This window comes from Somniosus microcephalus, chromosome 5, assembly GCF_052327205.1.
Source record: "Somniosus microcephalus isolate GS21.2 chromosome 5, FLI_Smic_1.0, whole genome shotgun sequence".
In the NCBI taxonomy this organism is placed as follows: Eukaryota; Metazoa; Chordata; class Chondrichthyes; order Squaliformes; family Somniosidae; genus Somniosus; species Somniosus microcephalus.
The window spans coordinates 126,807,772-126,879,860 of record NC_140991.1 but is presented as its reverse complement, the minus strand read 5'-3'; the positions used below and the strand labels follow the sequence as shown (position 1 = coordinate 126,879,860).

At 47.4% G+C, this 72,089-nt stretch overlaps 1 long non-coding RNA gene across 1 annotated transcript; it reads left to right on the top strand.

Annotated features, from left to right (window-relative positions):
• Nucleotides 1-29,194: 29,194 nt before the first annotated feature.
• Nucleotides 29,195-64,036, top strand: LOC147117305 (uncharacterized). Its single transcript, XR_015078284.1, has 2 exons — nt 29,195-29,343; nt 63,848-64,036. It is a non-coding gene; the product is annotated as an uncharacterized LOC147117305 (long non-coding RNA).
• The last annotated feature ends 8,053 nt before the right edge of the window (nt 64,037-72,089 follow it).

The following is a 72,089-nucleotide window of genomic DNA, read 5'->3' as shown; positions in this document are numbered from 1 at the left end:
TATAGATGCATGCTGGGAGATAATGGGTTGGATTCCCGAGGGCTTCTCCTGCTCAGCCATGCCATTTTTCCAAATTTCCCGCAGCTCTTCTGCTGAAGTTACAAAAGAAGAGTGAGTGAACCTCCGCAGAAATTTACCCCCAATGTCTGTTACCTTGTTGAGTTTCTTCAGCAGACATTGATTGCTCTGGGAAGCTGCATGAACTAATGCCTCAGGCTTCTCAGAGAAGTACAGGCCTCTGATGGAAAACATTAAATATGTTTTAACCACACAAAATATTGCTGTATGGATAAGTTTAATAGTTCTCTTGTAAATGTTGTAATGTTTAATGTCTTTATTAAGTTACAAACCTTATTTTAAGTACTGAGATTCCACTGAAAGAATTTTTAAAGCACATTTGGAGTAATTGTATTCCCTTTTTATTAGTACTTTTGCTGACTACTCGTTATTGATTGGTTATTTTCATATGTCCTGAGTAGTTTTTCCATTGGGAAGTTAAGATAAATCAACGGCTTCTCTTTCTGCTCCCACATTGTTACCTCTAGTGTCCCCCAAGGATCTATCCTTCGCCCCCTCATTTTTCTCATCTACATGCTGCCCCTTGGCGACATCATCCGAAAACACAGCGTCAGTTTCCACATGTACGCTGATGACACCCAGCTCTACCTCACCACCACTTCTCTCGACCCCTCCACCGTCTAAATTGTCAGATCCAGTTCTGGATGAGCAGAAATTTTCTCCAATTAAATATTGGGAAGACCGAAGCCATTGTTTTCGGTCCCCACCACAAACTCCATTCCCTAGCCACTGACTCCATCTGTCTGAGGCTGAACCACACTGCTCACAACCTTTGTGTCATATTTAACCCTGAAATGAGCTTCCGACCACATATCTGCAGCATAACAAAGACCTCCTACTTCCACCTCCTTAACATCGCCCATCTCCACCCTTGCCTTAGCTCATCCGCTGCTGAAACCCTCATCCATGCCTTTGTTACCTCTAGACTTGACTATTCCAACGCACTCCTGGCTGGCCTCCCACATTCCACACTACGTAAACTTGAGGTCATCCAAAACTCAGCGCCTGTGTCCTAACTCGCACCAAGTACCGTTCGCCCATCACCTCTGTGCTCGCTGACCTACATTGGCTCCTGGTTAAGCAATGCCTCGATTTCAAAATTCTCATCCTTGTTTTCAAATCCCTCCATGGCCTCACCCCTTCTTATCTCTGTAATCTCCTCCAGACCCACAATCCTCCGAGATATCTGCGCTCCTCTAATTCTGCCCCCTTGAGCATCCCCGATTATAATCGCTCAACCATTGGTGGCTGTGCCTTCCGTTGTCTAGGCCCTAAGCTCTGGAATTCCCTCCCTAAACCTCTCCGCCTCTCTACCTCTCCTCCTTTAAGACGCTCCTTAAAACCTACCTCTTTGACCAAGCTTTTGGTCATCTGCCCTAATTTCTCCTTATGTGGCTCGGTGTCAAATTTTTTGTCTTATAATGCTCCTGTGAAGCACCTTGGGACATTTTACTACATTAAAGGCGCTATATAAATACAAGTTGTTGTTGTTGCTTGCTTGTGATTGGTGCATTTCCTATCTGACCAGTTGTGATTAGTCACTGGTTTATGAATGCAAGATATCAGCTGCCCATAGTCAAGGATGGTGCAAAATGTGCAAACAGGAAAGTGTGACAGACAAAAGACTACGTCAGTGTGTGTGTGTGTGTCTGTATGTATAAAATATGTTGGTACTGGATAATAGAATTTTAGATACCCAATGACAGGAAATGGAACATGGTGTCCGCAGGGAGCTGTTGTCGAGTGGCGGAAAAGTTCGGGAGGGTTGGGCATGCTGAATTCTGCAAAGCATTGCAAGGTTCTGAGAGTAATGCTTCATCTGGCGATAGAGGTATTGGTCATGCTGGGAGAAAGATGTGGCTGAAACATCTGTGAGACATATCCCAATCAGAACAAGTGATCTTCAGCCTCTGTCTAGAATTGGAGAAATACCGATTGGTCTGGGGCCCATTCTAGAATGTTCACTCAGCACATCCCCGCCGCCCCCGCACCCTTGTAGGAAATAACCCATCCACTGACGATGAAGGGCCATGACCCCAACCACCATAACCACTAGTATGCAGAGCCATCCCCTCATCCAATATCTCCAGGCTTAACTAATCCTTAGAGACCAGAACATACAAGTGACTTCAACCCTGTGGCCCACATTACTCCCAGTGCAAGCACAATCACAGAAACCTGGGTGTATCAATGCACTCCTCACACAAGCACCATGCAACCAAAATGTACAGTGTCTCCAACAGATACGGGAATGTACAGTTTCATTAAATATATGTCAGTGTGTGGCGGTACCACTGGTTGTCCCTTACATTGAGATACATAATTCCCTTTAACTTACCTTACTGTATGTGTCTGTTACTGCACTCAGGCTTCTCTCCTGTACTCTACGTCATGACGTCAGAGCTCGGAACCTTCCAACAGTAGAGCTCGGAACCTGCTGGCAGTTGAGCTCGGAACCTGCTGGCAGTTGAGCTGGGAAACTTCTAGTTAGTCCTCGTGGCGTCCCCGCTGGGGAAAGACCTACACCGCGGTGCTCCTACAGTCAGCCATCTTACCTGCTACCTTACCTGTTGTATTTAACCTGTTCCTGTAAATAAACAACTTATTTATAGTTCGTCGAAGTCGAACTCGATTATTTAGTGGCGATGCACATGAATCGCTACATTGGTGACCCAACGACGTGAGTACGGGAGCTCATCAATTCCAACACTACAATTGATGATCCCGTATCCGTGAACGATTTTCACGGTAGCAACGCGTAGCCTGAACCTCGTCTTCCCACAAGACGACCGACGCACAACCGACGAACAACCATGGAACAGCAACCGCCTAACACCGATTCCTCCAAAGGCGACCCCATCTTTGCGAACGTATTCGCAAGGTAAGCGCAGCCTGGAGCAGATCCCGTTTGACACGGACAAAACTCAACCGGACCCCGTTTTTTCGTGAGCAATTTTCGCAAAAGAAGCATGCCATGGAAGCACCAGCCGTTTTGCTGTCACTGCCACAATCCAGGGAGCCAGAGTCTCCCTCGTGCTTTATAAAGGTAGAAGCCCCGTTCGACGAGAACATCGATGCGGCGCCGACCACGCACTTGCTTACGGTCCCCGTACTCGTCTTTCCTACCGCCACACGGAACGTCCGCCTCTACGTCCAAAGCAACAGCAAGTATACATCTCTCCAAGCACGGGGTACAGCATGTTCGGGCCCACAAAATCGGAGCGCGCCCTGCGGGGATACCACGAGGACTCACCCCCACGAAACACGAGGACGCACTCCTCGCACACGAGGACCCATCCCTCGCGAACCACGAGGACCTATCCCTCGTGAAAAACGAAGACTCCTTCCCCACCGACGACGCACCAGCCCGTCATCCTGCTGGTTGTGTTACCTACTACACGTTTCGGCGCGAACGAAAAGTGTTGCTGCCCTCACAGCTGTTTTCTCCTAAATCTACAACAGTTACAAGTGTTGCCGCCCTCCAGGCAGAGTTGACCCCTCCTGAAAGCAACAACAACCCGGACTGTTGCCGCCCTTTCTCCAGTTTTCCCTTTAACAAACGCAAACCTCTACTGACGCTGCACTCATCGAGGACGGGTCCAACGGGCATCCTGCGGCCGCGATCAGCCACGTGAAAGTTGCTGGCCTCACCGATCACTGACCAACGCAGCAACTCTTCACCCTCTGTTGTGTTAACGTTGTAGCACTATGGCACGCACCGTTCCGTGCGTTCCAGCCTCCCGAAAGTTTCGCTCACCTGTCGGCGAGTTCACCGACCTCGCCTGTCAAGTCCTTCTGGATCGCTTGTTTGGCTTTCCAGCAGGGTTCGTCAGAACAAGGACTTGTTCCAACATCAACAGAGCGATCGTCCGCCCAACCTGACCGTCACTCTGACGAGGCCTGCTGTTTCGCACGTTTTCATGTTCCTTCGCCTGACGGATACGTTTTATTCGCCACGACGCGCGTAAGGATCCGCTCACGAGCAGCATCTTCAGACCTCGCCTACCAAATCGAGACAGCACGACCGCTGTGACCACCAACTCGTCAGACCATCTCATCCTTGGACTTTCGTTAAAGCGAATTCTGGGGGGGCCTATGTGGCGGTACCACTGGTTGTCCCTTACATTGAGATACATAATTCCCTTTAACTTACCTTACTGTATGTGTCTGTTACTATACTCAGGCTTCTCTCCTGTACTCTGCGTCATGACATCAGAGCTCGGAACCTTCCAACAGTTGAGCTCAGAACCTGCTGGCAGTTGAGCTCGGAAACTTCTAGTTCGTCTTCATGGCGTCCCCGCTGGGGAAAGACCTACATCACGGTGCTCCTACAGTCAGCCATCTTACCTGCTACCTTACCTGTTGTATTTAACCTGTTCCTGTAAATAAACAACTTATTTATAGTTCGTCAAAGTCGAACTCAATTATTTAGTGGCAATGCACACGAACCGCTACAAGTGTATCTTTTTGGGGAATCCAATTAAGAAGGAAAAAATAACTCAAATTTTAACTCATTTTTTGGTATAATAGATTAATTTTAATATCTAGCATGTAATTATATATCTGCTAACAGCCTCAAGAATGTAGTACAATTTTGAAAATTCACAGATGTGATGCTTTTGTATCTTTTGCGCTTTTTTTCCAGTTTAAAACCAAACACTTTTGAATTTGTAAAAAAATACGGTTTAGTATAGCTTGCATCAGAAAAAAACAAGGCCAGTCTGGTTTTACATTTAAACACAAACTGAACAACGTCAACTCAAGGCGTTTGCAAATCATCAGATCCTTCGTTCTGTAATTTGCCCAGGATTCCAATCTGTGATACATGCCAGTGATCACGTGGAATGCACAAGGCAGTGAAGTTCCACTCACTGACTCTCCAGTCTGTGCTACTTTCTAGCGACGGTGAAATTAAAAACCAAATACAGCAGTTTTCAAGTAGCCGGCATTGTGTTTTCGAAATAACAACAGAAAATGCTAGAAACACTCAGCAGGCCAGGCAGCATCTGTGGAGAGAGAAACAGAGTTAACATTTCAGGTCTGTGACCCTTCGTTAGAGATGTAACAAGTTTAAGCAGGTGCAGAGGCAGGAAAAGGAGGGGAGGGGAGGAAAGAATAAAAGGGACGGTCTGTGCTAGGGTGGAGGCAGGAGAGATTAAACGTTGCACATGGGGATGGCATAATCATCAGCAGCTGCCATGTGAAAAAATGGGGGCAGGAGTTATAGTCTGAAATTGTTGAACTCAATGTTGAGTCCAGAAGGCTGTAAAGTGCCTAATCGAAAGATGAGGTGCTGTTCCTTGAGCTTACGTTGAGTTTCATTGGAACAGTGTAAGAGGCCGAGGACAGAGAGGTCAGAGTGGGAGTGGAGCGGAGAATTAAAGTGATAAGTGACCAGAAGCTCGGGGTCACCCTTACGGACTGAACGGAGGTGTTCCGCAAAGTAATCACCCAATCTGCGTTTGGTCTCCCCAGTGTAGAGGAGACCGCATCATGAGCAGCGAATACAGTATACTAAATTGCAAGGAGTACAAGTAAATCGCTGTTTCACCTGGAAGGGTTGTTTGAGGCCCTGGACAGTGGGAAGGGAAGAAGTAAAAGGGCAGGTGTTGCATCTCCTGTGCTTGCACGGGAAGGTGCCGTGGGGAGGGGAGGGGCTGTTGGGGGTGATTGAGGAGTGGACCAGGGTGTTACGGAGGAAGCGGTCTCTTTGGAATGCTTTTTTTTTGTGTTTTCGAATCTCTCCACCGCCAATCCTTCATTCCTTCTTTCTCTTCTATTTTGTTATACCTCCTCTATATGGCCAAATTCACTCATTCTTACCCCACTTCTTGTTCGTACAAAGGATACATTTTTTTTCCCGGATCAATTTTCTCTGAGTTAAAGACCAAAGTATTTTTTGATGAATAAAATTTTTTAATTGAGGGATGTTTTTAAAAAAGGTAATTTCTAAAACATTTTCCCAGCGCTGGTAGTACTTCAGTTTGTGTATGCTCACAGGAAGTGCATTAGGCAGCAGTACAATAGAGCACATACAGGACCGAAGGCATGAAGCTGCATTGTATTCTCATTGAAGGCTTCCACAGATTGATGTGGTGACATGGCTTTCAATAGGGAAGTACAACTAGGGTGTGTTGTAGAACTGCAACATACAATAAATAGGAGTACGATAAGTTTGTTTATAATAATGGTTCACGTTTCCCTTCTCAATTCCTAAAAACAAAATGTTAATTCATATTATTATTAACCATTTATCATTTCAAACATTAATCAGCACCTTGTCCTTTAAACCAATCGCGATCACTCTCATTCCTTTTGATACAGATCAATCCAGTTTTTAAGTGTCTGCTCTGTTGTGGATTTGGTACTTATCAAGATGAAGGATGTCAGTGGGGAATGGAACATGTTTCAATTTGGCCGGTGTTAGTATCAAGCTATTCAAATCAGGTATAGCAGAAGTCCAACCTATTGGTGCAGTAGGCCACAACTAGTGAGTGGGTGGCATGTGATTAAATTGCTACTGAGGCAGGCAGGATCATAGTTAACATCATGTCCAACTCCCTGTCTATATTGGATTTCTTGAATTCCTTGGACTACATCATTTCCTCCTCCTTCACTTTTTTCTTTTGCATTCCCTTTTAAGTCCTCCCTCCTTCACTTCTGTTGCTCTTTACCTTCACGTAAGTTTCTCTTGCTCTTTCTGTTGTGTATGTAATATGTGTGCTACTTTGAACCTATGGACAGGACTGCACTACTTGTTGGGCGTAGTGATACGCAGTACCACTCCTGGCCATAGGGGTATAAATAGTACTGTGGGTACTGATCTCCCCTCAGTTCCCGCCTGTGGGCATGAAGTAAAGACCTACGTATAGTCCCTACCTCCAACCAGTAAAGACCTGTTTTATTGTTACTGATTAAGTCTGAGTATTAATTACTTGAACAACTCACAGATTTAACACTGGCGACGAGTCTGATTCGGACCCTGCGGCAGTCACTCCACGGCAGCTTCGTCCGCAGCCAGGACGTTGCAGAGAGGTTTCCACCCTCTCCACCCCACTGGAAGACATCCTGACCTCGGAGCCTCCATCGGCGACCGTCAGCTTCTTCTCCAGCTTGGTGGTGGGTAAGCCGTTGTCTGAGCCGGGCAGCGACGCGACAGGCAGTTGGCCGCACGAACGGGGCTGGGGGAGCTGGAGGAATAGGGCGCGAGAGCCGCTTCGAGCGGGAGGCGTTTCAACAGAGCGATCGCATCTCCTGATAAGAGCCGAGAGCCGCTTCGCGATCCAGCGATCGCATCCGCTGATAAGGGCCGCACTCGGGCGATCGCGGCGAAGATAAGGGCCGCACTCGGGGGCTGAAGGGAGACGGCGTTGGGGGACGGGTGAAGACCGCCAAGCGCGGGAAAACCGCCATTTTGTGGGCGGAGGACGACGGCAAGAGCGGGAAGCCGCCATCTTGGATAGCAGTAAAAAAAAAAAATCTGAGAAATTGCAAATCTACAATGCCTAAACACGGGAATATTAGCACCTTTGATAGTGACCTCGAAGATTGGGCCATATATGTTGAAAGAGTAAAAAATTATTGTAAGGCCAATAAAATTCGTGACCAAGATAAAGCTCTAACATTATTAAATTTAATGGGTGCGAAGACATACGGGCAATTGAAACACCTGTTATCACCAGATGAACCGGCGGATAAGACGTTCGATGAGATTGTTACTGTCCTGAAAGATCATCTAAACCCCACGCCGCTGATGCTAGCGGAACGATTTAAATTTTACGACAGAAGGCAGCTACAGCATGAAAGCAATGCTGATTATTTGCTGGAATTGCGTAAATTAGCGAAATATTGCCAGTTTGGAACGGGACTGACAGAGGCACTTCGAGACAAATTTGTGTGTGGTTTATTTAAACAGGATACACAAAAGCGACTGCTCGAGGAGAATGAGCTGACGCTTGAGAAGGCGGTCACTATGGCAGCAGCACACGAAGCTGCAGCGAGAGGCACGGCAGTAATGCAGCTACGGTCACCGGAGCTCAGTGCACACAAATTGGGTGTGAGTTCTGGCAAATGTTATCGTTGTGGAAAGACAACGCATGATCAGAACCAGTGTTGGTTTAAAAACCAAGAATGTAGAACTTGTGGTAGGCTTGGACATATAGCTAGAGTATGCAGGTCAGGGAAGAAGACCAGCAACAAGAAGTCACCGCAAGGAAAATATGCAAAGGTACACAAGGTGACCGAACAGGAGTCCGATTCAGACGCTAGCAGTAATGAACTGGCTAGCTTAAGCTGTAATGAACTGGCTAGCTTAAGAGTACTCAACGCTGGTAAGGGTGCAGACCTCCAGACAATTTGGGTCACTCTTCAGATAGAAGGAGTCCAAGTAAAACTGGAATTGGACACTGGATCGGCATTGACGGTCATAAATAAGAAAGATTACGGAAAGTTATTCCAACATATTCCCCTACAGGATACGGGGATTATATTGAAAACATACACGGGGCAAAGAGTGTACCCCATCGGGAAAATAGAGGTTGCAGTGGTCCACAAGGGCAAAGACAGTCAAATAATGGACTTATATGTGATATCTGAAGGAGGTTCTCCACTACTAGGACGGGAGTGGATTAGGAAAATGAATATGGACTGGCATTTCCTACAAACAATAACGAGTGAGAACTCGGTGAAGATAGTCGGCCCAGACTCTGGAACGGATGATGGTAAGCCCAACTCAGGTGCAAAAGACAAAGTTTCAGCACAGAATTCCACTGAGCAACAACAACATAGTTTAACTGGATTCTGAGTCTGGCAAGTCTACTGATGTGCCCATTTCTGAGGGACACCGGGCTCGAACTCAACTCCATTTCAAACTACAACAGCAATTAGAACAAATGCTTCGCCGTTGTGAGCAAGAGTTGAATGCAACGAAAGAGTTCTTTGATATAGAGTTGGAGAATCTGGAAAGACAACAGAAGCAGCTGATGGAGAAAATGGAGCAGGAGCACACAAAACATCTGATGTCAGAGGAGTTAACGGTCAGCCAACTCCTGCATATGCTGAAGGACAGGACTCTGAAATGGGAAAAACTTGAACACGAACTTCAATATTCAAACGAAAGGGGTTCGGAGCTCTCAAAGGTTATTGGAAGAGCTGAGGTGGCAACACAGACTGAGATGACTGCAACAGAGCAGCCCTTGGATGCCAAAAGTACGCTGACTCACGTCAACGTAGAACAACAGACCGCTGAAACAGCTGCTCCGGTAGAGGGATTGAATAGTCCGATCAATCAATCTCCAAAAGAAGTTGAAGTAGTAAAATCTCAAATGAGGTCATTAGTAAACGACTTGCTGAAAGCCCAGAAAAAGCTGGATGAAGAGGTACGCATGAAGAAGTCTCTTCAGGAAAGATGTCTGGACTTGGAACAAAAGCTGGCTAACGCCCAGCTGGGTATGGAGGAAATAGAAGACCCTCTCGCTGGCCTAGATCAGGACGACACCGAATATTACTATGTCCTGTCCTGCCCAACTTGTAACTTCGACTCCCACCATACAGAAATCATGGAGGAGCACCGAAAGTCTACGGAACATCGGGAGAAGGTGGCTCTACTACGGAAAAAGGAGGGAGAGAAGGAGGAACTGCGCATGCAGCTGGCAGCTGACAGTGGAGCCCAGAGAGTCTCCAAGAAGCAGAAAAGGAAAAGTCGAAACAGAAGATGACCCATCTGAACCATTATTACCTCTACCAGATCACACACGTGGTCCCTCCGAATGGAGCCAATTCAGTTCGGAAGTTCAAACTGTTAAATCCATGGAAGGACTATTGAATGAGTCACTCCAGCAACGTGAACCGACTCCACCACAGAGATTGAATCTGTGAACTGTTTTCCGCAGAGACTGAATCTGTGATCTGTTTTGACATGAAGTTATCTATGTATCTATGTTATTCTGTTATGTAAACCTGAAGTTATATATGTATATATGTTATTACGTTATGTTAAATGGGGAGATGACTGTAAAGCTAGGAAGGGAGGAATGTTGTGTATGTAATATGTGTGCTACTTTGAACCTATGGACAGGACTGCACTACTTGTTGGGCGTAGTGATACGCAGTACCACTCCTGGCCATAGGGGTATAAATAGTACTGTGGGTACTGATCTCCCCTCAGTTCCCACCTGTGGGCATGAAGTAAAGACCTACGTATAGTCCCTACCTCCAACCAGTAAAGACCTGTTTTATTGTTACTGATTAAGTCTGAGTATTAATTACTTGAACAACTCACAGATTTAACACTTTCTGCTCCATGTTCCGGTTCTCTCTCTTTTTCACACAGTTCATAGAAACATAGAAGATAGGAGCAGGAGTAGGCCATTCGGCCCCTCGAGCCTGCTCCGCCATTCAATGAGATCATGGCTGATCATCCAAATTCAGTATCCTGTCCCTGCTTTCTCTCCATATCCCTTGATCCCTTTAGCCTTAAGAAATATATCCAACTCCTTCTTGAATATATTTAATGAATTGGCCTCTACTGCCTTCTGTGGTAGAGAATTCCACAGGTTCACCACTCTCTGGGTGAAGAAATTCCTCCTCATCTCTGTCCTAAATGGCTTACCCCTTATCCTTAGACTGTGACCCCTGGTTCTGGACTCCCCGACCATCGGGAACATCCTTCCTGCATCTAGTCTGTCTAGTCCTGTTAGAATTTTATAAGTTTCAATGAGATCCCCTCTCATTCTTCTAAACTCCAGTGAGTACAAGCCCAATTGACCCAATCGCTCCTCATACGTCATTCCTGCCATCCCAGATATCAGCCTGGTGAATCTTCGCTGCACTCCCTCCATGGCAAGAGCATCCTTCCTCAGATAAGGCACCTAAAACTGCACACAATACTCAAGATGTGGTCTCACCAAGGCCCTGTACAGCTGCAGCAAGACATCCTTGTTCCTGTACTCAAACCCTCTCACTACGTAGGCCAACATACCATTTGCCTTCTTAACCGCCTGCTGCACCTGCATGCTTATCTTCAGCGACTGGTGCACAAGGATACCCAAGTCTCGTTGCACGTCCCCTTCTCCCAATCTATTGCCATTTAGATAATAATGTGCCTTCCTGTTTTTGCCACCAAAGTGGATAACCTCGCATTTATCCACGTTATATTGCATCTGCCATGCTTCTGCCCAATTACCCAACCTGTCCAAATCATACTGGAGTTTCTCGGCATCCTCCTCACAGCACACACGCCCACCCAGCTTTGTGTCATCTGCAAACTTGGAGATATTACATCTAGTTCCCGCGTCTAGATCATTAATATATATTGTGAATAGCTGGGGTCCAAGGACCGATCCTTGCGGTACCCCACTAGTCACTGCCTGTCACTTGGAAAAAGACCCGTTTATTCCAACTCTTTGCTTTCTGTCTGCCAACCAGTTCTCTATCCAAGTCAATACCTTGCCTCCAATCCCATGTGCCTTAACTTTACACGCTAATCTCTTATGCGGGACCTTATTGAAAGCCTTTTGAAAGTCCAAATACACCACAGCCACTGGTTCTCCCTTATCTATTTTACCAGTTACATCCTCAAAAAATTCCAGTAGATTAGTCAAGCACGATGTACTTTTTGTAAATCCATGTTGACTTTGTCCGATCCTGTCACTGTTTTCCAAGTGCTCTGCTATTACATCTTTTGTAATGGACTCTAGCATTTTCCCCACTACCGATGTCAGGCTTACCGGTCTGTAATTCCCCGTTTTCTCTCTGCCACCTTTTTTGAATAGTGGGGTAACATTAGCTACCCTCCAATCCATGGGTACTGTTCCAGAGTCTATCGAATGTTGGAAGATGACCAGCAATGCATCTACTATTTCTAGGGCCACTTCCTTAAGTACCCTAGGATGTAGATTATCAGGCCCTGGGGATTTATCGGCCTTCAATCCCGTCAATTTCCCTAACACCATTTCCCTACAAATACTGATTTCTTTCAGTTCCTCCCTTTCATCAGACCCTATGTTCTCCGACATCTCTGGGAGGTTATTTGTGTCCTCCTTTGTGAAGACAGAACCAAAATATGTATTTAATTGGTCTGCCATTTCTTTGTTCCCCATTATAAATTCTCCTGATTCTGACTGCAAGGGACCTACGCTTGACTTCACCAATCTTTTTCTCTTCACATATCTATAAAAGCTTTTACAGTCAGTTTTTATGTTCCCTGAAAGCTTACTCTCATACTCTATTTTCCCCCTCTTAATTAATCCCTTTGTCCTCCTTTGTTGAATCCTAAACTGCTCCCAATCCTCAGGTTTACTGCTTTTTCTGGCCAATTTATATGTCCTCTCCTTGGATCTTATGCTATCCCTAATTTCCCTTGTTAGCCACGGTTGAGTCATCTTTTTTGTTTTATTTTTATGCCAAACTGGGATGAACAAATTCTGTAGTTCATCCATACGGTCTTTGAATGTTTGCCATTGCCTATCCACCGTCAACCCTTTGAGTGACATTCCCCAATCAATCCTACCCAACTTGCGCCTCATACCATTGTAGTTTCCTTTATTTAAATTCAGGACCCTAGTCTCTGAGTCACCTACTTCACTCTCCATCTTAATGAAGAATTCTATCATATTATGATTGCTCTGACCCAAGGGGCCTCGTACAACAAGATTGCTAATTAATCCTTTCTCATTACATAATACCTAGTCTAAGATGGCCTGATCTCTAGTTGGTTCTCGACATATTGGTCCAGGAAACCATCCCGTATACACTCCAGGAATTCCTCCTCTACAGTATTGTTACTAATTTGGTTAGCCCAATCTATATGTAGATTAAAGTCACCCATGATAACTGCTGTGCCCTTATTGCACGCTTCTCTAATTTCCCTTTTAATGCCATCCCCAACCTCCGCATTACTGTTTGGAGGTCTATATACCACTCCCACTAACGTTTTCTGCCCCTTGGTATTTCTCAGTTCTACCCATACAGATTCCACATCATCAGAGCTAATATCCTTCCTTACAATTGTGTTAATCCCCTCTTTAACCAGCAATGCTACCCCACCTCCTTTTCCTTTTTGCCTATCTTTCCTGAATATTGAATACCCCTGGATGTTAAGTTCCCAGCCTTGGCCACCCTGGAGCCACGTTTCTGTAATCCCAATCATATCATATTCATTTACCTCTATTTGCGCAGCTAATTCATCCACCTTATTACCCTTTCCATTTTCGCCTTCCAATTTCCCCTTCCTCCTTTAACTCTTGTTTTCAACCCCTCTCTGCTGTTTCTCTCCAACACTGTGGGTAGGGAGAGGCAACAGCAGTGATATTCAGACAAACAGGGGAGTTAGAGACAGCAGTATTGGTGGCTACTGCACCCAGGGCCTAGTGCTAAAGGACACAAGGGACACTGTGATATGGGTGGAGTGAGACAATCTATGTGTGTGTCTCTTGGCTGCTAAACGTCTGTTGGGAGGTACAGTTTGTGAGGGGAGGAAGGCAGGGGTATTGGCATGCTTAGATTCAGCAGCAAGATGTGAGCCTTTTGTTACTTTTACATTTAAAAGCTACAGCTAATGGCAAGTGTGTATTCGTCATGCCGATTTACCTTATTCCGGCAGCAGTGGAAACACACATTTTCACAAGTGTTATGTGCTGGTGCTGGAAGTGTAAATGTGGGGAGGAGAGTGCTGTTAAAGAATTGTGCGCACCTCTGCGAAAGCTGCTTTCAGAAACAGCTGACCTGGCAGTGGGGGTAATCCAATCGACGCGTCTCTGTCTTTCTCCTCTAGTGTGTCCTGTTCTGATCTCGTTTGCTTTGCAAGCCTGTTCCCTTGCTCAGTGTAGACTGATAATTTCACACAGGGAGCTTTTGTCAAGAGTTTAACAATTATTTCAAGTTTCGCACCTTGAATGTGTCCGTAGCTAAAGTTTGATCCTGCTCTTCAGTTTATGGCAGTAGGTGTTCAAACGCTGCTACCTAATCAACCTGGAGACCTGGCTGACTAGAGCAGTAGCTTAGCCCCTGCCTCAGCTCAGCTGCTGCTGAAACCCTCACCCATGCCTTTGTTACCTCTAGACTCAACTATTCCAATGCTCTCCTGGCGGGCCTCCCGCCTTGCACACTCCGTAAACTTGAGGTGATCCAAAACTCTGTTGCCAGTATGCTAACCCGCACCAAGTCCCGTTCGCCCATCACCCCTGTGCTCACTGATCTACATTGGCTCCCAGTCCGGCAACTCCTTGATTTTAAAATTCTTATCCTTGTTTTCAAATCCTTTCATGGTCACGCCCATCCCTATATCAGTAACCTCCTCCAGCTCCACAATCCTCCGAGATCTCTGCGCTTTTCCAATTCTGGCCTCTTGCACATCCCCGATTTTAATTGCTCCACCAGTGGCGCTGTGCCTTCTGTTGCCTAGGCCCTAAGCTCTGGAATTCCCTCCCTAAACTTCTCTGCCTCTCTACCTCTCTCTCCTCCTTTAAGACGCTCCATAAAACCTACCTCTTTGACCAAGTTTTTGCTCACCTGTCTTAATATCTCTTTGTGGCTTTGTGTCAATTTTTGCTTGATAATCGCTCCTGTGAAGTGCAATGGGACATTTTAATACTACTATCAATGCAAGTTTATGTTGATCAACTTTAAGGAAAAAAATTGTAATTTTTAGTGCAACTATTAGCAATTATTATATGAAAAATAAAACTGCCAATTTAAATGAAGAAAAGATTAGATAGATAGCTGTGCCAGTTCTCAGCAGGAAAGCCGGGGGCTGACATATACCTCTCCCTTCCAGCAATGCTGCTGTTCCCCTCCAGTCATCGCTCGCCTCAGGATTCCATGATACCTCAGTTCCCAATTGCAGAGGGACGGCAATGACATTGGGAGCTGGAAGCATGTGTCAGCCCACTGCGCTCCTGCTGTGAGAGCCGGGAGTGCTAGCTGTCGGATTCTTTCACTTCCTGCTGACAGATCAACTATTTCTGCCAAGGGGTCTTTTGAAGCAATGTTTGCTTAGTTGGGACTTGCTCAGCAGGTCATTTAAAATCACAAGTAGGCGGGATTCAGTCCATAGGTTGGCTTTGGACAGCCCTGATGCACAGCACAGTTAGATATAGAATATAGCTGGCTGTGCTCACCCCCAACAGTGAAACTTAGCCCCAATCTCAGACAAGTACCATACTGCATTAGTGTGGCAGAATTCTAAGTCCCAAGCCTCACTTGAGTGCAGTTGCCAATTTATTGCCATATTAGGGGCAGTTTTGTGCTATGGGCTCATGCTGTCTAGGCACTGGATTGAGATTGCTCGCTTAATACATATTCTGCAGCACATAAGTTTCCGATGTGACCAGCGTGCTAGAGATTTCACTGTAAGCTGTTCCAGGAAGTGAGTCTGTCTGAAAAACTCTCCCATCACAAGTCAATGGCCATTACTGAGATGTCCCATCTATTCAATACTGTAATTACTTCTCACTGTGTATCAAATATTCAGTATTGGGGGAAGTTTGCACCCTGCTACTTCCTACTACCTTAATAACTCCTTCAGCTAGCAGGGTTGGGCTGGTCTGGACCTTACCATAGCCAGCGTCCACACCATCTCCTAAATGGCTGACAGGAAATGCGCTTCATGTGGGCATGGGAAAGGTGATGTCCTGTCAGTCCCGTCAGCTGCTCACTGCCTCACAGCACTCTGAGTCTCAGCACATCCTATGATGAATCCAGCTCAGGAAGTTCGAATGTCAGTCAAGGCCAGGATTTAATACCATGAATCTCCAGGCTGAGTTATAGTGCTCAAACACCAGGCGTGTGTGACCATTTCAGCACTATCTTTTAAGGGGTTCCACAGGATACAATTTTGAGCAAACGAGTGATGAAAAACTGTTTCTCAGAAACAGGAGGAAAAAAAAGTACATCCGTTTTCAAAGGGTTAGAGGTTATTTTTGATAAACTGCAAAAGATGGTTTAGGATGGAATAATGAAAAGTGATAACTATCTGTGTAAAAACCTCGCTGTGTATGGAACCAGTTATTAATAACTTGGTTTGCCGTCAGTGGGTAGCTCGGTTTGTGACTATAGCAGACACGCGAATACACAGAAGACAGTATTATTTTCTTTAATGAGCGGAAAGTGATGCCCAAACCATGTGATACACTAATGGTATTTTCCGAGTTCCTCTAAAACCAAGGAATTGGAACCAGCAGTGACGACTATAATTTGATGTCATTCTTTAATCTGCCTGGGCTGTGTAAAACCACTTCCTCTTCATGTAGGCTGTGGGTCGTATGACAGGCAAATGCTGTCCAACACCCAGCGTGATGATGTCAGAGCCCACAGCCAGGCTCTCGGCTTGCAGTGCGTTTACTGAATGAGGAACGTTGAGCAACTGTGAGAACTTATTTTCACTGAACAAGCCACTGTTCCGTTATGAAAGAAAAAAAGAGTGTGACAAGTAGTTTCAGGCTCAAAGTATTAGAAAGGCTGATACACACAGAGTTATGAAACTCATTCAGTTTGAGGTTACAGTTAAATAAGAGGCGTAACAAAATAGAGCAGAGACTTGTTTTAAATATTAACTCCAGAACATATATATAGATATATATATAACATCTATATATATGTGAGAGAGAGAGAGAAAGGTATTGTGTAGCAGATGATGTGCAAAATTTGAATGCTGTAAAAATACTTCATTATCCATAGGATAGAACATTGTGATTGAATGTTACTGTAAATAATCGACCTTACTATCATTTAAATTACTAAAATAATAGTATTTATGATCATTGTGTAAATCAGATACTGTCAAACCTTTCTGAAAAGCAGAAAGAGTTATTCTGTTGGAAAAGAAGTGGACTTGGGTTGCAGGCATATTTTAAACTTTTTCACCTGTTGATTGATAATTCTTTCTTTTATTTTGCTTTGCTGATCTTCTCTCTTCTTCCAGCCACTGACTTGTGCTGAGCTCCGATTCCAGTGGTGCCCGGTACCCTCTAATCCCTCGCCCAAGTAAATATTGTTCATGTTAAGCCTAGACCATGAGCATCAACTGGCTATTGAACCACAGTGGGCATCCCATGATCGTGCCCTCAGTCAACCCCCGCACACACACACACACTTCCAGCGGAAGCCACTAGATAGTAATCAGGCACCTTGGCTGATTATTTCCCTGCCCCTAACTATTGTGACTAAGCCAACCCTGGCTGAGATCAGTAAAATCAGCACAGATCAGGATTATAGTGGGACTTTTCTGCTCTGTATTGTTCAGTTCCACACTGGGTAGTGCATCCACCCACTTAATCATTGGGGGAGCTGCTGTTTGATATTTCTAATTGACCCAATGAATAGAGCAGTAACTGGCGGCAGTGCAGAAAACTGAGCCTAAAAATTTATTGGGTTCAAAACAGGCACCTAATTGTCCAATATGACGATCGGCAAGCATACGCACATTCCGCGCTGGAGGTACGCCGCCTACTGTATTGGTAAAGGCTCTTGTACAGGCTTGGGCTGATAAGTGGCAGGTAACATTCGCGCCACAGAAGTGCCAGGCAATGACTATCTCCAACAAGCGAGAGTCTAACCATCTCCCCTTGACATTCAACGGCATTACCATCGCTGAATCCCCCACCATCAATATCCTGGGGGTCACCATTGACCAGAAACTTAACTGGACCAGCCACATAAATACTGTGGCAACAGAAGCAGGTCAGAGGCTGCGTATTCTGTGACAAGTGTCTCACCTCCTGACTCCCCAAAGCCTTTCCACCATCTACAAGGCACAAGTCTGGAGTGTGATGGAATACTCTCCACTTGCCCAGATGAGTGCAGCACCAATAACACGCCAGAAACTCGACACCATCCAAGACAAAGCAGCCCATTTGATTGGCACCCCCTCTACCACCTTAAACATTCACTCCCTCCACCACCGGCGTACCGTGGCTGCAGCGTGTACCATCTACAAGATGCACTGCAGCAACTCGCCACGGTTTCTTCGGCAGCACCTCCCAAACCTGCGACCACTACCGCCTAGAAGGACAAGGGTAGCAGGCGCATGGGAACATCACCGCCTCCAAGTTCCCCTCCAAGTCACACACCATCCTGACTTAGAAGTATATCGCCGATTCTTCATTGTCACTGGGTCAAAATCCTGGCACTCTCTACCTAACAGCACTGTGGGAGTACCTTCACCACACGGACTACAGCGGTTCAAGAAGGCGGCTCACCACCACCTTCTCAAGGGCAATTAGGGATGGGCAATAAATGCTGGCCTTGCCAGCGACGCCCACATCCCATAAACGAATAAAACAGAAGTGCTCCATGCCTGAACCAGGCATTGAGCCCTTAGCATAGGCAAGTGGGGGCCTAACATCTGTTTTAGGATTCCTTCCTGAAATTGGGTTGCCCTGAATGCAGCCTACACTGGGCCTGCTGCGTTCAGGATAACCAAGTCTACATGCGGCCTTAAAGGGACTGCTGCAGGCCACCACCATAAAAGTAAGTTTTGCAAGAAAATACTTACCTGAATGTGGAGCCGAAGACCATTGCCACCCCATTGCTTCCCGTCTCCTCCAGGACCTACCTGAAGGCTGCTGCTGGCATCGCTGCGGTCTGAAATTAATGTCCGCTTCGCCGGTGAGCTGCCAAGGGATGTGCAGAAGGTGTCTGTAACTCACAGGTCTAAATGAGGCCTGATCGAGGCAATGCTGGGAAGGCCACATTTATTACCCATCTCTAATTGCCCTGAGAAGGTGGTGGTGGGCCTTCTTGAACTGCTGCAGTTCTTGTAGAGATGGTGACCCTACAATGATGTTAGGTCGGAAATTCCAGCGATGATGAAGGAACCAATACATGTCCAAGTTAGGATGGTGTGTGACTTGGAGAGGAACTTGGAGGGGATGGTGTTCCCATGTTATTGCTGCTCTGTCCTTCTTGATGGTAGGGGTCATAGGGGAGAGAGGTACTGTAAAGTAAGCTTGGTGAGTTGCTACAGCCTATAAATAGTACATATTGCAGCTATAGTGTGCTGGTGGTAGAGGGGGTAGTTATTGAGGTAGAGTCCTTCTGTAAGCTGCAATTGGCTACTTCATTATTGGAGAAGTTGTGAATGGAGCTGAACACTGAGGAATCATTACATACCTGACTTGTAGATGGTGGAGGGGCTTTGAGGGGTGAGGAGGTGAGCTACTTATCACAGCGTATCCAGCAAACAACTCCACACCTGCCATTATGGCACAGGTAAGGTGAAATAAAAATGAAAGACTTACATTTATATAGCACCTTTCATGACCTCAGGATGTTCCAAAGTGTTTTACCGCCAATTATGTATTTTTGAAGTGTAGTCACTGTTGTAATGTAGGAAATGTGGCAGCCAATTTGCACACAACTAGGTCCAACAAACAGCAATGTGATAATGAGCAGATTTTAGTGAGGTTGGTTGAGCGATAAGTATTGGCCAGGACTCCCTTGCTCTTCTTCAAAATAGTGCAATGGATCTTTTATGTCCACCTGAAAGGGAAGATGGGACCTCAGTTTAAAGTCTCATCCGAAAGATGGCACCTCCGATAGTGCAGCACTCCCTCAGTACTGCACTGGAGTGTCAGCCTAGATTTTGTACTTGGGTCTCTGGAGTGGGATTTAAACCCACAACCTTCTGACTCAGAGGTGAGAGTGCTGCCACTGAGACACGGATGTCACTTGTAATGCAGATAAGGTGAAGCAACTGAAGATAGTGGGGTTGAAAACACTGCCCTGCGGCAGTGCCGTGGGGCTGCGATGATTGGCTTCCGACAATCATGACCATTTCCTGTATGTCAAGTCTGACTGCAGTCACTGGGGTGGTGGGGGAGGGTGTTTCCCATTGACCCCCATTGACTTTAGTTTTGCTGGAGCTCCTTCGTGCAATACTTGGTCAAATGCCACCTTGACGTTGAGGACAATTACCCTCACCTTTCCTCTGAGCTCTTGTTTCCCTGCCTGGATCAATATTTCTTGAAATCAATGTTTTTGTTAATGAAGTCAGCATAACAACCAAGCTCCCAACAATTTGTTGGAGTTTCTCATATTTATTTATTGCCTCACTTATCTGGGGAGTGGTGATATATTTCTCCGGCCTTTGCTGTTTACACTTGACAAATAGATTCTAGTGCTCCGGCAATAATTAAGAAGTTGTCTATTACATTTTTAAAAAAAATTCTAGGAACTTTCATATTTTATTTTTTGTTTATAACTTAAATCCATTTGCCGGGGACTTAGGTGGTGCAGTGGATGAGACTCGAACCTTTCACATACGGGAGCTGAAAATCCTGGGCCCTGCTCCACTGGCGGTGGAGTGGGCACTGGTGACCTCAGCACCTGCCCCAGCCGGCATATCCGAGGTTAGGGCAGGGTCACATCATTTGCATACCAGCAGTGGGTGCCTGTGCCACTATAGGCACACCTTGGGCAATTGCCAGAGGAGATGAGTGAGAAATGTGGTGCTGAATGGGCATTTGGCGAGGCCTATTGGCAGGATGTCACCGTGTGAGCCGGCAGACAGACTGATCAGGCCCAAGTCGCTCGGCAGTAGGGAAGTGGTGCTGAGGAAATTCCTAGCATAGCATTTTCCATTGCCTGGCCTTGCCCCCTTCTAACATGAGAGGCCATGTTTGGGATGAATGGAAGTCCTACCTGCCCCAGGTCTGTGCGCAAAGTGCAGCTGCTTCACCTTATCTGTATTACAAGTGACATCCGTGTCTCAGTGGCAGCACTCTCACCTCTGAGTCAGAAGGTTGTGGGTTTAAATCCCACTCCAGAGACCCAAGTACAAAATCTAGGCTGACACTCCAGTGCAGTACTGAGGGAGTGCTGCACTATCGGAGGTGCCGTCTTTCGGATGAGACTTTTCCTGTATGTTAAGTCTGACTGCAGTCACTGGGGTGGTGGGGGTGGGTGTTTCCTATTGACCCCCATTGACTTTAGTTTTGCTGGTGCTCCTTCGTAAATACTTGGTCAAATGCCACCTGAGTACTGAGCTGAGACCTGGGTTTCCAGATCCTGCCAGAATTGCAACCTCCGTCAGGCCTCCTGCACCAACATGCGCTCTAGGACTGCTGTTGGGGCTGAGAATTTTCTGGGTTCCAATCCAGTCCAGATTGATGGGATGAAAAATGTCATATTTGTGCAGTGCTCTTCTGTGTACATTAATGAGTAGCGTGAAGGGCACTTTACCGCTCGTTGTGCTATACCTGACCCGGGGGTGCTTGAGTCTGTGCAAATCATTTTGATGTTTTTTTTTGCTAACATTGAATTGCTCCCCCCACCCCCGATCATTTCCTGGAAAATAGAATATTAATTTGCTTTCCATGATTTCAGCTGCATTTAAAAATAAAATCAAAAACTGGAAAATTCCTGGGAGACAAAAAATAAAAATGAAGAGCCCTAAGTATATCCTCCCTCCAGCTCTCCCGATCTGCTTAGCTCCATCACTCGAGGAACATCTTATCTGTTGTCAGTTCTCTTTTGGGCTGCAAAGTAAGTGGGTGCCCAAATGAGGCTTGCTGCCTGTGTATACTGAGCCTGTTTATTCATAAGTAAAACCCTCCAATTAAAGACTGGTGATATGATCCAGAGTCTAAACTCAATACAACAGGTGTTTCAACTCCACACTGAAACTTCAGGTCAACGAAGATATCAAGATCCTTTTGGAGTCCCATTTGAACTCGAGGACCTTTCCAGGCAATTTTGGAAGCTAGTTCGAACCTACACTGTATACCCAATGGAGACATTAATCAGCAGTTTTATCGCAAGCTGCTGCAATGTAAAGGGACAGCATGACCCTGCAATCAAGTCTGGAGTGAAGGCAATATGAGGCATAATGTTGGGTAATTCTCAAATGTACTTAACATTTAAACAGTGCTTTTCTTAAAGTAAATACAGCGTGTAATTTTCAGGAAATGGTGACACATGACATCCTAAACAATCTTTTTATTTCTTTGTAGCATTTCAGAATGTCCATAGGACTTCAGAAAGAAGCATTTTTACAGCCCCAATCTGAGAATACAATTTTATAAAGTAACATCCCAGTGAATCATAAACAGAAGAATACAATGGCCCAGAAACTCGGGTTGGGGGCTTCCCGCGGGTGCAAGCCCCCGACCTGCACTTACCTAGCGCGCTGGCCGTTGAGCTGTGGGCCTGCATGGGATTCCGATCCTGGGCCTCCTCCAACTGCCGGCGCGCAGTGCTTGCGTATCCCAGGGGCGCAGTTAGTTCGATGCGTCCCCTGGGATCACGTGGACCATGGAGAGCCAATGGTAGCAGGGAATGCTTCATTCATAAGTTTGACAGGACCTATAAATACTGTAAGCCCCAAAACATCACTAAATCTTCAAATACATTTTTAAAAAAATCACATTTTTAAAATAAACTATAAATTACATGAAATAACTATTTTAAACAATAATTTAAATTTTTGAAAAAAATAATTTTATTTTCTAATGGGGCTGAAAATAAACTTACCTTTCTTTAAAGTATTTAACAATAATAAACCTGTGGGAAAAATGTTTTAATTTTAATTAATTCACCACTTACCTTGTAAAAAGCAGGCCTTGCGCCTGCTTTTTAAAAGTGTAACTCCTGGAGACTTCCCCCCCCCTGGAAAACCTGCAAAAAAAACGTAAGTTCAATGCACACGCGCTGCCTTTCCTGCGCACGCGTTCCACCTCTGAACCCCTTCTTTCAGGGGAATGGAAGTGCCGGTTTCCCGCGCATGCGCAGTGCATACACGAAACCGGCACTTCCATTGGGCTTACGGGTGAGTACCCCATACTCACCCGTGGAGACCCGAATTTCTGGGCCATTTATCTTATGACAGTAAAGACAAAGGCTAACATCAGAAAATATGGGTGATCCCCAGAACACAAGGATGGGACAGTGGCAGCTCCACTACTTTACTGATAATGGGGAGAAATAATTTTTTGAGAGGTTACAGAACATGGCCCAGAATGGCTATGTGAATGAATACTATCACTTGAACAATGTGATTTAACTGCTATTAAATATTCATTTGCCTGACCTCTATATTTAGAACTCTCTGATCCCCCATTATGGAAACATAACATAAAAAGGATGATGGGAAAACAAGGTGAAGTTATCAATGGTAAAGAGGCTGGAGATTTTGACTGTGTTGCTCTAAGTTCACAGCTATGTAAAAGTGCTGACATAATCTGTCACATGCTTGGCTTTGCTGTTTATTTTAAAATAATGAATGGGCAAAAAGCCCATGTCTTAATGAAAAAGCACCCTGCCTCAACAGAGAGCACTGTTCTTTATCACAGATTGTTTTTTTAATGGGACATGTGAATTTAGCAGTGATATAAATGCAATGGAAAATATCACCGATGATTGACTCTGGACATGTTTTTACATCGTCATTTGCTTTACTATTACCCACTGACGTACAGTTTATGACAAAGAAAGAGCTTAGGTTCAACCTTTAAGTAGAGGAGTGGGAGAGGATGCTGACGCTGATGGTCTGGATCTGTAGAAAGCACACTTCTTATCCTGAGAAACAAATAATTTCTGAACACAGGATAGTATTGATGGGATTCAGGAAGAATCTTTTGACCTTATTCCATCTCCCGTCCCCTGCTGCATGGGAGGTGCACACTGCCTGAGAGACTTTAAGCAACAAGATGACCGAACAATGTAAAAGTTAATTTAAAAATTGGTTTAGATACAACACAAGCTGGGCCAGCACCAGGTCCCCATGAATGGAGCAGAGCCTCAAAGCACACCTACACATCTCAAGGTCTAATAGTCCCCCTGGAAAATAAGGTTTCTAATAATAATAATACGACATTAAAACATAAAATGCTGGAAGTGCCCAGTAGATCAATCAGTGTCTCAATGAAAAATGTAGTTTAATATTTCAGATATGAACCTACATCAGAACTACTTCCATGTAAAGCCCATGGAAAAAAAGGTAACTTGAAATTAAAAGTAAACACCGTGGCACCATTCACACTTTAATTAGGAAAAGGAGCTGCCTATCACATGAGCTCTTTACAGTCATTAAAATAAATCTCACCGACAGTCAGAAGCCAGTAACTCAAAACTGCGAGCTCTTCCTCTCCCTTAGACTTCCCTTCCTCCTACAAGCTTCAGGTTTTTAAAGCTCATGCTTGATATCACCTAATCACTATATGATTTGCTTCTTCTCTTTTCAACCCTGCTGCTGTTCGGCACTATAGGGTTTGCCCTTACCTCGGGTTCTTAATATTAAAATTAAAAATAAGCACCACTCTAGGTGTGCGTTTTCAGTATGCAGGAACTCTACTTTCTCCAGCTTCATGCAGATGGAAAGAGAGAACTTGCATTTATACGGCTTTCACACCCTTAGGATGTCCCAAACTGCTTTCACAGACCTGAAACGTTAACTCTGTTTCTCTCTCCATGGATGCTGCCTGGCCTGCTGAGTGTTTCCAGCATTTTCTGTTGTTATTTCAGATTTCCAGCATCCACAGTATTTTGCCATTGCTTTACAACCAAATGGGTGACTTTGAAATGTGTGGCGGGCAATTTGCTACCACAAGGTCCCAGAAACAAGTAGAATATGTATCCTTCTGTCTGATCCTGCTGCAGTTGGGTGGAATGGAGGGATGAGATTTAGGGAGTGGTGTTTGCAATTTATGATTTTGAACTGGTAGTGATGATTGAAGATGAATGTGGCCTAGACACTGAGATGGGATCTTTTACATCCACATAAGCAGGCAGACATGGCCTCAGCTTAACATTTATCTGAAAAGATGCGACTTCTAACAATACAGCACTTGGACAGAATTGTGTCAGACTAGATTGGGTGCTCAGGTCCGCATTGGGGCTTGAACCTACAGCCTTCTGACCTCGAGGTGATAGTCCTACCAACTGAGATTAAACTAACACTAAATACAGAGCCAGGCTTGCATCCACCATGCTCCAGATACTGCACTGACTAAAAGTATCCTCTCTTTTCTGGCTGTAAAGGGTCATAAATGAAATGAGTTTGAGAGTCTCAATCATAGCACAAAACTGCCCATAATCGGGTACAAATTGGCATTAGATGAGCAATTGCACTCAGAGAAGCACTAAGGTCTACATCACTACTCTGTGTCAAAAGAGGAAAATGGTTTCATTCTCTAGCACTGATATCTCTCACATTAATCAAAACAAGAAAAGAGAAAAGGTAATAAATTTGTTTGCTTTTATTTATTATTTTCAAACTGATTTCTTCCTTTATTATCATATATCACATATTCCAGCCATTATTTTGATCTAGAGGATTGCTAGGTGACCTGTCAGCACTACTCTGCACTTGCCTGCTGTGAGACTCACAAGAGAACTTTTGGGTGACGTGATCTGTCTTCTGATTTATCTTTTCCGTTTGGGGAAACACCTGACCTCACCTCAACATCTGCATCCACCTAATGGAAAGAGTCAAGCCTCCTGGGCTAGTCAACTGGAAATGGTCAGTAGTTATTGCATATATGAACCTATGTTATATTCACTGCATTCAGCACATGCTCCAATTTCCTTCTAAACTCAGAGTCCTGTTGCATGTGCATAAGGAACACATGACACATTACGTACAGTCCCATACAGAGTGGGGCTAAAAGGGTTAAATGAGGAGGACAGCTTGCGTAGACTAGGCTTGTATTCCCTTGAATATAGAAGATTAAGGGATGATCTAATTGAAGTGTTCAAGACGATTGAAGGATTTGCTAGGGTAGATAGACACTATTTCCTCTGGCGGGAGAATCCAGAACAAGGGGTTATATGGTTAAAATTAGAACTAGGCTGTTCAGGGATGATGTCATAAAGCACCTTTTCACACAAGGGGTAGTGGAACTCTCTCTTCTGAAAAGCTGCTGAGGCTGGGTCAATTGAAAATTTCAAAACTGAGATTGATATAATTTTGTTAGGCAAGGGTATTAAGGGTTATGGAACCAAGGCGATTAGATCAGCCATGATCTAATAGAATAGTGGAACAGGCTCGAGGGGCTGAATGGCCTACTTCTGTTCCCATGTTCCTTCCCATATTCCTAGATGGGATGGAGGAAAACAAACCACCTAGTGTGTTAGGCAAGTGCAATCTGGCCAGTGGTAGAATGGCACATTAGATGTGTAACTATGCAACACCACAGACATTAATAAGTATATACATTTAATATTTGACAGTTCTAATATATAAACTTCCTGTTAAGTACTTTGGGTCGGATATTCCGATCCCTATGGGTGGGGACGCGCTGTATCCACACCCGTAGGGACATCAGAAATGCTGGGTTCAGGTATGCGAAGCGCATGCACTGAAAATCGGCATTTCTGATCTGTCAAGAATGCTTTTGTCAGATCCTCCGGCTGCCCAGGAGAAGGGCCTCTGCGGGGGGAGGGGGGAAAGTTCCGTTTTCTGGAGAACCTCCGCCCGAAGAAAACCCTTAAAAATCTTACGCCTCATAAAAGCAGGCGTAAGGCCTGCTTTTACCAGCATGAGATTTGAAAAAAGTAAAAAAAAAAGTAAAAATTTCACTCATTTATCATTTAAAAATACTTTTTAAAAAAAGGTAAGTTTATTTTTAGCCCCGTAAAAAACTTTAATTATTTTTTTCAAAAAATTTAATGGGCCAGAAATTCGGGTCCCCACGGGTGAGTACGCGCTGTGTACTCACGCGTAGGGTCAACGAAAGTGCCGGTTTTGTGCATGCACTGTGCATGCGCTGGAAACCGGAACTTCCGTTCCCTTGAAGGAAGGGGTTCACAGGTCAAACGCGTGCGCCGGAGAAGCAGCGCGTACACCTGGAACTTCGTTTTTTTTACAGGTTTCTCCGGGAGGGTAAGTCTCCAGTCGCAAGGCCTGCTTTTAACAAGGTAAGTGGTGAATTAAGTAAAATTAAAACATTTTTTCCACAGTTTTATTATTTTTAAATACTTTAAAGAAAGGTAAATTTATTTTTAGGCCCGTTAAAAACTGTAATTAATTTTTTCAAAAATTTAAATTATTGTTTAATATAGTTATTTTATGTAATTTATAGTTATTTTAAAAATGTGATGTTTTAAAAAAAAAATTATTTGAAGTTTTAGTTAGGTTTTGGGGCCGATCTCTATTCATAGATTTGACAGGAAGATTCCCTGCTACGATTGGCTCTCCATGGCCCACGTGATCCCAGGAGACACTTCGAACTAACTGCGCCCCTGGGATACGCAAGCACTGCGCGCCGGCATCTGGAGGAGGCCCAGGATCGGAATCCCACGCGGGTCCACAGCACAATGGCCGGCGCGCTAGGTAAGTGCAGGTCGGGGCTTGCACCCGCGGGAAGCCTCCGACCCGAATTTCTGGGCCAATTTTTGTTTAAAATATTTAATTTATTGTAATTTCAACTAATTTTAAAAATGTAATAAAAAAAAAAATTATTTAATGTTTTACAGTGTTTTTGGGGTGATCTCCATATATTTGACAGGTCTATCTGTCAAATGTATGAAGGGAGATTCCCTTCTTTGATTGGCTCCCCATGGCCCACGTGATCCCAGGGACGCTTGCGAACCGCATGCTCCTCTGGGATACGTGGGCCCTGCAGATTTCGAGTTGGAGAGGCCCAGGAGCAGAAGTATCTGGACCTCAGGAGCCCTCAGGTAAGTTCGTAGATTTTTTCCAGATCGGAGGCCTCCACACGCAGGAAGCCGCCGATCGGAAAATATGGCCCTTTGTGTTCAGCAGTGGTCCTCCTAATCTCCTGGATTATTGTAGAACTGCCTTCAGTTTCTCTCTCTTTCTGTCAGATCTTTCCTATTTAGAGCAGCATTTTTAATTGAGCGATCGGTATTACCTTAGAAACAAAGGAAACTTTAGGAATGGGGAAAGCTCATTTGGCCTAAGATGCCCATCCCTTTTTAGTTAGTTTCAACCCAATAATCCTGCTTGCTCACCATGTTTCTCATTCCGCTATTTCTCATTGAACCCAAATCCAGAGTTCCGGAATCCAGAATGTTCCAGACTCTGGGACGATTGGTGGCAGGGGTCCGGAATCCGTAAAATGTTCAGGAATCCGGACACCCTGAGGGAGGCTTACCAAAAACTGGAACCTGGGCCCAGGCATTTCCGGACTTGGCACGTGTTTCTGATGTCCGAAGTCCGGAAATATCGCAACCTGGGCTCGGGCGTTTCCGGACTTCGGACATCAGAAACACGTTCCAAAGTCCAGAAAAACCCGAAAACCGGCTCGGCCGCGGTCCTGAAGTTGCCGGATTCGGGAGGTTCTACTTGTATTTGCTTGAACGTCCTTCCTTGCTAACTTGTTCCTCATGTCAGTTGCCCTTTGGATTAAATAGTTCCTCTTGAATTCTCCATCTACTCCTAACTTTTAAATGATGTTACTAATTATTGAAAACTTTGCTAATGTGACCAATTTATCTGGACCAATTATATCAATCCTATTCATAATTTTGAAAACATCCTTGAGTCCTTAACTGGTATATATGTGTGCTGTGATGCAATTTGTTTTCCTAAAGCAGTTACAAGGAACATCTAAACTTTTTTTTAAAATCAGTTTTGTTTAGATAAAGTATCTGAGAGAAAGTGAACAAAATTGAATCAGATTAGTTAAATGCCAAAAGCAGTCTCTCTCTAAGAAAGCATGAAACCATTCTGTTATCATGTTAACTAGGACTATTTTATAAATACAATATTGGTACATGCCTGATAATTATTTTTAACAGTACAGGAGCAGGAGACTCCTTAGAAATAAATCAGGAGGGGCACTGAGTTTTGACAGTGTGATGACACAGTGTTAAGAGTCAACGCCCATGAGGGGAGCAGCGTGATGTGTTGTGGTCCACTGATATGGTTTTCAACTTACCCCAGTGACCACCAGCTATCACAAGAAGCTGAGCTGTAAACACTGTGCTATGTGATGACATAACAGTCTCAGTAATTGAGAAAAACAACAGTCCTTTGTTCTTAATATCAACAGAAAATGCTGGAAAAACTCAGCAGGTCAGGCAACATCCGTGGAGAGAAATTTGAGTTGACGTTACGGGTTTGACCCCAAACGTCAACTCAAATTTCTCTCCACGGATGTTGCCTGACCTGCTGAGTTTTTCCAGCATTTTCTGTTGTTATTTCGGATTTCCAACATCTGCAGTATTTTGCTATCGTACTAGTCCTTTGTTCTTATTCTTCAGCTGAGTATCCAGAGCAAGCTAGTGGAGATTGTGAAAAAAAGAAAATCTCAGGGCAGCTCCGAACTCAATCTTCCTGCTGCATCTCCAGCACTTCTGCTCCAAAAGGTTAGTCCTCTTCACCAACTGCGGATTTGTGGTTTTCCTCTTGGGGCATAGTTTAAACTATATTTTAATATGTTTATGTATATAGATATTATTCTCTAGTAAAACAAGAGTCTTCCTGTCAGCTAATCCCCATTACAATCCTGGTCAATGGCTTAAGGCTGAAATCCCCCTCCCCTTGTCACATGATATGGAACCACGTAAAAAATCTTGGCGGTCATAATTTATGATAATGAAAGATGGGAACTCCTTGTAAGGGGCCTAATGCCTATTTTGAGCTCATCCAAAACTCTGCTGCCTGTATCCTAACTCGCACCGAGTCCCGTTCACCCGTCTCCCCTGTGCTTGCTGACCTACATTGGCAACGCCTTGATTTTAAAATTCTCATCCTTGTATTCAAATACCTTCATGGCCACGCCCCTCCCTATCTCTGTAACCTCCTCAAGCCCTACAACCCTCCGAGATATCTGCGCTCCTCCAATTCTGGCCTCTTGTGCATCCCCGATTTTAATCGCTCCACCATTGGCAGTCATGCCATCAGCTGCCAAGGCCCTAAGCTCTGGAATTCCCTCCTGAAACCTCTTCGCCTCTCTACCTCTGTCTCCTCCTTTAAGACTCTCCTTAAAATCTACCTCTTTGACCAAGCTTTTGGTCATCTGTCCTAATATCTCCTTATGTGGCTTGGTGTCAAATTTTGTTTTTCTTTGGGACGTTTTACTAAGTTAAAGGTACTACATAAATGCAAGTTGTTGTTTAGGTGGCTGCCAGGGTCGCCTGAAAAATGCCCACACCCAATATTGGGTCGGACGTCTTTCTTGCATCCTAGGAACATGGCCCGTTGGGCCCCAAAATTGGCCCTCTTTACACCCGATTTATACCCAAAAAATGGCCACAACAAGGTCCAATTTCTTCCCCGTTATGTAATATCAACTGTTGAAAACTGTGTCCCTTCATTTGCGACTTGCATCCCATGATGATCTTTTGGACATTTGAAAGTTTAATCTTTAATTTATATTATAACCCTGACATCCATTTCTTGAGAATGTCTTTGGAAATGAACAGCTATTATATTTTAGTTAGATAACCTTGGCTCAGTGAGTAGCACTCTCGCCTCTGAGTCAGAAGGTTGTGGTTCAAGTCCCACCCTAGAGACTTGAGCACAAAATCTAGGCTAACACTCCTGACGAGCTACTGCACTGTTGGAGGTGCTGTCTTTCAAATGAGATGTCAAACCGTGGCCCCGTCTACCCTCTCAATGGGCGTAAAAGATCCCATGGTATTTTTCAAGGAAGAGCAGGGAAGTTCTCCCTGGTGTCCTGGCCAATATTTATCACTCAACCAACATCACTAAAACAGATTATTTGGTCATTATCACATTGCTGTTTGTGGGACTTTACAGTGCACATTCCTACAATACAACAGTGACTGCATTTCAAAAGTACTTAATTGGCTGTAAAACGCTTTGGAATGTCCTGAGGTTCTGAAAAGTGCTATAAACATTTTTCTTCAAAACTCCAAGTCATTACTATAAATATACAAAATAACAACAGAAAATGCTGGAAAAACTCAGCAGGTCAGGCAACATCCGTGGAGAGAAATTTGAGTTGACGTTTCGGGTTTGACCCTTCTTCAAAACTGGAGAGAAAAGGAACTAGATCGAAGGCAGGGCTGCGATCGGACAAAAGAATAAAAGAACCAAAAGAAGTAAAAGAGATTAGAAGCTAGACGAGATGGTAATAGGCTGGGATTAGGTGTAAAGTGTACTGGCAGGGCAAAAGATAGCTGCCAGGTGTGAGAGAGAAACAAAAGGAAAGGGGGGGGGGCAGGAAAGGAGTGGAAAAATATAAGTAAAAATGAAATAGGGGCCGAGGTTATGATCTGAAATTGTTGAACTCGATATTGAGACCGGAAGGCTGCAGAGTGCCTAATCGGAAGATGAGGTGCTGTTCCTCGAGTTTACGTTGAGCTTCCGTGGAACAGTACAAGAGGCCAAGGACGGTGAGGTCCGAGTGGGAATGGAGCGGTGAATTGAAATGACAGGCGACCGGAAGCTCGGGGTCACCCTTACGGACTGAACGGAGGTGTTCCGCAAAGCGGTCACCCAATCTGCGTTTGGTCTCCCCAATGTAGAGGAGACCGCATCGTGAGCAGCGAATACAGTATACTAGATTGCGAGAAGTACAAGTAAATCGCTGTTTCACCTGGAAGGGGTGTTTGGGGCCCTGGACAGTGGGGAGGGGGGAGGTATAGGGGCAGGTGTTACATCTCCTCCGCTTGCACGGGAAGGTGCCAGGCGAAGGGGAAGGGCTGTTTGGGGTGATAGAGGAGTGGACTAGGGTGTCTCGGAGAGAGCGGTCCCTGCGGAATGCTGAAAGGGGAGGGGAGGGGAAGATACGTTTGGTGGTGGGATCACTTTGGAGGTAGCGGAAATGCCGGAGGATGATCCGTTGAATGTGGAGGCTGGTGGGGTGAAAGGTGAGGACAAGGGGAACCCTATCGTGGTTCCGGGAGGGAGGGGCAGGGGTGAGGGCAGAGGTGCGGGAGATAGAACTGACACGGTCGAGGGCAGTGTCAACCACGGTAGAGGGGAATCCTGTATTTTGCTATCGTACTATAAATATACATATGCAGCAGATCATGCAGTCCTATATCAGTACTGCTGTTCGGATGCAAATTAGCTTGTACCTCACTGAGCTGACGTAGCTCAATAACATGAGGTCATCTCATTTAAATATTTTTCACAGTGCTTAGCACATTGTGTGTTGGGAACACCACAGGAATTGGGGGCTGGAATTTTGGGTATCAGCAACCATCAAATTGCTGCTGGCTCCTTTTAAACAGGTTTTTGTTTGCAAAAAATGTATAGGGCCCAATGACAACTTTGAAAGATTGTCCTTTGGAGGCCAAAGAGATGAGGCTCGAGAATGAAGTGCATCCATTTTGGAAGCAGAGGCTACCCAAGAGGAATACAGGAAACTTTGGTTTATCCGGAGGTTAACTGTCAATGCTTGAGCCACCGGCAAAAATCAGGAGCCGTTTCGTTCGTTTTTTTTTCTTTTCGTTGCTTTTTTTTCACCAGTCAGGCTCTGCAAGGTCTCGCTGAAGCTGTTGCTAAGCTACAGAGACGCTTGCAAGGTACAGCCGACTGTTTAGAAGCTGTTGCTAAGCAACAGGGTTTGTTGCCAGATACGGAGCTCAAAATCTCTGTATGTTTCAACATTAGCGCTGGTTTGTCCGGCAGTTTTGATGGGACGGCAACAGCTCGGTCCCGTCGGTGCCGGATAGCACAAAGTTTCCTGTATCATTTTTCAGTATATTTCTCTATCCACCGGGGAGAGTCAGAAACCAGCCTATGAAAGTGCATCTGATTCTTGATGGTTGAGAGGAGGGAACAGGTCTAGTCCCTGCTGTTCTAGTAACTGTTACGTATCCATTTTCCTTTGTAGTCTAGTAATGTTGGTGGATGTGGTTTATTGGTGGCATGATGGTGTAATGGTGTTTGCATCCAATCCTTTACTGGTGTAGTGATGAATACATCTTTATTGCTTTGGCTGTGCAAACACCAATATTTCTAGGTTCTAAGAAGAAGACCAAATGCTTAAAATGAGAGTGCTATCTCCACCAGGAGCAGCTCAGGCTGTTTCTAATAGCAGCATGCTTCAGTGACATCGCCTAGCAGCAGTGGAAATGAGAGCATTCAGCCAGCAGCTCTGAACCACTTTGGAGACTCAAACATGTCTGATATTTGCAACTCAATGCAACAGCCGGTATCTTTCAGAAGGACTCTTTCACAATCAGCTCATGTTATACTCATGGCAGGAGGCCTCTAATAGAACGTGTATGACTGTTGTAACCTCTGCAAATCTTAGTATGCTCAGATCTTTGAGTCATTTTTCCTGACATGATGACATTGTACGTTCATAGATGACATCATCGTATCGCACTGATCAGTTTCTCTATTTGCTTGCAAGCAAGAAAATAAAGCTCATCGTGCCTTTAGAAAACATTATGATTAAGTCAACATTTATTACACAGCCTTAGTGTTGATGTGAGGAGGTTTCCTTGTCTGGGTATCTATCAACAGCTAGCAAACGCTGTAGCTTCTGTCTAGCACTGACTTCAGATTTGTGAGCCATTTACCATGACATATTTCATATGGTGTCTGTCCAAAGTAATCAGTTCATTGCCTCAGCCCTGCTCCTTCCTGTGCCACTGGTGTGTAAATATTTGACAGCTCCCTTCCTAATCCATCAAACAGTAACCACAAGTGAAAAAGCACAGGAGCTCAGAGTTCTAATGGAATCATACGTACAGTTTAAAGTACCTGTTAATAGTTTCATCAACACCCAACCCGTTGGTGTATGCATACAACAGAAGGAGAGGACTGAAAGAGCTTCAACCCGCAGTAGGTTTTATACAAAGTGTTAGTATTTTTACTTCCTGAAAGATGACAGGCCACATATATTTGCAATTAAACAAACCTAGTGTTTTTTTTATAATCCATATTTTCACAAATCTAACAATTGCCTTCTTTTCTAAAACATTGTATAATGCATTTTGTGCTCATTAAGGTAAGGGATGCTGTTGTTGGTTAATGGAATAATTCCCGGGTTTATGCACAGTGTCAGAATTAAGGACTCACAGATTATGATTAGCACATATATGCTCCAATAATGAGGAAAACATTCGTCCAACACACTAAATTGTTAAAGGGCATATCACGGGAGCAAAGCTTCAGTCCAAAATATGTAAAGAACAGTAAAAATGTCATCGTAAATCAAGAGAAGCAAATGTGCTCATGTTGTCGTATGTGTTAGATGTAAAAATGATGATATTGTATAATTTTTAGGACGGAGGTGTAAGTTTTGTTTACAGTCTCCAGTAAACTGTTGATGTGCATCACACCAGTTTATACTTTGCTTTATAACAACCATCCATTTCCCGCCCTCCAGTAATGCACCAGGACCTCGGCGTTTCATGACAAACTTTGATTTGCAGTGGCTAATAGGGTCAGAACTTTTTTGTTTGGGAGATTTTGATGGAACAGGTGTCATCTGGGGTAATGAATTTTGGCTCCCAAACCACAGTGGAATCCATCACTTCTGGTATTTTTCTGAGGCGTGACTCCTCAGTATATCTTCAGACCCCCACATGACCAATTATATGTGTGACGATATCCTTCCCCTGATCAAATCAGCAGTACATTTCATTTTCAAACATCTTTAATTATGTGAATCGAAGATTTTGTATTGAATGACCACAGAGTAGATCTCCCTGCTAGCACTGTTGCTCCACCTACCGATCCACCTCAATTGTCCAAAAGGCCTTGCATTTATATAGCGCCTTTCACAACCTCAGGATATTCCAAAGTGCTTTACAGCCAATGAAGTACTTTTGAAATGTAGTCACTCTTGTAATGTAGGAAATGTGGGAGCCAATTTGTGCACAGCAAGCTCCCACAAACAGTTATGTGATAATGACCAGTTAATTTGTGATTAATGATGTTGATTGAGGGATAAATATTGGCCAGGGCACTGGGGATAACTCCCCTGCTCTTCTTCGAAATAGTGCCATGGGATTACATAGGGTATGTAACAAGCCATTCGGCCCAACCAATCCATGCCGGCATTTATGCTCCACTCGAGCCTCCTCCCGCCTTTCCTCATTTAAATCTATGAGCATAACCCTCTATTCCCTTAGAGTCATAGGGGGAAAAATTCGGTATCGCCCCATCTGGGACCCCATTATTGGCGGTGCGCAAAGTTTAGCGCCTGCCGCTAATTATCGCCTCCGACAGCAAACTTGGCTTTTATCGCCCCTGGAGGTGATTGGAGCGCTAAATGAGGCGCTTCACACCTGTCTTAAGGCGCAAAGGCCGAGGAGCGAGGCGCTACCTCAGAGCGCTGGCTAAGCAAGGAAGGGCAAATCCAAATTAACCTGCAAAGTGCTGCTCAGTACTCAAAACTCCTTCACACAGCGTTGAATCTCTCCAGAAGTCTCTCTCTCTCTCTCTCTCTCTCTGACTACGTGGTGCAAAAATGTCACCGACAAAAAAAGGCAGGAAGCGGTCGCCTTTAAATAGCGCTCCCCTAGTCCCTTTCTGACAGCAAAATGCTCCCCTCAACCTGTCGTTGCTAGCGGCAGGCGGTAAGGCAGGGGGCGCCACTTAATATCCGGTCCGGGGCGCTAACGGGGCGTTGCGCACTCGACTGACGTCACAATCTGCCGGCGCAGGAGATCGTGGCGGTAGTGTTTAGCGCCGCCGCAAAATGTCCAGTTAATTTTGCGAGCGGCACAAACATCGCCGCACCCAGGCGCTAGTTGCTTTGCGCCCCAATTGGCACCCTCTTAAGGCGCAAACAACTGCATTTTTCCCCCATAGAGTTATGCAGCACAGAAAGAGGCCCTTCGGCCCATCGTGTCCGCGTCGGCCATTGATATACCTATCAATTCATCCAATGAAAAGCGACGAGTTAAGAAAGTAACTATAGGTTTTTATTGGCTAAATAACAGAGCCCACCCTCGTGGGTGATCGGATACAACAAGGAGGAATGCCAGCCAGTTGACTACCTTTATACCTGGGCAGGTAGGTGGAGTCATGGGCGGAGTCAGCAGTGGTCAGCCCAGGTATAACAGCGTGACAAGAGGCGACCTCGTATAGTGATACAACAGTGTGAACAGTGCTAACCATAGAGTAACGATATAACAGTGATAACTATAGTGTAACGATAGTGAACGATAAAAGTGGTTTACCACATTCACCCCTTGTTTAGATTTGAGTCCGGCGGGGTGAAGTGTACTACCAGTTCTGGTATGTCAGTCTGTCCGGAGGCCTTGTAAGCCTGTCTGATCGTCGCAGCGGCGGTGCTGCATTATCCGGTGTTAATGCTGGTGTCTGCGTGGTCGGCGAAGGCTCGTGGGGTTCCGGCATGCCGTCTACCTGGGCTGGAATTGGGGGGGTGGTGGGGGGGGGTGAAGGTGGTGTCTCCGGAGTGCCCGAGGGTGCGAGGTCTCGTAAGGAGACTGTGTCCTCCCGCCCGTCTGGGTATGCCACATAGGCGTACTGGGGGTTGGCGTGCAGGAGGTCCACCCTCTCGACCAGGGGGTCCGTTTTATGGGCCCTCACGTGCTTTCGCAGCAAGACGGGCCCCGGAGAGGTCAGCCAGGTTGGTAGCGTGGTTCCCGTAGTCGACTTCCTGGGGAAAACAAACATTCGTTCATGGGGGGTGGTGTTAATGGCAGTGCAAAGTAGTGACCGGATGGAATGCAGCGCTGCCGGGAGGACTTCCTGCCAGCGGGAGGTTGGGAGGCCCTTAGACTTTAGGGCTAAGAGGACGGCCTTCCATACCGTCGCGTTCTCTCTTTCCACCTGGCCGTTCCCTCGGGGGTTGTAGCTGGTGGTCCTGCTTGCAGCAATACCTCTCGCTAGTAGGAACTGACGGAGTTCCTCGCTCATGAAGGAGGAGCCCCGGTCACTATGTATATAGTTTGGGAACCCGAACAAGGCGAAGAGGTCGTTCAGGCATTTGATGACCGTGGTACTGGTCATGTCTGGGCAGGGGAAGGCAAAGGGGAAACGGGAGTACTCATCAACAATGTTGAGGAAGTACACATTACGGTCAGAGGACGGGAGGGGCCCCTTAAAGTCGATGCTCAGGCGCTCGAAGGGGCGGGTGGCCTTGATCAGGCTTGCTCTGTCCGGCCTAAAGAAGTGCGGTTTGCACTCGGCACAGGTCTGGCAGTTCCTGGTCATGGTCCTGACCTCCTCGATGGAGTAGGGCAGGTTGCGGGCCTTAATGAAGTGGTAAAGTCTGGTGACCCCGGGGTGGCAGAGGTCGTTGTGGAGGGTCTGAAGTCTATCACTTTGCGCGCTGGCGCATGTAATTCGTGACAGAGCATCGGGGGGTTCGTTCAGCTTACCTGGCCGGTACAAGATATCATAATCATAGGTGGAGAGCTCGATTCTCCACCTCAAGATCTTGTCATTCTTGATTTTGCCCCTCAGCTTGTTATTAAACATAAAAGCGACCGAACGTTGGTCGGTGAGGAGGGTAAATCGTTTGCCTGCCAGGTAATGCCTCCAGCGTCGTACCGCCTCCACAATCGCCTGGGCCTCCTTCTCGACCGACGAGTGTCGGATCTCAGGGCCCTGTAGGGTCCTTGAGAAGAAGGCCACCGGTCTCCCCTCCTGGTTAAGGGTGGCGGCTAGGGCGAAGTCGGATGCATCGCTCTCGACTTGGAAGGGGATGGACTCATCCACTGCGTGCATTGTGGCCTTGGCAATGTCTCCCTTAATGAGGGAGAAGGCTGCGCACGCTTCCTCCGTAAGGGGGAAGGATGTGGACTTCATGAGGGGTCTGGCTTTGTCCGCATAATTGGGCACCCATTGGGCATAGTAGGCGAAGAGCCCCAGGGTTCTCTTCAGTGCCTTTGGACAGTGGGGGAGGGGTAGCTCCATGAGGGGGCGCATTCTTTCGGGGTCGGGGCCGATGACTCCGTTCTCTACTACACAGCCGAGGGTGGCAAGGCGCGAGGTGTTAAACACACATTTATCCTTATTGTAGGTGAGGTTCAGCCGTTGGGCCGTACGGAGGAATCTCTCCAGATTAACATCGTGGTCCTGCCGGTCGCGGCCGCAGATGGTGACGTTATCTAGATAGGGGACGTGGCGTGCAGCCCGTTCTGGTCAACCATCCGGTCCATCTCCCTTTGGAAGACCGAAACCCCGTTGGTGACGCCGAAGGGCACCCTAAGGAAGTGGTAGAGGTGGCCGTTCGCCTCGAAGGCTGTATACTGGCGATCCTCAGGGCGGATAGGGAGTTGGTGATAGGCCGACTTAAGGTCGATGGTGGAGAATACCCGGTACTGCGCAATCTGATTGACCATATCAGATATGCGGGGAAGGGGGTATGCGTCCAGCTGGGTGTACCTGTTTATGGTCTGGCTGTAGTCGATGACCAGGCGGTTTTTATTGCCGGTCTTAACGACCACGACCTGGGCACGCCAGGGGCTGGTGCTCCCCTCGATGATGCCCTCCTTCAGGAGACGCTGCACCTCAGAGCTAATGAAAGCTCTGTCCCCGGCGCTGTACCGCCTGCTCTTGGTAGCGACGGGTTTGCAGTCGGGGGTGAGGTTAGCGAACAGGGAAGGTGGCGGGACCTTGAGGGTGGATAGGCCGCAGGTGTTGCGCGGTGGGCGGTTTAAAATCTGCTGGTTATCGACTGTGAGTGGGGGGAGGGGTCCGCCGTATGCTAGCGTGACGCTTTGGAGGTGGGATTGGAAGTCTAGGCCTAGTAGGACGGCAGCGCATAGCTGGGGCAGGACGAGGAGTTTAAAATTTTTATACTCCGTGCCCTTAACCGACAGGGTCACAATGCAGTAGCCGCTGATGTCCGTGGCGTGGGACCTCGATGCCATCGAGATCCGGTTGCGCGTTGGCCGGACAGTGAGGGAGTAGTGGCTCACCGTGTCTGGGTGGATGAAACTCTCCGTGCTTCCGCTGTCGAACAGGCAGGTCGTGGCGTGGCCGTTCACTTTGATGTCCATCATGGACTTGGACAGGTGATGCGGGCGGGCTTGATCCAGTGTGACGGAGGCTAGTGTATAGCTGAGCGAGTCGCTGTAGTCTGCGGGTGAGGCGGTGGTCGGGTCTGGAGTCACGGTGACGGTCGAGCGTGGTGGGTAAAATGGCGGCGCCCACGAGGTAGGACAAAATGGCGGAGAAGATGGCTGCCCCCACAACTCACATGAGGCACTGCTGGTGTCGGTTGCCTGGATCAAAGATGGCCGCCCCATGACTCACATGTGGGGATGCTGGCCTCTGTGGCCTTGATGGAAGATGGCCGCCCCCACAGCTCGCATGAGGCACTGCTGGCCTCCGTTGATCCCCTTCTGCAGGCCTTTGCAAAGTGGCCTTTCTTCATGCATCTCGAGCAGGTCGCGTTTCTGGCTGGGCAGCGCGCCCTCGGGTGTTTCGCCTGGCCGCAGAAGAAGCAGCCAGCGGCCCGATCGCGGGGGTCCGATGTCGCAGCCGGTACCGGGGGTGGCGGTCCCGATCGGGTCCGGGACGCCGACGCTGAGGTAGGTCCCAGGGGGGGTGCTGCGGGGGGTATTGCGGTTGGGGTCGGTCCCAAGTCCCAGGGTCGCGAGTTACAGTACCTTGAATATGCCTCGAGGTCCCGATGGGCCACTTCTAGGGAGCGAGCGAGGGCTGCAGCTTTGTCCAGGTCGAGGTCCTTTGCTTCAAGTAGTCTTTGCCGTGAGTAGTCGGACCGCAGGCCTTTCACGAAGGCATCGCGGACGTTGTCTTCAGTATTTTCTGCCGCCGTTACCGCTTTAAAGTTACAGTCTCTGCCGAGTGCTTGTAGCACCCGTAAAAATTCATCCACAGGCTCTCCTGGCTGTTGCGGGCGGGATCTTAGGAGGTGTCTGGCATACATGGAATTTACCGGGCTCTGGTACTGTCGTTTCAGCCGGTTGATGGCGTCCTCGTATGTTTTAAGGTCCCGGATGAGTGCGAATACTTTAGGGCTCACTTGGGCGGTCAGAACTCTTAGCTTGGATTTCTGAGGCACGCCGGATTCTCCCAGGTAGGACTCGAAACAGCTCAGCCAGTGTTCGAAGTCGAGGGCTGAGTTTGCTGCCTGTGGGTTTAAATCCAGGTACGGTGGTCGGAGGGCTCGCAGCCAAGCCGGCTGCTGTGGCTGTTGTAGCTCGGCGTCTGACGGCTGCTGTGGCTGTTGTAGCTGGGCGTCTGGCTGGTCTGGCTCGGTAGACATTTTAAAATTTAGCCAATAAAATTGATATACCTATCAATTCATCCAATGAAAAGCGACGAGTTAAGAAAGTAACTATAGGTTTTTATTGGCTAAATAACAGAGCTCACCCTCGTGGGTGATCGGATACAACAAGGAGGAATGCCAGCCAGTCGACTACCTTTATACCTGGGCAGGTAGGTGGAGTCATGGGCGGAGTCAGCAGTGGTCAGCCCAGGTATAACAGCGTGACAAGAGGCGACCTCGTATAGTGATACAACAGTGTGAACAGTGCTAACCATAGAGTAACGATATAACAGTGATAACTATAGTGTAACGATAGTGAAGGATAAAAGTGGTTTACCACAGCCATCAAGCCCTATCTATTCTAATCCCATTTTCCAGCACTTGGTCCGTAGCCTTGTAAGCTAGGGCATTTCAAGTGCTCACCAAAATGCTTCTTGAATGTTGTGAGGGTTCCTGCCTCTACCACCCTTTCAGGCAGTGAGTTCCAGATTCCAACCACCCTCTGGGTGAAAAAGTTTTCCCTCAAATCCCCTCTAAACCTCCTGCCCCTTAGCTGGTTATTGACCCCTCTACCCTATCTATGCCCCTCATAATTTTGTACACCTCAATCAGGTCCCCCCTCAGCCTTCTCTGCTCTAAGGAAAACAACCCCAGCCTGTCCAGTCTCTCTTCATAGCTGAAACGCTCCAGCCCAGGTAACATCCTGGTGAATCTCCTCTGCACCCTCTCCAATGCAATCACATCCTTCCTATAGTGTGGCGACCAGAACTGCACACAGTATTCCAGCTGTGGCCTAACTAGCGTTTTGTATAGCTCCATCATAACCTCCCTGCTCTTATATTCTATGCCTCGGCTAATGAAGGCAAGTATCCCATATGCCTTTTTAACCACCTTATCTACCTGTCCTGCTGCCTTCAGGGATCTATGTACATGCACATCCACATCAATGGGGCTGTGGTGGAAAGGGTGGACAGCTTTAAGTTCCTCGGAGTCCACATCACGGAAGACCTCTCCTGGTCCCTCAATACCTCCTCACTGGTGAAGAAGGCCCAGCAGCACCTATATTTCCTAAGGAGGCTGAAGGGATGTAACCTGTCACCCCTGATCCTCTCTAACTTTTACCGCTGCACAATAGAGAGCATCCTGACGAACTGTATCACAGTATGGTATGGCAGCTGTAGCTACTATGACCGGAAAGCCCTGCAGCGGGTAGTCAAAACTGTCCAACGCATTACCGGCACCCGGCTACCGACCATAGAGCACATATACCAGAAACGCTGTTTACGGAGGTCACGGTCCATCATCAAAGACCCTACCCACCCCAGCCACAGTCTGTTCGCCCTCCTGCCATCTGGGAGATGCTACAGATGCATTCGCACCCGTACAACCCGATTTAGGAACAGCTTCTTTCCCAGGGCTGTCATCCTACTGAACTCCACAAATAAACTCTAAAGCCTGCACACCTGCCAATGCACTTTATTATGGTTATGTTTATGTTAATGTATTACAAGCCAAATGTATGTTGAATGTTTAAATGTCTTAATCTAAATGTACACTCTCGGGAGCCGCAAGCCTACATTTCGTTGTACTGCACTTGTGCACTAACAATGACAATAAAAGTTGATTTGATTTAGGGTCCTACCATTCATTGTGTATTCCCTTGCCTTGTTAGTCCTCCCAAAATGCATCACCTCACACTTTTCAGAGTTAAATTCCATTTGCCACTGTTCTGCTCATCTGTCCAACCCGCCTATATCGTCCTCTAGCCTGAGGTTTCCCTCCTCGCTATTTACCACTCCACCAATTTTCATGTCATCTGCGAACTTACTGATCATACTGTGGTGTATGTAACCTGTTCCACCTTAAGAGAACTTAAGCCTGTTCCACCTTAAGAGATGTACTACTTTCTCTGGCTGCTGTATACGTAATACCGGTGGTGACCACCGGTATATAAGTACTGTGTAGTGATATTGTATTTAGTATAGTCCTGACCTCCAACTAGTAAAGACCTGTTGAACTTTATTCTTGTAGTCTGTATCAGTAATTAATCTTAATACAACTGGAACACACAGACTTAACAGTGGCGACGAGTCCGATTCTTACCCTGCAGCAGTTTATATCCACGGCGGCTTCGTCCACAGAACGGGCGTCGAAGAGAGGCATCCACCCTCATCACCCTGCTGGAAGACACGTCGCGCGGCAGGCATCGAGAACCCGGAGTGCAGAAGACATCCTGAACTCGAAGCCTCCATCAGCGGCAGTCAGCTATCTTCTTTCTACCTCGGTGGTGGGTAAGCCGGTCAGCGACGCGAGCAGAAAGTCGGCCGCGTTGGCTGTACAGACGGGGGGAGGAAGACGGAGGAATAAGGGCGGTGAGATCGATCGCGACCGGAGATAAGGGCCGGGCCGCATTCGGGCCGAAAGGCGCAGCGCGGGGACATCGATCGCGGCTGGTGATAAGGGCCGGGCCGCTTTCGGGCCAAAAAGGCGCAGCGTCCGGGGCGACTGAAGGCGCGAGAGCCACGGTGAAGGCGAACGCAGCCGGTGCTAATAACCGGGCTGCAAGAAGGGCTGCGAGGCGCGACATCGGGGAAGCGTGAATGCCCGAGGGAGCCGCGGTGAAGCAGAGACAGCGTCGGGGGAGTTACTAACCGCTGGGAAAGGGGAGCAGCAGCGGCACGCCAAACGCCATTGCAGCCAGTGGGTGAAGACCGCCAAGCGCGGGAAAACCGCCATTTTGTAGGCGGAGGACGAAGACAAGAGCGGGAAGCCGCCATCTTGAGATAAAATAAATTGCAACGATGCCTAAACATGGGAACATTGAGACCTTTGATGGCGACATCGAAGATTGGGCCATGTATGTAGAACGCATACAAAATTATTGTAAAGCAAATAAAATCCCAGATGCAGAGAAAGCACTAACGTTATTGAACTTAATGGGTGCGAAGACATACGGGCAATTGAAACACCTTTTATCACCAGATGAACCGGCGGATAAGACGTTCGAGGAGATTGTTACTGTCCTGAAAAATCATCTAAACCCCACGCCGCTGATGCTGGCGGAACGATTTAAATTTTACAGCAGAAGGCAGCTGAAGGATGAAAGCAATGCTGAATATTTAATGGAATTGCGTAAGCTGGCAAAGTACTGTCAGTTTGGAGCGGGACTGACAGACGCGCTAAGAGATAAATTTGTGTGTGGATTATTAAAAGAAGATACACAAAAGTGACTGCTCGAGGAGAATGAGCTGACGCTTGAGAAAGCGGTCACTATGGCAGCAGCACACAAAGCCGCAGCGAGAGGCACGGCAGTAATGCAGCTACGGTCACCGGAACACAGTACAAATAAATTGGGTTTGAGTACTGTAAAATGTTATCGTTGTGGAAAGACAACACACGATCAGAACCAGTGTTGGTTTAAAAACCAAGAATGCAGAACGTGTGGCAGGCTTGGCCACATAGCTAAAGTATGCCGGTCAGGAAAGAAGACCAGCAGCAAAAAGTCACCGCAAGGAAAATACATAAAGGTGCACAAGGTGACAAAGACCAGTTCGAACGAACAGAAGCCAGATTCAGACGCTAGCAGTAATGAACTGGGTAGCTGAAGAGTACACAACGTTGGTAAGGATGCAGATCTCCAGACAATTTGGGTCACTCTTCAGATAGCAGGAGTCCAAGTAAAGATGGAATTGGACACTGGATCGGCATTGACGGTCATGAATAAGAAAGATTACAAAAGGTTATTCCAACATATTCCCCTACGGGATACGGAGATTATATTGAAAACATACACGGGGCAAAGAGTGTACCCCATCGGAAAGATAGAGGTAAAAGTGGTCCACAAGGGCGAAGAAAGCCAAGTAATGGACTTATATGTGCTACCTGAAGGAGGTCCACCACTACTGGGACGGGAGTGGATTAGGAAAATGAATATGGACTGGCACTCCTTAAAAGCACTAACGGTAGATTCCGGGGAAACAGATGTCAAACCTAAACGATTGTCCAAAATATTGGATGATGCTAAAGAGGTGTTCCAGCAAGGACTGGGAACACTGAAAGGAATTACGGCAAACATCAAGATTGATGAACATGCACAACCAAAATTTTTCAAAGCCAGACCGGTACCCTATGCAATACGACCTACTGTAGAAGCGGAACTGGAAGCGCTAGAACGTTCAGGTGTACTGTCTAAGGTAGATTGGAGTGAGTGGGCTACGCCCATTGTTCCCGTTATGAAACTTCCTTCAAGCAACAAGCCAGGAGATCCAGGGAAGGTTCGCATCTGTGGAGATTTCAAGATCACTGTTAATCCGGTGCTTCACACGGTGCAGTATCCGCTTCCGCGGATTGAGGATATTTTTGCTTCGTTGTCTGGCGGGAAACACTTCACCAAGATAGACCTGGCGCAGGCGTACTTGCAGATGGAGGTTGATGAAGAGTCACGCCAGTACCTCACAATCAACACGCATAGAGGTTTGTACCGGTATAATAGGCTGGTTTTTGGAGTGGCATCGGCTCTGGCAATTTGGCAGAGGGCCATGGAGCAGGTATTACAGGGAATTCCAGGCACACAATGTTACCTGGACGATATTCTGATTACAGGTGATGGTGATGAAGAACACCTCGCAAACTTGGAACTGGTGCTCAACAGACTGAAAGAGTATGGACTTAGAGTTAATCGGCAGAAATGTGAGTTCTTTCAGAAGCGGATCTCGTACTGTGGTCATGTCATTGACCGGGAGGGGCTTCATAAGTCTCCTGACAAGATAGAGGCAGTTGTAAAGGCTCCCGCTCCGGATAATGTCTCTCAGTTGAGGTCGTTTCTGGGATTGATTAACTATTACCATAAGTTTCTACCGAATCTATCCACGGTACTGCACCCGCTGAACGCTCTTTTACAGAAGGGGGTACCATGGGAATGGAGCGAAAACTGTAAGAAGGCATTTCGCAAAAGCAAAGAATTGATCACCTCAGAGGAAGTGTTGGCTCACTTCAACCCGACACTGCCTATTCGGTTGGCTTGTGATGCTTCTCCATATGGTATTGGGGCAGTACTCTCACACAAGTTGCCAAATGGCACGGAAAGGCCAGTCGCGTTTGCATCCAGATCATTGACCTCCGCTGAGCGCAACTATGCGCAGATCGATAGGGAGGCTCTCAGCCTTGTATGGGGAGTGAAGAAGTTTAATCATTACCTGCAGGGCCAAAAATTCACACTTCTGACAGACCATCAGCCGTTGGTATCGATTTTTAACCCTAAGAAGGGTGTTTCGGTGATGACAGCACAGCGACTCCAGAGATGGTCCCTTTTCCTAGGGGCACATCAATATCAAATAGAATTCAAAGGTACAAAGCAGCATGGCAATGCTGATGGGCTGTCGTGCCTGCCACTACCTGAAGCAGAAGAGACGACGAAAGTTGACCCTGTTGAGTTATTTCATTCGACCATCATCGAGTGTTTACCAGTCACCAATGCAAGTATTGAAAGAGAAACCAGGAACGACCCGACACTGTCCCGAGTTTACGAGGTGACAGTGAAGGGATGGCCAACACATGGTGATCCTCTGTTGCCGGCATTCTCGGCAAGGCGAGACCAGCTGTCCGTCTGCCATGGTACTTTGATGTACGGGACAAGAGTGATTATTCCTCCCAAGTTACGGGAAAGAGTTCTAAAGGAACTGCATGAAGGTCATCTGGGGGGAGTTAAGATGAAAAGTCTTGCTAGGGCTTATGTATGGTGGCCGGGCATTGACCAACAGATAGAGGAGTTGACAAAAAGCTGCGCTTCAGCCCCATGGCAACGCGTACATATTGACTTTGCTGGTCCATTCATGGACTCCATGTTCCTAATTGCGGTGGACGCACATTCCAAATGGCCAGAAGTGATCAAGATGAGTACCACTACTTCAGAAAAGACAATTGCGGTGTTAAGAACAATATTCACAAGGAACGGATTGCCAGAACAGATATGTTTGGACAACGGACCACAGTTCGTGTCGGAAGAATTCCAAAAATTCTTAAAGAAGAATGGGGTGAAACATTATACCTCTGCCCCATATCATCCGGCGACAAACGGGTTGGCCGAGAGATTTGTCCAAACATTCAAAAAGGCAATAAAGGCCATGAACGATGATCAGATTCCGTTACAACACAAGGTGGACAATTTCCTAATGGCATATCGAAACGCCGCTCATGCAGTGACTAACCAAAGTCCTGCCATGATGTTTTATAACAGGAGGTTGCGGTCCAGGTTGGACTTGTTAAAACCAAATGTGCGGAGGGAAGTGGAAAACAAACAGTTCCGGCATATTAATAACAAGTCCACTTGAAGTTTCGACGTAGGACAACCAGTGTTGGCAAGGGGCTATGGAAACGAAAAATGGCAGTCCGGAACAATTCGGGCCAGACAAGGACCTCTGATGTACACAGTAGATATTGGTAACAATGTGATAAGGCGTCATGCGGATCAACTGATAGAATCAAGAGCAAGGGTCGAACCCATGGTTGCGACAGAGACAACTGTGGAAGACGTTAATGAACCTGAAGCATCTACCTCGGCAGGGACTGCACCTGATGATGACGTCCAATACATAGGAAACCAACAAGAAGAGTCACCTCAGCAACAAGAATCAGAGACCACTGAAAGGCGTTATCCAAACCGAATCAGAAGGCCTCCTGAGAGACTGAACCTTTGAACTGTTTATACCTGAAGTTATATATGTTATTATGTTATGTTAATTGGGGATATGAATGTTAAGCTAAAAAGGGAGGATTGTGGTGTATGTAACCTGTTCCACCTTAAGAGAACTTAAGCCTGTTCCACCTTAAGAGATGTACTACTTTCTCTGGCTGCTGTATACGTAATACCGGTGGTGACCACCGGTATATAAGTACTGTGTAGTGATATTGTATTTAGTATAGTCCTGACCTCCAACTAGTAAAGACCTGTTGAACTTTATTCTTGTAGTCTGTGTCAGTAATTAATCTTAATACAACTGGAACACACAGACTTAACATATACCTCCTATCTAAATCATTAATGTACACTACAAACAGCAAGGGACCCAGCACCAATCCCTGCGGTACACCACTGGACACAAGCTTCCAGTCACAAAAACAACCTTCGACCATCACCCTCTGCCTTCTGCCACTAAACCAATTTTGGATCCAATGTGCAAAATTGCCCTGGATCCCATGGGCTCTTACCTTCTTGACCAGCCTCCCATGCGGGACTTTGTCAAAAGCCTTACTGAAGTCCATGTAGTCTACATCAATTGCACTACCCTCATCCATGCACCTAGTCACCCCCTCGAAAAATTCAATCAAATTGGTTAGACATGATCTCCCCCCTGACAAAGCCATACTGACTATTTTTGATTAATCCTTGCCTCTCCAAGTGGAGACTAATTCTGTCCCTCAGAATTTTTTCCAATAATTTCCCTACCACTGATGTTAGGCTCACTATCCTGTAATTCCCTAGTTTATCCCTACTACCCTTCTTGAATAATGGTACTACGTTAGCTGTCCTTCAGTCCTCTGGCACCTACCCTGTGTCCAGAGAGGATCTGAAAATTTGTGTCAGAGCCCCTGCAATCTCCTCCTTTGCCTCACACAGCAGCCTGGGATACGTCTCGTCTGGGCCTGGGGGTTTATCCACTTTTAAGCCCGCTAAAACCGCTAGTACCTCCTCCCTCTCAATACCAATTTGTTCAAGTATATCACAATCCCCCTGCCTGATTTCTATGTCTACATCGTCCTTCTCCATAGTGAACACAGATGGAAAATATTCATTTAAAACCTCCCCCACATCTTCCGGCTCTACACACAGATTGCCACTTTGGTCCCTAATGGGCCCTACTCTTCTCCTGGTTATCCTCTTGCCCTTAATATACTTATAAAACACCTTGGGATTTTCCTTTATTTTGCCCGCCAGTGTTCCTTCTCCCTCATATGCTTGTCTAGCCTCCCCTTAAATGCATCTATACTATTCGCTTCAACCACTCCCTGTGGTAGCAAGTTCCACATTCTCACCACTCTTTGGGTAAAGAAGTTTCTTCTGAATTCCCTATTTGATTGCTTGGTGACTATCTTATTTCGATCGCCTCTAGTTTTGCTCTTCCCCACATGGAAACACACTAACTGTGTCTACTTTATCATAACCTTTCATAATTTTAAAGACCTCTATTAGGTCACCCCACAGCCTTTTTTTTTTCAAGAGAAAAGAGACCCAGCTTGTTCATCCTTTCCTGATATGTATATCCTTGCATTTCTGGTATCATCCTTGTAAATCTTCTCTGCCCCCTCGCCCGTGCCTCTATGTTCTTTTTATAATATGGCAACCAGAGCTATACGCAGTTAAGTGTGGTCTAACCAAGGTTCGATACAGGTTTAGCCTAACTTCCCTACTTTTCAATTCTATATCTCTAGAAATAAACCCTAGTGCTTGGTTTGCTTTTTTTTATAGCCTTGCTAACCTGTGTTGCAACTTTTAGTGGTTTGTGTATTTGTACTCCGAGGTCCCTTTGTTCCTCTACCCCACCTAGACTCGCACCCTCCAAGTAACAAGTGACCTCCTTATTCTTCCTACCAAAATGTAATACCTTGTGGCGGTACCACTGGTTGTCCCTTATATTGAGACACATAATTCCCTTTAATTTACCTTTTGGGGCCGTTGCCCTTTTAACTTACCTGTTGGGGCCATTGCCCCTTTAAGGCGCGCCCTAGCGCGCTGACGTCACGTCACGTACGACGTGATGTGCGTGCACCGGCACAGCCCGGCCTAGCGTCTTCGGCCTCAACGGCCAGCCGACAGGAGCGACGCAATCTTCCGCTCCTGCAGCAAGCACCGGCACAGCCCGGCCTCCCGACTTCGGCCTCAACGGCCAGCGACGCAACGACGCGCATCACGTGACGCCCTAAGCGCGGGAAACGCGAACAACGTGATGACGTCATAACACAAACGCGATGATATCATCACGCTCCCCACAGGACTGCGAACTCAGTCCTCGTGGAGTCCCCGCTGGGACAAGACCTACACCACGGTGCTCCTACAGTCTGCCATCTTACCTGATGTAATTAGCCTGTTCCTGTAAATAAACAACTTGTTTATAATTCGTCGAAGTCAAACTCTCTTATTTAGTGGCGATCTACACGAACCGCAACATTGGTGACCCCACGACGTGAGTACAGGAGCTCATCAATTCCAACGCTACAATTGGTGAACCCGTATCCGTGAACAATTTTCACGGTAGCAACGCGCGCCCAAACCTCGTCTTCACTCAAGACGACCAACGCACAACCGACGAACAACCACGGAACAGCAACCGCCTAACACCGATTCCACCAAAAGCGACCCCGTCTTTGCGTACGTATTCGCAATGGAAGCGCAGCTTGGAGGTGAGCCCGTTTTTCACGAACGATGTCACAGAGGTAGAGCACGACCAACGGCAACCGTCATCCACCAGCGCTACAATTGGTGGGTTTGTGAACGTCTTTCACAAATGAAGCACGCTATGGAAGCATCAGCCGTTCTGCTGTCACTACCGCAATCCAGGGAGCCACGGTCTCCCTCGTGCTTTATGCAGGTAGAAGCCCTGTTCGCCGAGAACATCGATGCGGCACAGACCACGCACGTGCTCACGGTCTCCGTATTCGACTCTTCTACCGCCACACGGATCGTCCGCCTCTACGACCAAAGCAACAGCAAGTATACATCTCTCCAAGCGCGGGGTACAGCATGTTCGGGCCCACAAGATCGGAGCGCGCCCCGCGGGGATACCACGAGGACTCACCCCCGCAAAACACGAGGACGCACTCCTCGTGCACGAGGACACATCCCTCGTGAACACCGACGACTCCTTCTCCGCCGACGACGCACCAGCCCTTCAGCCTGCTGGTTGTGTTACCTACTACACGATTCGGCGTGAACAAAAGCGTGCCGCCCTCCCGGCTGTTTTCTCCTAAATCTAGAACTGTTACAAGTGTTGCCGTCCTCCAGGCAGAGTTAACCCCTCCTGAAAGCAACAACAACCTGGACCATTGCCGCCCTTTCTCCAGTTTTCCCTTTAACAAACGCAAACGTCTACTGAAGCTGCACACATCGAGGACGGATCCAACGGGCATCCTGCGGCCGCGATCAGCCACGTGAAAGTTGCTAGCCTCACCGATCACTGATCAACGCAGCAACTCTTCACCCTCCGTTGTGTTCATGTCGTAGCACTATGGCACGCACCGTTCCGTGCGTTCCAGCCTCCCGAAGGTTTCGCTCACCAGCCAACGGAGACATCGCCCGCGTCCGCCCAACCTGCCCGTCACTCTGACAAGGCCTGCTGTTTCGCACGTCTCCACGGTCCTTCGCCTGACGGATACGTTTTATTTGCCACGACGCGCGTAAGGATCCGCTCACGAGCAGCATCTTCATACCTCGCCTATCAAGCCGAGACAGCACGACCGCCGAGACCACCAGCTCATCAGACCATCTCATCCTTGGACTTTCGTTAAAGCGAATTCTGGGGGGGCCTATGTGGCGGTACCACTGGTTGTCCCTTACATTGAGACACATAATTCCCTTTAACTTACCTTTTGGGGCCGTTACCCTTTTAACTTACCTGTTGGGGCCATTGCCCCTTTAAGGCGCGCCCTAGCGCGCTGACGTCACGTCACGTACGGCGTGATGTGCGTGCGCCGGCACAGCCCGGCCTAGCGTCTTCGGCCTCAACGGCCAGCCGACAGGAGCGACGCAATCTTCCGCTCCTGCAGCAAGCACCGGCACAGCCCGGCCTCCCGACTTCGCCCTCAACGGCCAGCGACGCAACGATGTGCATCACGTGATGCCCTAAGCGCGGGAAACGCGAACAACATGATGACGTCACAACACAAACGCGATGACGTCATCACGCTCCCCACAGGACTGCGAACTCAGTCCTCGTGGAGTCCCCGCTGGGACAAGACCTACACCACGGTGCTCCTACAGTCAGCCATCTTACCTGCCATCTTACCTGCTGTAATTAGCCTGTTCCTGTAAATAAACAACTTGTTTATAGTTCGTCGAAGTCAAACTCTCTTATTTAGTGGCGATCTACACGAACCGCTACAACCTCACATTTATTTGTGTTGAACTTCATTTGCCAATTATATGCCCATTCTACAAGTTTATTAACGTCCTCCTGTAATTTATTGCAGTCCTCCTCAATGTTTACTATCCCCCAATTTGGTGTCATCCGCAAATTTAGAAATTGTGTTTTTGATTCCAAAGTTTAAATCATTAATATAAATTGTGAACAACAGTGGTCCCAGCACTGATCCTAGTGGAACGCCACTGCCCACATTCTGCCACTGTGAATAGCTACCCTTTACTCCTACTCTCTGCTTTCTGTCTTGAAGCCAGCTAGCTATCCATTCTGCTACTTGTCCCAACTCCGCATTCTCTGACCTTGTTCATCAGTCTATTATGGGGTACCTTATCGAAGGCCTTTTGAAAATCTAGGTAAATTACATCTACTGCATTACCCTTGTCTACGCTCTCTGTTACCTCTTCAAAAAATTCAATGAGGTTGGTGAAGCAAGACTTTCCCTTTTGAAATCCATGTTGACTATTCATTACTATGTTTTGGTTTCTAGATCTTCTTCTATTTTCTCCTTTAGTAGGGATTCCGTTATTTTTCCTACCACCGATGTTAAGCTGACTGGTCTATAATTCCCTGGACATGTTCTATCCCCCTTCTTAAATATAAGTATTATGTTAGCTGTCCACCAGTCCTCTGGCACTACACCTTTTTCTAACGAATTATTAAATGTGTGTAGTAATGCCTCTGCTAGCTCTTTCCTAGATTCTTTTAAAATGTGCGGATGCAATCCATCCGGACCAGGGGTTTTATCCTCTTTGAGTTTGATTAGTTTATTTAATATATCCCCTCTTTTTATTTTAAATGCACTTATCTCATTACTAATCTCATTATCCAATGTCATGTCCACCTGTTCTATCTCCCTGGTAAATACTGAAGCAAAATAATTATTTAATATTTCTGCCATCTCTTTATCATTACCGGTGGTATTATCCTGTCTATTCCATAATGGCCCTATTCCCATCCCAGCCTTCCTTTTTTTATTGATGTGCCTGTAAAATATTTTACTTTTTTTTTGATGTTCCTTGATAATTTAATTTCATAGTTCCTCTTTGCCTTCCTAATTGTTTTTTTGACTTCTCTCCTAATCTCTTTGTATTCTCCCTTATTATGCACTCCCCTGCTATCTATGCCTCTTTCCTTACCCTCAATTGTTCCATTATGACTTTATTCATCCATGGAGTCTCATTAGTGTTTAGTTTTTTCTTTCCTTTTAGCGGAATATATTGTTCCTGCACTCTGTTGAACACCATTTTAAATGTTTCCCATTGCTGTTCTACATCGTTGTTTGCCAATATTGTTGCCCATTTTATTTTTCCAAGTTCTATTCTTAGCCCCTCAAAAACAGCTTTCCTCCAATCTATTACCCTGGTTTTCATCATACTTATGTCCTTCTCAATTATCATCTTAAAGCGTATTATATTATGGTCACTATTTCCTAGCTGTTCCCCTACTTTTACTTCTCTTATCTGCTCTGGTTCATTCCGTATTACTAGATCCAGTAGAGAATCCTCCCTTGTTGGGCTTTTTACGTATTGGGTTAAAAAGGAGTCCTGTACATATTGTCCTGTCCATTCCCTTATCCCCTTTCCCTACCTCTTCTGTCCAATTACTATCTTTTATGTCCACCTGGGAGAGCAGACGGGGCCTCGGTTTAATGTCACATCCTAAAGACGTCACCTCCAACAGTGCAGCATTCCCTCAGTACTGCACTGGAGTGTCAGCCTAGATTTTTGTGCTCAAGTCTCTGGAGTGAGACATGAACCCACAAGCTTCTGACTCAGAGGTGAGAGTGCTACCCACAGAGCCATGGCTGACAAGGAGAATGAGGACTTTCACATTCCTCTCATGCATATGTAAGCCCAAACATTAGATGGGATATACATAATTTTTAGAGCCTAAATGGTTCATAGTAGTGACTACTTAGAAAATGCTTAAGCAGCGGGGCCAATTGAAGGTTGCCATGGCTACGTGTTTCAATTGTTTGTAGGATTTCTTGAAATTGAGAAGGAGCATAACTCCATCTCCCAAGAAAAGAGAAAACTGGGGTTGTGCAATGTTCTTTATTATTCTAAAAGTATTGGAATACAGTTGGCTCCTCCCCACTCAATACGATAGTTCACAGAAAAAAAATGTACTGATCTTTGTAAGAATATAAAAAATATGAAATGAGTAAAATCCATCCTTAGAACAGGTTTCAGGGGCTGACCAGCCGACTCCTCTTCCTGTGTTCCATCAAGCCCGTTCCTTCCAATAGCCCATATGGAATTTGCACTATCAAGTACTTTATTTAACTTGTTTATTCTCCTATGAAAGGCAAATAACCGTAGGTAAAATTCAAAGTAAAACTCAGTATAAATTCTCCCCGACTCTGTGGCTGGGAATTTCCTCGGAGCTGCTCCTGATCTGCCACCGTAACATCTCTGGAAGTAAACGGGGCTTCCGTCACACTTCTGGCGATGTTACTGCAGCAGAGCAGGAACAACTAGGAGGAAATTCTTGCCCATTTCTTACTTTAAGTCATTGATTATTGTTAGCATTAAACAAGCTCACACCCTTTTTGCCAGGTTGGTGCCTTCTGTAATGGGATGTAAGTTGAACTTTTCAGTTAGGACATTGTAATGGGCCACAGCTTTCGCTGGCATTTAATTTGCCCTGTGTGCTAGAGCTAGCACATGTTCTAATTGTGATTACGAAATAATAATTTTGCGGTTCCAGTTAAAATCCCCCCACCCCCCGCCCCACCCCGGTGATAATTGAACAATGCTCATTTTTGCCCAAATTCCTAAACTTGCTCTGGGAAACAAATATTTTGAATCCTTGTTATCATGTAGACCTGCCAGTAATGATTTTATTGTTTGTTAACTGATAGTTAAGTGCCAATTAAATGTGGAAAGTGCAAATTTACTCAGGATCTACTTCATTCCCACATCTTACTTATTTATCCTATTGTTTTCAAATCCCTCCATGGCCTTGCCCCTCCCTATCTCTGTAATCTCCTCCAGCCCTACAACCCTTTGAGATCTCTGTGCTCTTCCAATTCTAGCCTCTTAAGCATCCCTGATTTTAATCATTCCACTATTGGTGGCCGTGCCTTCAGCTGTCGAGGCCCTAAGCTTTGGAATTCCCTCCCTCAACCTCTCCTCCTCCCGACCTCTCTTTCCTCCTTTAAGATGCTCCTTAAAACCTACCTCTTTGACCAAGCTTCCTAATATCTCCTTATGTGGCTCGGTGTCAAAGCTTTGTTTGATAATGCTCCTGTGAAGCACCTTGGGATGTTTTATGACATTAAAGGCGCTATATAAATGCAAGTTACTGTTGCGTGGCATTAGTGAGCAGAGCCAGAAGGATCAGTCTTTGGAGGAATTCTGCAACATGGATATTGCATTGAGTCATCCCTGTGCTGAATAATTTGGAGGAATAGCAGCAACAGCAGCACACCATGGCCTAGGAGGTTCGAGGCCATAGTGAGTAGATTTATAGGACCGGAGACGTACTCAATATATCATAAGTACTGCTGATGTAATAAGCTACCCAGACATCAGCGAGGAACAATGTGTGAGGTGACTGTGCTTCAAACAGGGACGTGATCTCAGACCAGGAACCAGACCTGTAGCCATGCAACTAATCAGACGGCACTTTCAAAGCAATGGAAAGTGACCAGCACACTCCGCTGTTGCTTCCAGGCATCAACAGGAGACATCACTCTGATCAGTTAGTATCCTGTTCATTTTTACATCAATGTGTAACTGATGCCTTTTCTGCCACGTGTTGGCAGACATCAAGTTCAACAATGATGGGAAGCACCAACTGGAGAGGCAGATCCAGTATTGCCAGCAATGGGGCATTCCCTGATTACAAAGTGCCATTGATTATACTCACATCAACATTCATGCAACTGCAGGCATTGTCCTTCCTTTTGTCAACTGAAAGGGTTAAAAACACACATATTTCATGGAAATTAAGGTTTCTCCAACTGTTTAAGATGAAGACACACCTGGAAAGTTAGCTTTAAAACTATTTAAACAGAGAAATATATAGGACTATGGGGAGAGAACAAACAGCACAATGGGATTCATTTTCAATTGCTCCAGCAGCGAGTCTGCATAGTGGTGATGGGCTGAATGGCCACCTTCTGTACTTTAAGGGTCTATAATCATACACATTGTGAGACAGAAATATAAAGGCCTAGAAATTCGGTATAGCCGCGTTTGGGGTGCTAGTCCTGGCGATGCGCAAAGTTTAGCGCCAAGCGCAATTTAGCGCCACCTAGCGGGATATTGGGTTGCAATGCCCCAAAGGTGATTGCGGCGCTAAATCAGGCGCTGCACACTACTCTTAAGGCGCTAACCCGGCGGCGCAACCAAATTTCGCGGTGGCGGGGCGCAGCGAGAGTGCTGTCAATAATCACTTTCCCTGAGACACAGTGGCGCCGGCCAGCTCTTAAAGGGGCAGGTCAATTGGCATCACCAGACACACTCACTGCCTTGTAGGGCTTCAAAGTGGTGGGAGCCTACCTGTGGCGCACCAGCCTAGCAAGACATGGAAAGGGTGAGGCAGAGGGCGGAACGCCTCACTGATGGGGCATTGGATGCTTTGGTTGGTGCAGTGGAATCAAGGCCAAGGAGGATGGTCGGAATGTGATTTATATTTTGGACAGTCTCCCGGGTGTGAGAGTTAGTTATGTGTCAGTGTATTAGTTTTGCTTTCTGTTGCCATAACTTTCTCATGTTTGAAGGAACCACATTTTGTGTAATGAAACACTTTCTTCATTTACAATGGCCATGCCTGCTATTTACATGCATCTTGCCTTTCACAGGCTTGGGGGTATCAGACCGGTTCCATTCCTGTTCTTGGAATGGCAGCAAGCATTCCGTGAGAGGAGCCTAGAAGCTACTTCTGATCAGCCTCGACGTGCAGCCTGAGAAGAGCCGCTCGCGTAGAAGTTCAGGCCAGCAGCCATCTTCTCAGCCGCCGACAGAGATGTCCTGCACCTTATCTGAGGCTGCAGATCTGGCTGAAGCAGCTGGCACAGCTCAGTCACCACCTCCTTTCTAAATCGCAGCCTTCTGACACACTGCTCCTCCGGCATGTTCATGTAGGAAAACTGCTGTTGGATAACCCTGCCAGCGTAAGGTCTGCTGTGGCGACGTCTGTTGGCCCTCCTCCATCTGGCCATGCCCGCCCCCCTCTCCCTGCGTCTCAGTGCCCTTTCCAGATGATTCAGCAGCAGGACGTTCCCCTCCAATGCAGCCCCCATAATAAGTGCCCACAGGAAGGTTCCCCGTTGTCAAGGCTCACCAACAGCAAGGTGATGGTCAGAAGGCTGAAGATCATCTGCCTGCGCTGGCTCAGTGGTCAAATGGCTCTCAGTGTGCAGCTCAGCAACTCTTTGTAGCTCTCGAGGAAGTTGTGATCCAAAAATGGCTGCCGCTTTTAAACCACACCAGTCCCCTTTAAATAACGCTCCTCCAGCCCGAGAGCGACTTGGTAAGGCCCAGGTAAGCTGTCACTATTAGGGCCAGGCACTACGGAGGGGGGCGCCACCGAATTTCCGGTCCGGGGCACCCAAAAGGCGTTGCACACTCAAATGACGTCATAATCAGCCTGCGCCCATGAGCGGGCGCTAAGATTTAGTGCCGGCGCTAAATGCATGCTCAATATGGGGCGAGGCGCTAGGCGCCTTGCGCCCGCCCGGAAATTGGCTAGCGCCCCACATCTCGGCCTCTTTAGGCGTTAATCGGTGGCGCTATCAACCGAATTTCTCCCCCAAAGACTTTTGGTCCTCCTTAAACATTTCTGATTTCTGAACTTTAAAAATTTTATTTTGTATACAGTCATTTTTTAACCCCAATTTGTTATCTACTTTGGCCCTGAATTTCTGCGGGGGTTGTCTCGATCCACCACGGTAACCTCGGTGGACGATTGGCGGAGCCATGGGAGAAATGGCACAAACAGCCATTTTCAACCATTTACACCATTTCTCCAACAGTTCTGTCAAAATTACGGAAACTTTCCATAACTTAGGAAATGGGGAGAATCCCTGTGGAAATTCAGGGCCAGTATTTATTAGACAATAATGAAATAAATAACACAAAACACAAAACCAATACAATAAGCAGAGCTCCACATTAATATGTTTATGGTGCTGTTGTGTGAGGGAAGAATGTTGGCCATACATCAGTAGAGTTGCCTGCTCTTCAAATAGTGCCGTAGGATCTGTAATATCCTCCTCAATCCCTGAAATTCTCATCCAAAGGACAGCATCACCTACAATGTAGCACTCCCTCAGTGTCAGTCTCAATTATGTGCTGAAGAGTAGGGCTTGGACCAGAATTTTGCGAATCAGAAGCAAGAGTTCTACCAACTGAGCCAAGCAGCGAAGACGGCTGTTTGCTCTGTTGAGACATCATCCTGCTGCCCCTATGGATAAGATAAGACATTCCCTTGGTGCACTGGTGACCTGCTACGTGGGACATTTAATTATGTTAAGGCACTATGGCCTAGAAATTCAGTATAGCCACTTTTGGGGCGCTAAAGTCGGGCGGCCGCTAAAGTTTGCGCCCGGCGCCAAGTCGTGCCCCCTACGCCGCTATTCAGTCGCATCGCCCCAAGAGGTTGCTGCTGCGCTAAAACAGGCGATGCACGACTATCTTTAGGCGCTAAGCCGGCGGTGCTGAGCGATAGCCCCGAGGCCGGGCGCAGCGCCAGTGCGGCGAGTTCTTGATTGACGGCAGACACTCTGGCGCCGGTCAGCTCTTAAAGGGGGAGGGTCGATTTGTTTGCCTGCCACGCCCTGCACACTGCAGCCCTCAACCTAGGCCTGACCATTTCAGCTTCACCTGCACAACGCCCAGGGCTATGGAGAAGGCCAGGGAGAGAGCGCAGCGCTTCAGTGACGGTGACCTGAGGCTGCTGGTTGGCGGAGTGGAGTGCAGGCGCCATGTTCTGTTTCCAGAAGGTGGCAAGAGGCCGCTGCCCAGCGCCTACCGGAAAGCCTGGAGGGAGGTCTCCAACAGGGTGTCTTCCAACAGCGTGGTTGCCAGGACTCCTGTGCAATGCCGGAAGAAGTTCAACGACCTCACTCGGGTTGTCAGGGTGAGTACCCTTTCCAGTGTCCTCCTCATCCTTGCATGTGCACCTCACTTTATGGGCAAAGGGACCTGAAAGCCCTAATGGCCAGCCCTCATCCAGCAGCTATGGGACTGGCATGAAAATCACGTGCACATTCAGCACTTTACACACTGTACAAGCTCTTCGACCATGGGAGGCATTGCAGACAAGATCAGGGCTACACACTGTACAAGCTATTCGACCATGGGAGGCAGTGCAGACAAGATCAGGGCTACACACTGTACAAGCTATTCGACCATGGGAGGCAGTGCAGACAAGATCAGGGCTACACACTGTACAATCTATTCGACCATGGGAGGCAGTGCAGACAAGATCAGGGCTACACACTGTACAAGCTATTCGACCATGTGAGGCAGTGCAGACAAGATCAGGGCTACACACTGTACTTAGAGGCCGTCCTTTCTCTTGCAGGCCAAGGTGGCGCACAACCGGCGCAACCGAACTGAGACCGGGGGAGGCCGTCCTGACCTCAAAGAGCTCTCCGACCTCGACCAGCGTGTGGAGCGCATTATGGCAGGCTGGCTGATTGGCCCCGTCGCCAGTGGAGATGCCGACCCTGTTCTGGGCACCAATGGTAAGGGCATCACCTTTTGGACCTCTCTCATTCCACTTGCGCATGAGATCACCATCCTTTGCCACTGTCCGACCAATGCGGTGAATGGCAGCACTCATGCCTCCCTCGCTGCCGCCCTGTCCTCACTCTAAAGCTACTCTTGTGCCTTCCTGCTTTCAGATGGTGAATCGCCAGGTGAGGAGGCGGGCCCTCAAGCTGCCACTGTCAGCCCTTCGGAAGACGAGGAGGAGGAAGAGGAAGCCGGCCCATCAGTGCCACCCTCAGCTGCGCCAGCCCATGGCGATGTAGGGGACACGTCTTCCCTGGAGGGGAGCCGGGGGGAAGGGTCAGAGGAGAGTGAAGCTCTGGGGCCCAGTGGCCTGCAGCAACGCGGGAGGGGTGGGGAAGCTCGGCGGACTTCTCCCCAGAGGGTGAGTGCGGCCTCCAGTCCTGCGACGGTCAGCGCAGAGGAGGTGCGCCTCCTAGAGGAAATGGCCGTCCAGGCTGAGCGCAGGCACACTGAGCTCATGGCTGCAGTGGCAAGGATGCCTGACTCCATAGAGTCTCTGTCAAGGAGTGTGCAGCAATTCGGAGCAGCACAGGCCAGGAGCCTGCAACAATTCAGTGCAGCACAGGCCAGGAGTCTGGAACAATTCAGTGCAGCACAGGCCAGGAGTCTGCAGGACTTCGCGGCAGCACAGTCGGCTTCTAGCCAAGTGCTCAGTCGTGCCGTCCATTCACTGGCTGGTGTCATGCGGACACAGACCAGGGCCACACGGGCACTAACTGCTGCCACCCTCGCTGGATCAGCCAGGCATCGCCAGGGCACCCGCCGCGCAGCAGCAGCCCAGCAGTCTGTCCTTCAGCTGTTTGCTGCGCATGCTGCAGTGCTGGCCCGTGCGAGTGCCACTGTATCAGGCGACCAGCGAGCACCTGCGATCTGCCAGGTTGGCACCATTCCTGCAGCCGACACTGCCACTCCGCCATTGCAGCTGCCATGAGCCGCTGGACAGACTGCTGCCGCCCAGCCAGAGTTGGAGCAGTCAGCAGCCGGCCACTCCAAGGCCAGAGCTGGTGCAGGCCGACCCCCAAGGGCATCTGCCGTCTCGCCATCTGCCCCTCAGCAGCCTTCCCCCAGCCTTGCTGCAGCCACTGGGCTCCCATTGAGGAGGAGCTGCAGGGCAGGCAGGGGCCAGGCAAGGATGCGAAAGGCAGCGCCCTCGCAGGGCAAAAAGTAGAAGGTATGCTCAAATGCCTGTTGTGTTTTTGTAAGGCCGAGACTGGTGTCTTTCTTTCTTTTTGTAAGGCCGAGACTGGTGCAGTTGTGTTTTTGTAAGGCCGAGACTGGTGTCTTTCTTTCCTTTTGTAAGGCCGAGACTGGTAGTTTTGTGTTTTTGGAGGGGGCTTCTCCACATGAGCATGTAATGTGGGAAGGGCAGAGGTTTTCAATAAATTATTGTTGTTAAATTGCACTGTGCATGGTTTTTTGGTTAAGTCCTGGTTGCCCTGCTCGGCTGAGGGCTTGTGGAGCGGCTACATTCATCTGCTGACATTGGCACAAGCCATTCCCTGAGAGGGGGCCTAGAACCGACGTTCAATAAGCCGGCGACGGGCGGCCCTTGCACTTTCTGCCTCCCTCCTGTGCTGGTCCTCCTCCTCCTCCTCCTCCTCCTCAGGTGGTCCTCCAATCTCTGGTGGCAGTGGCTGAGTCCTGTGGATAGCCAGGTTGTGCAGCATGCAGCAAATGACCACAAAATGGGAGACTCGCTCCGGCGAATATTGTAGGGCTCCACCGGAACGATCCAGACAGCGGAACCGTTGCTTCAGGACGCCGATTGTTTGTTCGATGATGTTCCTGGTCGCTTGATGGCTCTCGTTGTATCCCTCTTCAGCAGGGGTGCTGGGCGCACGGAGCGGGGTCATCAGCCAGGTACACAAAGGATAGCCTTTGTCCCCGATAAGCCATCCTCGTGGGTGAGGCTGTGCCTGGAACATGTCTGCCACAGAAGTCTGTCGCAGGATGAAGGCATCGTGGCTGCTGCCTGGAAAGCAGGCATTGACAGCTAGGATGAGCTGCCTGTGGTCACACACCAGCTGGACGTTCAGCGAATGGTAGCCCTTCCGGTTGCGGTAATCCTCGGCATTCTCCAGAGGTGCCCGCAAAGCCACATGCGTGCAGTCAATGGCGCCCTGCACCATGGGGAAGCCCGCGAATGCTGCAAAGCCCATTGCACGCTGTTGCTGCTTGGCAAGGGCCATGGAGAAGGAGATGAACTGACGTCTCCTTTTGAAAAGGGCATTGGTCACCTGGCGGATGCAGCAATGCACGGCGAACTGGGAGATGTTGGCAATGTCCCCAGTAGCGGATTGGAAGGAGCCGGTGGCTTAGAAGTTGAGAGCCACCGTCACCTTCACTGCCACCGACAGAGACGTCCTGCACCTCAGCTGTGGCTGCAGATCACCGCCAAGCAGCTGGCAGATCTCTGTGACCACGTCCCTTCTGAATCGCAGCCTCCGAACACACTGCTCCTCAGACATGTTGGGATAGGAGAACTGCTGGCGGTATACCCTGGGTGGGTAAGGCCTCCTTTGCCGACGCCTGTTGCCCCCTCTCCGTCTAGCCAGGGCTGCCACTCTCTCACGGCGTCTGTGAGCCCTTTGGATGTAATTGAGAAAGCCAGCGTTTACACCCATTGCAGCCCCCATAATATGCTGACAAACAATGAGATGTCAATGAAGGCAAAGACTAGTGGAAAGCTGTGGCCTGAAGCCAGAAGTACCTGTCCGAGTGTTGGGCCAAAGCAGAAAGCTATCTACCTTGGTCTCTCTCCAAAGATCCGTTTCTCAAGAAGGAGTGCTGCGAAATGGCAGCCTTTTATAGTGCAGGAGGAGTGCCCTTTAATTTGCGCCCCCCGTGCCCTGCATCGGCTGAGCACCGTTCCACTCTAACAGTCGCTAGGGGCGCCAGGCGCACAATGGGGCGTTGCCACTGAAGTTCCGGTTCGGGGCGCACAAAGGGCGTTGCACGAGGAAATTACGTCATGATCTGCGCGCGCAGCTGAGCGCGCGCAAAGACTTTGCGCCGCCGCTAAATCTCTAGTGAAGTTGGGGAGAGGCGCAGATCGTGCTGCACCCGGGCGCTAGCCGCCTAGCGCCGGACATCTACTCCTCCTACGGCGCTAACGGCTGGTGCAACCAACTGAATTTCTAGGCCTATATAATTGCAAGTTGTTGTTGCATCCTAGCCACAGATGTATTTTGGCAAATTCTACTTACCCATAGGTTTAGGTATTGAGCATGTGTGTCACATGCCAAATTATAAAGAACCTGATCCAAAAATAATCACCAATCACTACAATCATGACGTTGTTGTTCTTTTATTTTGTAACGTTTTAATTGCATAGCTCAAAAGGAAGCATTTAGTTAATGTAAAAGTGCTGTTTTCACCCTATCCAAAGACAGCACGGTGGCATAGTGGTTAGCACTGTTGCCTCACAGCTCCAGGGACCCGGGTTCGAATCTGGCCTCGGGTGACTGTCTGTGTGGAGTTTGCACATTCTCTCTGTGTTTGCGTGGGTTTCCTCCGGGTGCTCCGGTTTCCTCCCACAGTCCAAAGATGTGCAGGTTAGGTTGATTGGCTATGATAAAATTGACCCTTAGTGTTAGGGGGATTAAATACGTGGGGTTACGGGGATAGGGTGGGATATGTGTTGGTGTAGGGGTTATGGGGATCGGGGGTGGGATATGTGTCGGTGCAGGCTCGATGGGCCGAAATGGCCTCTATCTGCACTGTGAGGTTTCTGTGATTCTGTGATTCTGTGATACAGGAGAAAAATTGTCAGAAGAGCAATCTGAAAGCTTGGATGTGCCCCGGACTGTGCCCCCAACTCTCCCACCCTGCACCTTGAACATCCCCGTTCTGATCGGTTGCAGATACTAAAATCTGCACGTGCCACTTCTCAGTTAGGTCTCATGGAAGGCAGTTTGACTTTGGGAAGACTGATGGCTCCATTTATTTTGGCCATGGTCAGTGCACCTTCTGATGAAACACAGAACAGCCTTGGCATCAGATGCCGCCCCAGTTGCCTAGTTTCCAGCTTCCAAAGAGCTATGCCAAGGAATTGGGGAAAGAGAAGAAAACCAGAAAAATGGTAAAAGCAGCTGGGTATAATATGTGGTCCAATTTTTACAGTATCTTTAAGTAACCTCAACTGTATTAAATTTGCAAATAGGTTTTGCTTTCCTTCCCTTTCATGATTCTGATGTTGAGATTGTTTCACCATTCCTATTCCCAGACCGAGTTCAGGGGTGACTGCACTTCCAAATCAGAAATCTTTTCTGACATGTTCCTTCCAGCGAAATGGAGCTGCAGGATACAATCCAACAGTAGGGATGAAGGCATCTCTCTGGAGACTGCCAGCAGGCAATACATGGGAGGTCTGTGCGATTGCTGCGGTAGACCGATAGGCTGATGGGCCCTGCACACAGCAGCCTAACACATCTGCTAAACAAGTCATCTGGAAGTCTGCCCTCTTTCCTGCAAAAGTTTCTGCTGAATTATCACAGAACCTGTAGCTGAACAGCTTCAGAGAACCCAGAGAATGATCAGTGACAGGTTTAACAAGATTATAACTGCTAAATCGCCTTTCTCAAATGTACCTTAATAAAGACTGAAGGTTTATATAGGCTTCTCGTGTCCCCACGGCAACATCTTTTCTATCATGTTGCCATAGGGACAGTAAAGGCCTTAATAAACCTCCAGCGTTAAAATACATACTCTCCCTTGAAGCAGCAACGATGATCTGTCGAAATACGCTCCTAAGAGTAAAAATTAAGATGCAATCTTCTCCAAAAGAAATGAAAAATGATCAACCAATTTAAAACCCTATGTATGATTGTAATGTTTTTGTTTTCAGACTGCTTGTTGCTTTAAAAAAGACTGAACTGACAATGTCTTGCATTGCTGGAATAGATAATGTACACAGAGAATGAAGGTGACAAGGCTTTTACTGTTAAGAATTCCACTGTTAGCTATTATTTGTTTAGCTTTGTTAGCTTTTGTTCTGCCACAAAAAATGTTCAATTAAATGTATAGTTGAAAAGATTTTCAAATGAGTGTTTTTTATCAGATATAACCTACTTTACTTGATAGGCTGGGAGAGGGAATCTCAAAACATACCTTAACCGTTTGATGCGCCTGTCCCTTAGGTTAATTTTAAAATATTAAATATAATACATAAAACTTTTCATAATTCAGCTTCACAGTGTATTTTCCCCCAAGTGGATGCCTAGCAATGCTGCAAGATCCTAGAAATGACTTGACCAGCAGCATGATTATTGCTCCTATTTGTTTTCACATAAGGTGTATTTCCATCCTCAGATAGGAGCTGTTCTTTGGGAATGTGCTTTTTCCAGGATTTTGATTGCCAAACTCTCATACAAGGAGTTTGTTAATAATTAACTCTTTGTTGATCTTTGCCTGCAAGAATAGGGTGCAGATCCTTTCCAATAATTTGGGCTCTGTTAATCTGAATTTCTCTTAGCAGCACCCACAACCAAAAACACACCAGATACTGGACATCTAAACAAATATTGAGCCATTTTACATTATTACATCAAATGCCTCCTAAATCCGGGCCCAACTTTCCTGCAACTCCATGTTTGAAACTCTCCAATAAGGGCCCGGATTTTGCGGTATCGGAGGCCGGAGGGGGGATCGGGAGCCGGAGGGGGGATCAGGGGCCGGAGGGGGGGATGTCGAAAGGCTGAGGGGTGATCAGAGACCGGGGAGGGATGGGGTTGGAGGTCGGAGGGGGGGCTGGGGGCTGAGGATTGCAGGCCGGAGAGGCGATCAGAGATCGGCGAACTCGTGGTGGCAGGGGAGGACTGGAGGTCTCGGGGGTTGGGGGGGGGGGGGGTGGTCAGGGGGTAATTGGAAGAGTAGAGGGTATTCGATTGCTGGAAATGCACTTACCTCCTGGATCCAGCAGTCCTCGCCTCTCTTTAGCTGGCCGGTTCCCCGAGGCCTGGGAAACCACAGTTTAATTTAAAATGGTGGATCCCCATGAGGCACGGAGCCTCATTACAATATTCACAGTGCCAACCTGCCCGCTTCCGGTTGATTGGCACCCCATCCACCATTCACTCCCTCCACTACCGGCACACCATGTCTACAATGTGTACCATCTGCAGCAACTCACCAAGGTTTCTTCGGCAGCACCTCCCAAACCCGCGACCTCTTCCACCTAGAAGGACAAGGGCAGCAGGTGCATGGGAACGCCACCACCTCCAAGTTTCCCTCCAAGTCACACACCACCCTGACTTGGAAATATATCGCCGTTCCTTCATCGTCGCTGGGTCAAAATCCTGGAACTCCCTCCCTAACAGCACTGTGGGAGTACCTTCACCACACGGACTGCAGCGGCTCAAGGCAATGGCTCACCACCACCTTCTCAAGGGCAATTAGGGATGGGCAATAAATGCGGCCTTGCCAACGACGCCCCAACCCCATGAATGAATTTTTTAAAAGCCGCCTCCTGCGAGCTGGTTGGCTGCCTGCCCGCCCCCCCATCCCGTCGCCATTAAAACTGGAGGTGGGTGGGTTGGGGTCGGGATTCAGATTTTTAACACTTTAACCTCCCACCCGACCCCAACCCACCCGTTTTTTGGGATTAAAATTCCCCCACAGAATCTAAACCTGGAACTGTAAAGCAGGATATATAAATTAGATTTACAGCATGTACAGAAAGTGAAATAAAGATTTCATAAACTGCATTCCCTCGCTATCAATTCCATCCCTGTTCCTGGCCACTGCTCACAACCTCGTTGTCCTATTTTACCCTGAGCTGATCATTCGACCCCATATCCGCTCCATCACAAAGACCACCTTCTTCCAGCACTGTAATATTGCCCGTACCTGCCACTTTCTAATTTTATCCGCTGCTGAAACCCTCATCCGTGCTTTTGTTACCTCAAGATTCGACTAGTCCAATGCTCTCCCGACCAGCCTCCCATTTTCCACTCAACAACAACAACAACTTGTATTTATTTAGCGCCTTTAACGTAGTAAAACGGCCCAAGATGCTTCACAGGAGTGTTATAAGACAAACAAATTTGACACCGAGCCACATAAGGAGGAATTAGGGCAGGTGACCAAAAGCTTGGTCAAAGAGGTAGGTTTTAAGGAGCGTCTTAAAGGAGGAAAGAGAGGCAGCGAGGCGGAGAGGTTTAGGCAGGGAATTCCAGAGCTTAGGGCCTAGGCAACCGAAGGCACGGCCACCAAAGGTTGAGTGATTATAATCAGGGATGCTCAAGAGGGCAGAATTAGAGGAGCGCAGATATCTCAGGGTCGGTGGGGTGGGGGGGGGGGGGTGGTTGTGGGGCTGAAGGAAATTACAGAGATGGGGGGGGGTGGTGGGGTGACAAGGCCATGGTGGGATTTGAAAACAAGGATGAAATCGAGGCATTGCTTAACCGGGAGCCAATGTAGGTCAGCGAGTACAGGGGTGATGGGTGAACGGGACTTGGTGCGAGTTAGGACTTGGACAGCTGAGTTTTGGATCATCTCAAGTTTACATAGGGTAAAATGTGGGAGGCCAGCCAGGAGTGCATTGGAATAGTCAAGCTTAGAGGTAACAAAGACATGGATGAGGGTTTCAGCATCGGATGAGCTGAGGCAAGGGCGGAGACAGGCGATGTTACGGAGGTGGACACAAAAGGCATCATCTAGACACAAAAAGCATCAAGGGGTATGGAGAGAGAGCGGGAATATAATATTGAGATAGAGGATCAACCATGATCACAATGAATGGTGGAGCAGGCTCGAGGGGCCGAATGGCCTACTCCTGCTCCTATCTTCTATGTTTCTATGTTTCTATGAAGGGCCGAATGGCCTACTCCTGCTCCTATTTTTCTGTGTTTCTGCGGATATGTGGTCGGAAGCTCATTTCAGGGTCAAATATGACCCTGAAAAGGGCAGCACGGTGGCATAGTGGTTAGCACTGTTGCCTCACAGCGCCAGGGACCCGGGTTCAAATCCGGCCTCGGGTGACTGTCTGTGTGGAGTTTGCACATTCTCCCCGTGTTTGCGTGGGTTTCCTCCGGGTGCTCCGGTTTCCTCCCACAGTCCAAAGATGTGCGGGTTAGGTTGATTGGCCATGATAAAAATTGGCCCTTAGTGTTAGGGGGGATTAAATACGCGGGGTTATGGGGTTACGGGGATAGGGCTTGGGTGGGATGGCTGTCGGCGTAGGGACCGGGTGCTAGTGTTTGGATGATCAGCCATGATCTCGTTGAATGGCGGAGCAGGCTCGAAGGTCCGAATGGCCTACTCCTGCTCCTATTTTTCTATGTTTCTGCGGATATGTGGTCGGAAGCTCATTTCAGGGTCAAATATGACACCAAGGTTGCGAACAGTGTGGTTCAGCCTCAGACAGATGTTAGGGAGAGGGATGGAGTCAGTAGCTAGGGAACAATTACAATTCAATTTTATTTGTCATATATGCAGCAGACGTGTGTACTGCACAATGAAATGTTGATTTTTACGAGTCCTCCCAACATTGGAATAAATATGGCATAACAATGATAAAATACTAATAGAAATACAGTAATAATAAATAAAACAACAGTAATAAATAATAATAAATTATACGTTCATGAGTTTTATGGCCTGGGGGTAGAAGCTGTTTCGAAATCTGCTGGTACGAGACCGTATGCTTCAGTATCTCTTACCGGACGGGAGCAGGGCGAAGAGGTCGTGGCTGGGGTGGCTCGCGTCTTTAATGATTCTCAGGGCCTTCCCCCGGCACCTCTCGGGGTAGATATCCTGGACAGCAGGTAGTTTCATTCCTATAGTATGTTGTGCAGCTTTCACCACCATCTGTAGAGCCTTGCGGTCTGTGGGGGTGCAGTTGCCATACCAGGTAGTGATGCAGCCGGACAGGATACTCTCGATGGTGCACCGGTAGAAGTTGGTGAGAATCTGGGGGGCCATTCCATTTTATTTTATTTATTTTATTCCATTTATATTTGGTCCTCACCATTTCAAACTGAGTTTGTGGTGGGGACCGAAAACAATGGCTTCGGTCTTCCCAATATTTAATTGGAGAACATTTCTGCTCATCCAGAACTGGATGTCGAACAAGCAGTCTGACAATTTAGAGATCGTGGAGGGGTCGAGAGAAGTGGTAGTGAGGTAGAGCTGGGTGTCGTCAGCGTACGTGTGGAAACTGATGCTCTGTTTTCGGATGATGTCGCCAAGGGGCAACATGAAGATGAGAAATAGGAGGGGGCCAAGGATAAATCCTTGGGGGACACCAGAGGTAACGATGCGGGAGCGGGACGAGAAGCAGTTGCAGGTGATTCTCTGGTTACGTTTAGGTAGATAAGAATGGAACCAGGCGAGTGCAGTCCCACCCAGCTGGACGACGGTGGAGAGGCTTTGGAGAAGGATGGAGTGGTCAACCGTGTCAAAGGCTGCAGACAAGTCGAGAAGGATGGGGAGGGATAGTTTACCCTTGTCACAGTCACAAAGGATGTCATTTGTGACTTTGATGAGAGCCATTTCGGTACTGTGATGGGGCGGAAACCTGATTGGAGTGATTCAAACATGGAGTTCTGGGAAAGTTGGGCATGGATTTGGGAGGCGACAACACATTCAAGGACTTTGGAGAGGAAAGGGAGGTTGGAGATGGGGCGGTAGTTTGCAAGGACAGAGGGGTCAAGGTTTGGTTTTTAGAGGAGGGGTGATGACGGCAGATTTGAGGGAGAGGGGAACAGTACCTGAAGAGAGAGAACCGTTAACAATGTCAGCTAACATGGGAGCCAGAAAAGGAGGTTGGGTGGTCAGCAGTTTGGTGGGAATAGGGTCAAGGGAGCAGGAAGTGGGTCTCATGGACAGGAGGAGCGCGGAGAGGTCGTGAGGGAAGGTTGGAGAGAAACTGGAGAAAGATGTGAGTTCAGGGCTAGGGTGGAGGGGAACCTTGGTGGAAGTTTGGCCCAGTGGGCTAGGGGAAGGAAGGGAAGTGGCAGAGGCAGCTGAACGGATGGTCTCAATCTTAGAGACAAAGAAGTCCATGAATGTGAGCTCATCCAAAACTCTGCTGCCCGTATCCTTTCCTGCACCAAGTCCCATTCAACCATCATCCCTGTGCTCGCTGAACTACATTGGCTCCCAATGCACCAACGCCTCAATTTTAAATTAATCTACATATTCAAATTACTCCATGGCCTGGAGTGGGCCTTTGACGTAGCGGTAGCATCCCCGCCGCTGGGCCAGAAGGTGTAGGGTTTCACCATAGAGCACATATACCAGAAACGCTGTTTACGGAGGTCACGGTCCATCATCAAAGACCCTACCCACCCCAGCCACAGTCTGTTCGCCCTCCTGCCATCTGGGAGATGCTACAGATGCATTCGCACCCGTACGACCAGATTTAGGAACAGCTTCTTTCCCAGGGCTGTCATCCTACTGAACTCCACAAATAAACTCTAAAGCCTGCACATCTGCCAATGCACTTTATTATGGTTATGTTTATGTTAATGTATTACAAGCCAAATGTATGTTGAATGTTTAAATGTCTTAATCTAAATGTACACTCTCGGGAGCCGCAAGCCTACATTTCGTTGTACTGCACTTGTGCACTAACAATGACAATAAAAGTTGATTTGAATTGATTTGATTTGATTTGACAGTCCCGGCAAGTGGAGTCGGAGTTCCGGCTCTAAATTCTGGGTTGACATCCAGCGGGATACTTGCGTCCGTGGGCGTGGGTGGCCCCCCCCCTCGTATGGGTTGTGGGAGCCCGTAAAACCCTCCTGCCATAGGACTAACCACCCTAATGGCTGGTACGAAGATGGTTACGGTCACGGAAGGAGCGTTAATCGCGGCCAGAAATCCTTTCACCACTTCATACAGTTCCCTAAAGGGAACAGTGTGAAGACACGTATGACGATGACTCCATGGCCTTGCACTACTATCTCTGTAACCTTCATCAGTCCTACAACTCTGAGAACTCTGCGTTCCTCCAACTCTGGCCTTTTGTGCATCCCCACTCCCTTCACCCCACCATTGGTGGCTGTGCCTTCAGTCGTATAGGCCCAAAGCTTCTGAATTCCCTCCCTAAACCTCTCTGCCTCTTCACCTCTCTCTCCTCCTTTCAGACCCTCCTTAAAACCTACCTCTCTGACCAAGATTTTAGTCACCCATCCTAATATCTCCTTCTTTGCCTTTGTGTCAATTTTTGTCTAATTACACTCCTGTGAAGCGCCTTTGGCTGTTTCCCTACGTTAAAGGCACTATATAAATGCAAGTTGTTGTTCTGTTGGTCATTCCAGTCATTAAAGAGGCAGTCACCATTGTAAAAGTGTTATACAAGATTATTTACCAACTTTTTATATTGGTGAGGATGTAATAAATGAACACTGATGCTATCCCATCTGCTGCAATAGATTCATTATTAGATTAGTTTTAATAAAAACTACTTTAAGAAGTGTGTACTGCTGAAGATATAAAAGAGGTAGGTTTTAAGGAGTCGAGTCTTCATAATAGGTGATTCCTGGTTGCTGCTGCTTACCTGAAAACTCCCTCGGATTGTGAGATTGTCCTTAGTATGACTGAAATTGTCATTTTATCTGTGATCTTATTTCAACACAGGTGTGTGCTGAGTTAGCTGATTCCAGTTGCAGCGTCAGTGGTGTTGCACTAATTTGCTCAACACCCCCGAATTAGGCAGGAGAAAATTGCCCAGGATTTCTACTCATGGTCGCTATGCAGCAACTCCTGTTGGAAGTGCGTGTGAGCGGGTGTCATGTGATTGGGTCAAACTTACTGACACTCAAGTTGGGATATTCCACTCCAGTGGAAACCTGGGCTACAATCAGTGGCTGGGCTTTGTGGCTGCCTGATTTGGCTATCGCTGACTCTGGTGAATTTTCCCAGGTCAGCTTAATTTGGACAACTTTGGCAAGCTGCTGGTGGGATTCCTGCCTGCACCAGGGAGCCTGGCTGGGGTGGGGGTGGGGGTGGGGGTGGGGGAGGAAACTGGCTATTGAACACCTTGGGTATCTGCAGCAGTAGAGTGGAGCCTATTGCCACCAGGCCAATAGAAGAGCAGATTTAAAAAAATTCAGATTTACTAACATTGCCCAACATCAGTTGCACTCCTTAATGGAGGCACTTAAAATGTAAATCCCCTTCCACACTCCACAGCAATACTGGACACCAGGAACATGCTGGCATTCCTTGGGTTCGGCACTGTTATGATGACAATGACGGGAAATATATGGTGTCATTATCATATAATTTGAATATGTGCACCTATATTTGGATGGATGTATTCAACGATTGCTGTGACCTTTGGCAGAAATTCCAGAAATGACAATGATTGCTGGGCAACGGACAGAATGGATCCCAGGCTGATTTACTCTCCCTGCCTGCCCCAAATCTGGCGCAAAGCCAGTGAAAAATCAGGGCTTCAAAATCAACAACAACAACAATAACTTGTATTTATATAGTGCCTTTAACGTAGTAAAACATCCCAAGGCGATTCACAGGAGTATTATAAGACAAAAATTTGACACCGTGCCACATGAGAAATTAGGGCAGGTGACCAATAGCTTGTTCAAAGAGGTAGATTTTAAGGAGCATCTTAAAGGAGGAAGGAGAGGTAGAGAGGCGGAGAAGTTTAGGGAGGCAATGCCTGAGCTTAGGGCCTAGGCAACAGAAGGCACGGCTACCAATGGTTGAGCGATTATAATCAGGGATGCTCAAGGGGGCAGAATTAGAGGAGTGCAGATATCTCAGGGGTTGTGGGGCTGAAGGAGGTTACAGAGATAGGGAGGGGCGAGGCCATGGAGGAATTTGAAAACAAGGATGAGAATTTTGAAATTGAGGCTTTACTTAACCAGGAGCCAATGTAGGTCAGCGAGCACAGGGGTGATGGGTGAACTGGACTTGGTGTGAGTTAGGACACAGGCAACCGTGCTTTGGATGACCTCAGATTTACATAGAGTAGAATGTGGGAGGCCAGCCAGGAGTGCGTGGAACAGTCAAGTCTAGAGGGAACAAAGGTATCGATGAGGGTTTCAGCAGCGGATGAGCTGGGGCAGGAGCGGAGACAGGCTATGTTACGGAGGTGGAAATAGGCGGTCTTAGTTATG